Genomic DNA, 72,089 nt, shown 5'->3' with positions numbered 1-72,089 from the left:
AACTCATGACCCAGAGATCAAGACCTGAGCAAAAATCAGGGGTCAAATAACTCATCAATTGAGCCACCCAGATACCACTTTAATCACTTATTTTTAAGTCAGATCATTATAATTTCAATATATTGTGCAAATCTGAATCTAGTAGTATAGTTTTTCATACCTTGGTCTTCTCTATGGCATGCCTAGGAAATCTTGAAATTCTTGAACAAATTTTGTGAATTTCATATTGTGTATGAACAAGCATGTATATATAAAGCTTTGCTTGAAGTATTCTCCCAATCTTGTCTTCTGCCAAACAGCAGAGGAGTGGGTCACCTCATTCCTAAGACTTCTTTCTGAATTGTAGAAACTTTATTATAAAGTTTTGCCTATCTCTGGTTCATTTGTACTTCTTAAAGATTGCCATATAGGGTCCCAACTGAGTTGTTTTTTGTGCTTTATTTTCCTACATATTTATTTACTTGTTTGTTTATATTTAGGACCACCCTCCTTTCAGAGTTTTGAACTCCAATTTTTGTTTCCTTAGCAGCCTATGACTGCTGAAAATTCTTCTTTATCTTTTTTCTTTTGCTTTGTATTTGGCTTTCTACTTCATATCCTTCAAAGCTTAGGAGTCAGCAGATGTCTACATGGGAAATCCAAGTACCTGGCTTACTTCTCTGCTTCTTCCTTCTATCCAAGATATTGAGTCTTTATGTCATAGCACCCTAGAAAGCATGGAGTGTCATGTTTAATTTCCGTGTGACTGTGGTTACTCATGTATTCTATTCTGCTATTAGCAGCTGTCTCTTCATGGCTCATAAGACAGGCTTGACAATTTATCCAAGAGAAAAAGTAGAATGTGGAATACTGAGCTCAGTTCAATGACTTATTCTATTCTGTTGGATCTTGTTTTAAAATACGTGTTAACACATTTTTGGAATCCACTAAAAGTTTTCCTGAAAGGTTCCACTAAAGGAAAGAGTCATGAAAGTTAAAACTTATTGACTTAAGAATAATCTTAACTGTAATTAAAATAAAGATTTAAATAGATATCCCAATGTTCCCTAAGTATTAATAGGTTCCATAGATGGTATGGGAAAAAGGGTGGTGATCCAAATTCAGGCTTTGCTAGAAGAGGTCAATGGTTTTCTATTAGAAGTCATATTTAATCTGGATAATAAAGTTCATTAACATAGAGCTAAATAAGTTTGAAAAGTCTAAAGGACAGTAGCAGCCTGTTTTAGCCTGAAGAGCTATAAAGCAGTATGCTCAGTTGCTCAATACAGCTGGAGAAGAGAATATGACTAGGAAATGGGTGGGAATGATAAACAATAAAGATGGGCTGTCAGTCAGGAGAGAGATCATAAAGAGTTTGTATATGATAAAGATACAGCCTGTTCAATGTTGTTCTTAATATAATAGTAATAACAACAATGGTATTATTAGTCTAAAGGTAATTACAAATTTTAAGCACAAGTAAAACTAGTGAATTCATTTTTTAAGGTGAGATTTAATGCAAGAGGACATAGATATCACTGTTGATTCTTCTCTTTTTAGCCATTTCAAATAAATCAAGCTGTTTAATATCTTTGAGATTTTTGTTCCTAATATATGATAGTATCATTCTTCCTTTCCTCTATTCTCACTAATATATTCAATAATGATTTATTATGGAATAAAATAAAGTAAAATATTTCTAAGTAACTACATGAACTCAAAGCATTAGAGAGATATGTTAGACTGACAGCATGCTATTTGATTCCTTTTTTATTAGGGGCTAGACTGACTAAAAGTGAGTTTATGGTCAGTGTTACTGCATTAGATTAATTGCAGAGGAACTCAATTCAAAATCACATATACTTGAGAATAATGTGAGTACAGCAGTCAGAAATCATAGGATATTTACATATTTAGCAAAGACAAAGTCTAGATTCATTTAAAATGTCCTGTCAGTGCTCAGATGCAATAATCCCTCACGCACTTTGTAGGGAAGGTCACTGAAAAGAGTAGCTCCAATTGCCTTATTAAAATGGCAATGAAACCAGTCAGTATTGCCAGACAAATGAGCATTTGAAGAAGTGTTTAAACTTTCACTGGAGCATGTCCAGATGTTATGTGACTACATCAAATAACTTGTGTTCTGATTTCATTTCATTGACCCTTGGGAATATTTTCACTTTACCACAGCTCTTACATTTCAAATGGCACAATGTTAATTTGTACTTGACTCCAGTTAGTCTTGTGTTCTCTCTCTCTCTCTTATCTATTATCTCCAATTCCTGCTTATGTCATTATCATTTTGTCCTTAATTTTTTCATTAAGTTCATTATTTTTCTCATATATGTATATATATGCATATATATGGAAGAGACTTTTTTCTGTGTTACTTGCTTTCTGAAAATTAAGTTCTTGTGGATTTTTTTTCTCTAATGAAACTTACTTGTTAATTTCTATATTTAAAACAAGTAAGATCATTAAGGCCTGTGGAGGTCCCAATCTATCCCTGGTTTGGGTTTTCTGTCTGCTTCATAAAGCAGAACGTTTGTTTACTGCAAAGACAAAGTAGTCGTCTCCTGTGAAAAGTCCCCTAAAGGCAGTTGACTTTGGCATTTTTAGGAGAGTGGGAATTAAGTCCTCATGACCTGGGGGTTTTCTATAGGGACAGAGAAGACTGATTGTAACCAGAAAATTGAGAGTGGGGTGCATTTACCTCAAGAACTCATCACTGTTAAGCAAATCTGGGCTTCTGGACAGCCATAAACATGGATTCCAGAACAACAAAATAATAGTAATACAGTAAAAAAAAAAAAAAAAAAAAAAAAGATGATCTAGGCAAAGTGATTTGCTATGAAATCTCAATGAGCTAAGAATGGATAGATTAATCAAACATATACCTGATTTCAGAACATTAAAGGTTAGACTAAACATTAAATAAATTGAAAAACATGATAATCATATAATATAAATGTTTTAAGAAACTATGTATTTGTGAAACTGTAAAATATAAACATTTATAAAATTAATCATTTTCACATTGTATCTTATTATAAAAATTATAAAAACAAGTAAGTATCAGTAAGTATTGGGTCTATATAATAAACAAGGAGAGGCAATAAATTGTTAAGAAAATGGTAAAAAGTTATTCCAAAACCAGTGTGTCAATAAATGAAAAAAAAATGGCTAATGATCTTTTGAGAAAATTTTTAACCTAAAGAGTAATTTTAAAAATCAAATTATAACAATGTGATACTATTTTTTATTCCCAGTCTTCCAAATTTAGAGCCCTTGAAAATGGTAACTCTCCCCTTGTTTTGTTTGCAGTAAAAATATTCATTTTTATGAAGCTAGTGGAATTTTGATTTGTGTAATGTACCTGGAATGATATTTGGCAAAGTCTATCTTTCACCTCAAAGGCATGAAATAATTTATGGTACATCTGTTGGCTGCAATATAATTTAATCATAAATATTACTCTCTGATAAATACTTGATGGACATGGGAAATTATCACCATATAAGGTTTATTTAAAAAGTCGATAAAGCATATTAACAATAACATGATCATAAATATGTAAGAAGCCTGTGTTTGTGTCTATTCAACCATCCACCCATTCATCTATTTATCCTCCATCTGACTCTCACGGAGATAAATTAACACCAGGCACTCTTTTCAAATGGTTGTGTTGCATTTGTTTTGCTGCATTAATTTTTTTCTAGAGGGACAGTGCATTTATATAACTATTTTTAAGATTTAATTGTATTATGGTAAGAACTATTAATATGAAATCTACTCTCTTAAAATGTTTGGTGTACTATACAGTATCATTAATTGTAGGTAACAGTGTTTTACAGCAGATCTCTAGAACTTATTTATCTTGCATGTTTGAAACGTTATGTCTGTTTATTAACAATTTCCCATTTCCTTATCTCTCCAAGCCCCAAGCTACAATTCTCTCTCTGATTCTCTGAGTTTGGCTATTTTAGGCAATGCATATAAGTGGGATCATGCAGTATTTGCCTTTTTTGACAGACTAATTTGCTTAGAATAATATTTCAGGTTTTATCCATGCTGTCACGTATTGCAGGGTTTTCTTCCTGTATAAGGCTGAATAATATTCGTGTGTGTGTGTGTGTGTGTGTGTGTGTGTGTGTATCATATTATTTTTATCTATTCACCCTTGATGGACATTTAGATTTTTTTGTGCACACCTAGGCTATTGGGATAATGCTTCAACGATGTTGGAGTGCTGATCTTTTCAAGGTCCTGATTTCATTTTTTCATACCCAGAAGTTGTATTGATGGATCATGTGATGGCTCTATCTTTAATATTTTCAGATATTTTTTAATTCAAAAAGTGACAACTACACCCTAATATTTTAAAAGGTTAAGCAGTAAAAATAATGTAATAATCTCCCTCCAAAGCTAAAATTTCTAAAAGTGAAATTTCTGTAAAAGAGGTATTGCAGTTTTAATTTAGAAAGATATTGATGATTTGCTCTCCCTTGAAGCGTCACTAATTTAAGCTTGCACAGTGTGTATACTTCCTCTCACCCATGTTAACATTATTATCAAACTTTTGAACTTTCATACTTAGGTAAAGTATTTTAAATTAAATTTACATGATTTTAATTATGCATAAGGTTAAGCACTTCATGTTGTAAGTAAGCCTTGTGAACATATCTTCCTATATAATGCTTATCCCTGTCTACTACCACTGACTGCTATTCTTTTAAAAATTGATTTTTAAGAATTGGTTACTCAAGGAATTCTTTCCAGCATATATCTATCTCTTCTTAATCATTAATTTCCCCCCTACTGAATTTATATCCCTCTGGGAATTTATCTCATCCAACATACTTTGGTATTTTTCTTAAAAAAAAAAATATTTTTCTCAGCTTCGCATTGCTCCAAATGCCCTTTTGCCATCAAGGTTATGGTGACATTTATCATAATAGGCATTTATAATTTGTGTCTTTGCCTTCCCACTACCCATTATGTCCATATGCTCTTCTACATTATCTTTCACCTTCTCCAGTACACTGAAATGTTTGTCAGTCAAACCAAACCTTATCATGGCTTCTTGGTGTATCTTATTCCAGTTTTAGACAGGCTTCCTCTTAGAGGACCACTCCTTCTTCCTAAATAGCATCTTCCTTTGTGTTTAATAATACCATATTCTTTTGGTTGGCTTCCTACCCCTAAACCTCTCTGTCAACTTTATTGGGTCTTCTCTTTCTGACTAATGTCTATTTCTGGATTGACACTCAATCCTTGGCTATTCTTTTTCTAGGTGATCCCTTCTAATGCCATGAATTTTGTATGCTCAATCAGCATGCTGATAATATCAGGTCCCTATGCCCATTGTTGACTTGACATCTCCAGTAAGATATCTTACATGCACCTGAGATTTAGTATGTCTGCTAATAAAATCAAACCTGCATCCACACACATTCCAGCCTTCCCCTACTGGGTTAAATTCAATCATTTGCTTCTTAATCCCCAAAGACAAGAGATTTCCTTGAATGCTCTCTTCATGTTATAAACCAAATTATTACAACAGTCTAGCAGTCCTAGCAGTATTCTTTTTTCCCAAAATACAAGTATGACCTCAAGACAAGTAACTCTCATCTCAGACTAATATCATCCCTGTGTCTTAGTCTGCTCTGGCTGCTATAACACAATACCATCAACTGGGTCACTTAAACAACACATTTTTATTTCTCACACTTCTGCAGATTGGGAAGTCCTAGATTAATGTGCCAGCAGATTAGATATTGGGGGTGGGGGGAGCTTCCTTGCTTGTAGATAGCCATCTTCTCCCTATAGCCACATGTGACTGAGAAAAAGAGAGATCATCTCTATCATGTAATTTTTTTTAAAAAGGGCACCAATCTAATTTATAAGGGCTCCATAGTCTTGATTTAATTACCTCTCACAAGTCCCACTTCCAAATGCCAATCTTGAGGATTAGGGCTTCACATATGAATTTGGGGAGGACATAAACATTCAACATACAGCACCCTATTTATACTTTATATCCTTATAATAAACTCTTCTTCATATAGCCTTTAGGCAACCTTTGTAAAACTTAAAAGAAGGCAGCATAGCGGAGTGAGGTTTATACATGCAGAATTTGGATTCAGACTGTGAAGTTCATACTCTAGATCTTTACAAGAGGTGCAGTTTTGGGGAGATTTCTTAATCTTTTGAAACTTCCATATTTTTCACCCAGAAATAATACTAGTTCCTCTCAAGAGAGATTTTTGAGAAATGCCTTAATATGGGTCAAGCCCATGGAATAGTGTTTGGCAAATGATAAAGGCTTAAAGTTAAAGTTGGGGTATTTTCTGAGAACTTCTACTCTCCAGCTAAAATCTCTCTAAATTGCTTACCAATATTTGCTACACTAACCACATACTATATAATCTCAGTCATATGTATTTTCTTTGTGTTCCTAGATACCCCAGGAGTCTTCCCACTAAGTTCTCTGTACTTGCAATCCCTTCTGCCTGGGATATTCTTCCATCTGGTCTTTGCATGGTTCTCTTCTTTCATTCAGGCCCCAGTTCAAGTGCCGTTTCCTAAAGTTGTTAAGTCTTAACCTTCTTGTCTCATAGTCATCCCCTGCAAGACAATATTACTTTACTCAGTTTCATTTTCACAATACATCACATTAATGCTTATAACCTTGGTGATTGTTTTCTCTCTGCATTCTTCTAAGAGTCTAAACTCCAAAGAGAGTAAGACCTTGTCTATATTCTCAGTCTATTCCCTGGATTATACCAGTGCATGTCATATCATAAAGTCACCATGGATATTTGTTGAAAGAATAGATATATGAATGACTAGCTCAGTGAACACAAGGATGAATAAAGTATACCCACTGAGACCTTGAAATGAGCTAATGTTGTCTTTGTGATCACCTTGGCCAGATCTGTGAGATCATGTTCCCCTGTTCAGGGATTCTTAACACTCCCACAAGCCCCCTTTTTCAATTCTTTAGAACCATGGCCACTTCTAAAGATGATTTATGGGGTATATGAGAGATTTTATTGCACTTTTAGGAAATTCTGTATTAGCAATGTATCTACAAAATTATAATATATGAACTTTGGATAAGTAGTATTGATAAAAATAATTGTTTTTCCACTCCTATTTTCTTGCTTAGGAATGTTTCAAATACTGAGAATAATTTTTAGATTATTCTTCAATTACTAATCACTAATTTTCCTCTTCAATTATTAATCTATTGTTTATAGAAAAGAAAGCCATCTATTTACTAAGAGAAGAAAATTAAATTAAAATTTCAAGACAAGTACATTATGCTGTTGTAAATTAATTTGTTCTGATTTATTGGTATGAAATGTCACATTTTGTGTTGAGATAATATACTTTTGTACAAAAACATCTAAATCTTCTAATTTTTGAAATGTATAAATATCAACTTTTTTCTACAGGAATTAGAGGCCAAATATTTCTTCTAGTTATCATATTTATTCAGCTGATATGTTGTTAAAATATCCGTGTTATGTGTATATATAATTGTGCAATAATTTTCTGTACATTTTAGCCTTTCTTTATAGTTTTTTTTTTTTTTTTTGGTGGTGGGGGGGGGGTCTTCTGTTCCTTACAGAGAATATTTCAGCATGTCTAGGAGTTTCAAAGAGTGTAAATAAGATAGAGAAAATGTGTTTTCTCTAAGAAAGTTCAAATTCCCATAATGAAGTAGCTTTAGAGAAGGGCATGAGATTTTTTTCCTTACTACAAGATTGCTTTGTTAGGATTCCAAAGGACATGTATCACTTTGCATAATAACAAGATACGGAAGCACCAGGGAGAGGTAACACCTTAGCAAACTTCCATGTTTACCTTTCTATAATGATACTCTATTTCTAACAGCAACCAATTCTGGGCCCCTGTCAGACATTTAAGTTTTTGGTAAAAATATTCCTCCACAACTGTGTCTTTTTCTGTTGTACTTTCTTTTTTTTTTAAATTTTTATTTATTTATGATAGTCACAGAGAGAGAGAGAGAGAGAGGCAGAGACACAGGCAGAGGGAGAAGCAGGCTCCATGCACCGGGAGCCCAACGTGGGATTCGATCCCGGGTCTCCAGGATCGCGCCCTGGGCCAAAGGCAGGCGCCAAACCGCTGCGCCTCCCAGGAATCCCTCTGTTGTACTTTCTGTAGCATAATTTATTTGCTTTACTAGGAAAAACAGAAATTTAATTATTGAAAAAATAACATTCCTTAGAATTTGAATGTGTAAGTTAAAATATGATCAGATAATCTGGCAATATTCTTTGAAATAAATGTATGTAATAAGGTCCTAGTATAAAAAAAACATAAAAGAATTGTTAACTTCCAAGAACAATATATTAAAGACATTTTTTAGAAATTTGAATTACTGGAATAATAGGATGAATTTAAAATGACATACTATACTCTTCTGTTCAGTAACCGTAGATATCCCATTACATCTGTGAGTGTGTTTTAGGAATGTAAAAGTGGATTTAAAAAAGTGTATTGAGATGCATTGTTAGGGATAACATTTTAAGATCATATATTGCTATGTAATCAAGTCAGACTTACAACAAAGAACTTATTTTGGTAAGTCTATGATTTTTTAATGTTTCACTCTAACTCAAACTTTAAAAAATGATGAATATTTTTAAATAAGTATGATTGTCCAAAATGTCCATATTACTATAGTATGACTATTTTTAAAATAACAAGCCCATTAGATCCAACTGTTTTTCTGAAGTCCTTAGTTGGAAAGGATTTCTCATCTTTTGATTTACAAATTTCAAAATTAGTGTGGATGATCATAGTAACCATTCTAATTTTTATGTAAAATTAAGTAGCATTTTCTACTAGAAAAACACATAATAGGGTTACTATTTTTGTTCTTTGCCTATTACAAATCATGACTATTTTATAAGTTGATAGTTTATATTACTTTAAGATCAGAATGAAGAATATATTTTGTAAGTCTTATATTGTAAGAAAATTCATAAACAATGCATTTATTTAGATTAAACTTAGTACTCCTAAAAATAATTATTGTATATTAATGGATTTAACTACTTATTGCATCAAATATAATAGGGTATATTTATTGGGACTTAAAATCAAATTAGTGGCAAAAAACACTTGTTTATACAAAATTATTCATATTAAGCATTGGAATTTCACAGCAACCTTGTGAGTTAGATACCATTATTATAGCCATGTATAGATGAAGAAACTGAGGTACAGTATGATGACCTAATTTGTCCAAGATGACTTGGATTTTAATGGGATTGGGATCTGAGTAGAGTCCTCAATATATCTGATAAAAGCATAAGATATATACTATACATTTCAATCTATTATCTGTCTGATCTATTTATTACTTATTTTTTAAAAATTTATAAACACACATATATGTTTTCTGGGAGATACAGATATACATACATAGATAATTTGGAAATCATGTATATGTATTTTAAAATAATAGCAAAAGTAATTGTCATATTTTACAAAGATTAGTTATTACCATACAAAGAAGATAGTCATAAACTTCAGATTTAATTTTTAGATAAATGACTATTTATTCATTTTTTTTAAAAGATTTTATTTATCTATTCATGAGAGACACAGAGAGAGAGAAAGAGGCAGAGACATAGGCAGAGGGAGAAGCAGCCTCCATGCAGGGAGCCCGACTTAGAACTTGATCCTGGGTCTCCAAGATCAGGTCCTCGGCAGAAGGCGGCGCTAAACCACTGACCACCCGGGCTGCCCGATAAATGCAATTTAAATCAGTTATTCAACAGTCTAATGATTAGTTTACCAAATACTTTAAAACTTTACCTGGCCATGATAATGCTGTCTATTGTAGACTAATGGCTTCTCAATCCTATTACTGTTAGGAGCTAAGCGGCATAAATCATTTGGTATAGCATTCCAAATGCTGGAGTTTTTCTTATTCCTTTATTTTAACTAAAAAGATTGTACAGCAAGCCTATCTATACTAGATGTTCTGGATGTGAAAAAAGATTTCTTCTTCAAATACGTATTATTATTACATTCAGTGATAATCATTAGTAATGGCAAGTGGGATATAACAGATATTTCTTATTTTACATTCTTCACAGCCACGTACGTTCCTATTTATTTTTTCCATGTTTAGTTTTGTTAATTGTTCTTTTTCAATATCTTCCTTCTTTCCTTTGTCTTTTCTTTTCTTTAACCTTTCCTTTCCTCTCCTTGCCTCTTCTTTTTTCTTTTCTTTTTTTCTTTCTTTCTTTCTTTCTTTCTTTCTTTCTTTCTTTCTTTCTATTGTTTCTATATACCTTGAATTTTTGGTAATAGCTGTCCATGTTACAATTTTTTAAATTAAAAAAGTAGTAAATATTCTCTGAATAATATTTTAGATTTTGAAAACACTGAAGCTAGGAGGTTACTTTTACAAGAGAAGATACTTGGAAACTATTTACCACATAGAGAATTTTTTTTTAACTGTGGAATCATAGATATCATTTTAAAGATATAACACCTGTATACTAACTGAAAGTATGCACAGGGAGTTTTTGCAGTAAAGAGCAGCATGCAGATGAGTAAACTGAATCAGTGATATGTAAGACTAGCCATATAAGGGAAAAATATCTCAAAATGCAGGACAAAGTTTAAAGACTTAAAAATAGAGTATGCATATAATAACATGAATTATACATGACTCAACCCATGGATTATAAATTATATGAGAAATGTGATTAGATAAACATGTTAAAGGCAATCTTCAAGTAATCTCTTAAAGATTATTTCTCAGCTGAAAAAATATGTAGCTACAAATGTTAACTGTTTTTTTTTTTCACTTTGTAAGAAAAGACAATTTGAAAATTTTATCTAGAAAATCTGTGGTAAGCATTTTAAATGACTAGAATAAACAGAACAAGAAACAATGTGTAACAGAAGCAGGTTTTTAAAAAGGAATAAGGAATTGACACAGGCCTTGAGATTTCTGTTGAGATCTCTTAAAAGGTCAATTAAATAGACCATTTCCTGGGGCATATTTATGCTACCAAAGTTGACTCGATATCTGAATAACTAGTAACTGTGAATAAAACTGAAAGAATATCAAAGAATTCATGTGAAGATGCAAGACATATATCTTCATGTTTCACTCTAACTTGGAAGCTATGGCTACCTCTTACATAAATTGATACAGAGCACAGGAAAATAATGAAATGTCCCATGTTGTTTTGTGAAAAGGCAAAATTATCACTTCAAAGGTTATCAAATTATAACAGTTTGTCATAAAATAAATACAGACCTTTTCATTAAATATTAGAATACAAAAAAAATTAAATACCACACACAAGTAGAGTTCATGCAAGGAGTATAAATAAGATATGCTATTAAGGGACACCTGGGTGCTCAGCAGTTTGGTGCCTTCCTTTAGCCTAGGGTGTGATCCTGGAATCCTGGGATCGAGTCCCACGTCAGGCTCCCTGCATGGAGCCTCCTTCTCCCTCTGCCTGTGTCTCTGCCTCTCTTTCTCTCTCTGGGTCTCTCATGAATAAATAAATAAAATCTTAAAAAAATATGGCTATTAATATTTCATGTATTAACATGTTAGAATATTGTTAGAATATTCATAAATTCATTAATGTATTTTTTTTAAATGAAAACCTGTGCTTAGAAAATAGGACTAGCATATATTCTTCACATGTAAAACATAAGTATATTAAAGCAAACAGCTTACATCACAATGACAAAATAGCTCCTCCCAATGTGTTTCTTTGGAATGCTACTTATGCAAAAAATTAATGAATTACCACAAATAAAGTAGCATCTACATACTGATTTTAGAGTATGCAATTCTAAATGAGTAAAATGAGAGTGGCACTTGGATGGATCTCTAAAACAATAAATATTCCTGACTTCCCCTCCAAAAGTAAAATTGCTCTATGTATCAGGACTGTAAACAAATTTATGTCTTTTAACCTAGAGTTCTCACAAATAGAAATTAATCATTGGAAATGTTTCATCAGCTCATCTTTGAGTTCAAAAAATAATAACCTGGTAACAAAACCCAATATTAAAAAATATATCACTGTAAAATGTTAATTTGAAGATTAACAATTTAAGAAATCCTTAAAGATATTGTTAAATAAACATGTGTATACAAAATGCAGATTTTCAGTCCTATAAAATTCTTTTTCTTCTTTCATTCCTGTTCCCAAATCTGCCCCTAACCCACTCTCCCAGTACCAAGTATGACCCATTCATTCTTCTAATCCATAAGGAAAAAATCCTAAAATAAACTGAACCCAAAATACTAACAAAAAGTGAATTGGAACAGAGATAAGGTTAATTTACATTCTTTTTATTTGCAGTATGTAATCACTGTTGGCTATTACAATCTAAAAAAAATATAATAAATATCAAACATCTTTTAAGATGGAATATGGTTGGGCTTTGATTTTCAAAATGTGTTTTTATTCTAACCATGTATTTAATGCTTCTCTCTTTTTAAAGATAGTTTGTATGATTTAATCATAATCAACCCTGATACATTGTTACTTAGTGTCACAGCTAGGAACTCAGTTATAAACAATAGATCACTATATATGTATATGTTGCATAGATGTCAAACAAGATACAAATGAAATAAAAATAATTGCTATCATTCTAAGGGTTTGAATTTGGGGATACAGATTAAAAATCATGGGTATATGAGAGTATATTTGGAAAAATATGTTATGCATATTCTTAAATATATTTGTTTACAAAAATATTTGTTTTTCAAATCTGAGCTTGGAATTGTAAAGGCTACCATTATAAGTCAGATATCATCCCTAAATTCAAGGAAATTATGTTCTAGTAAGAAAGCACACAATATGGGTACCTGGGAGGCTCAGTAGGTTAAACATCTGCCTACAGCTCAGGTCATTTTCTCAGGGTCTTGGGATTGAGTCCTGCATCAGGCTCCCTGCTCAGGTGAGGAGTTTACTTCTTCTATCCAACCCTCCCCGCCCCTGCTTATGCTCTGTCTCAAATAAATAAATAATATATTTTAAAAAATAATTAATAAATATAATGGAAGTGATTATTTAAAAGAAAAAAAAAACACAATTCTGTTTCCAGGATTGTTTTATTATTTATTTATTTATTTGTTTATTTATTTTCATATTTTTCATGAGAAACACACACAGAGAGAGAGAGAGAGAGAGAGAGAGAGAGGCAGAGACACAGGCAGAGGGAGAAGCAGGCTTCATGCCAGGAGCCCGACGAGGGACTCGATCCAGGGTCTCCAGGATCACACCCTGGGCTGCAGATGGCACTAAACAGTTGCGCCACGGGGGCTACCCTCCAGGATTGTTTTAAATCAGAATTTTGGGAGTACCTGGGTGACTCAGTTGGTTAAGAGTGTGCCTTCAGCTCAGGTCATGATCCCTGGGATTCTGAGATCTAACCCTGTATCAGGCTCCATGCTCAGTGGGGAGCCTGCTTCTCCCCTTCCCCATGTTGTTCCCCCTGCTTGTGTTCTCTCACACTCTCTGTCAAATAAATAAATAAATAAAATCTTTTTAAAAAATCAGAATTGTGAAGGGCATTGGTTACAATGAATGCTTATGTTCATTAAGATTTGCACTAGTATTTGTTTTAATTATACCTGAAATTTCCTGTCATATTCTGCGAAAGCTCAGAGGAGAAAATTAGCAGTTCTTCCTGTGGAACAGAAATATGCTCAGAATTATTGTAGTTTCCTAAATAATTATTAGAGAAAATCCTAAAAAATATTTGGAGAGAATGGTAAATACCTACCCAGTAGTACTCTGTCAGTATTACTAATTAATATACTGGAAGTTTCATTGTTCTTATAAAAATTATCCCTTATTAAAAATTAGAAAATTTGGATACAGAATTTGTTACATCATTATTCCTTTATCAAAAGAGCATCATTCTTTCTCATCAAAAATCTTTAATTTATTTTCTCATTTTGGATATTGTGCTATATTCTATAAAGTTTTGTAGGTTTAATACTATTTAGATATAGTATATACATTTATTTGAATGCAGTATGTATTATTTAAATCTTATAAGAAATCTTAATTTAAAAATTATTCATAGATCACAGAGACTAAAGACCTTAATATTCTTTTAAGGCTTACTTATATTTAGTTGCTGATTCACCATTATACTGTTTTTAGAAACAAATAACTTTTAGAATTTTACATTATAGATTTTCCCTTGAAAATCATTTGCTAATTATCAAACGTCAATTTATTGCAAAGAAGATGCATGCAAGTTAGCATTCCCTGATTGATGAGACATAGGAATGATCTTAAATGTGCTGAAGGTAGTGATATAATTTCCAGACTTCTATAAGATAAGCAGTTGTGTTTTCGAAAACGAGTAATTTATCTCTCCACTTAAGTGATTGAGAAAGGGATTGCTAGAATTAATCTAGTATGTTGGCTTTTGTAACATCTCTAAGTGCTGGAATAGTTTCACCACTATGTCACCTTTTCTTCCTGGAAAGGAAAATCATTATATTTTAAAGCTCAGGTGACTGTCAGACTATGAAAAGGGTTACTTGACTTGGAAAGTAAGGGCTTAATCAAGAGGTCAACTCTGTTCTTGAGCAAGGAAACCAAATTCAATATTAGGCAGCAGGCAGCAGTGAAACAAAATTTACTTTTATGTAATTTTACAAATGTACTATTCAGACAAAAATAAAATTAGCTTGCCAGGCTTGCATTCTACCTCATGGAGGCATATCCTATGCCACTCGCTGGGTCTGACTTTGGGCTGACAACTGCTCTCTTGACCCTTTTGTACAGTTCATCTTCCATCAAGAATCCTTTGCACCACCCCCTCGGCCCCTACTGCGTTCCCTTCACTACCACCCACTCTGCAGAAGTGCTTGTGTGTGATGCGCCAGCCTGTTATCTAAGCAGGCAGGAAGCCCTAGTTTTCTTGGCAGGAGGTACTTGAGTGAGGAGGTGTGTGTGTCCTTTTCTTTGATAGTTAGCTGTTGTTCAACCAAGATTTTTGGTGGGTGTGTTTTTCATTTCAAACTAAAATCATCCTTCTACAAGTATATCCAATTTCCTTTGATATTAAAAAGTGTGAGAGAAAAAAAATGGATCAAAGTGAAATAGTAAACAGAATCAAGAATGGAAAATGGGAAATTAATCATGAAGTATTTGTCATCTTTTAATTCCTTGGTTATGCTGCTAACTGGGCCTTTATGGTTCCTGCAGTCACAGAGATTGCACATGTCTTTGATATTATGCTGTATAAATACCACTAGGTAATCAGCATATGATCTTGAAACACTATTGCTCTTAGATTATACATTGCTAGCACTTTGACACAAGAGGTACTTGATATTTCAGTCAATGATCGCTTCACTGAGCACTATTCTTTTCACCCTCTCATCATGTTGTAAACTGTTTTCCAGCTCAGGCAGGCAATAATTGATCTCAGTAACGTGGCTATGTATTTAACCACTGAGCAGCAACCAGATGTGAGGATATATTTCCAGTAAAACACTTGAATGGTGCCTATGGAGAAGTGAGGCTAATGTAGTTCCACCCTTGATGTAACAAGTGCTCTTTGGTGAGCTGCACTCTTTTAATGAGATTATTTGTAAGCATAATGGGGAGTATGGAAATGTGCCAATTGAAGAGTCAATGGGCGAGGAATAACAGTGATAATGAGTGACAGGGTGAGAGAAACAGGTAGACCAAGGAAATCAGGCACATTGAGAACTCTAAAATCAAGTGAGTGAATTATAGCTGTAAGAGGATGTCTAATGGTAATTTTTGATGTGTTTTATACTCAAGAGTGTGAAAGTCACTTTATGCATTCTATTTTTGATAATTAAGAGTAATTTATAGGTTTGCCACCTTTCCTTTTTCAAGTGGCAAGCCTCCAGATCCTTTATGTACCATCATGCTGTAGAGTGAAGTGGCAAGCGAACAAGCTCTCAATAAGCATGCTAAAACTCCCAAGTTATCACCGTCAAATAAATGTTTTCTGAAATGACTCTGTTCTATTTTTTTCTTAATTAACATAATTCTTTTTAGCAGAGATGCTGAAGTTTACATCTGACTATAGTTTTTGTTTCTATTTTCTTAGTGAAAATATAAGGCAGAATGTAAGAGAACCAGAGAACAGATATCTGAAATAATGATTTTACAGTATCCATATTTATCTATCTTCTGAATATTTATGCATATAAATTATTGAGAAATATTTATTGAATCATCTGCTCAGCACTTTTATCTCTTCCAGAGATAAGTCTCTTTTTCTTTAATTGTTGTTTGTCAAATTATGATCTCCTTCCCTTTCTACAAGTCCATATTATGGTATGTTTTAAACTGTTGCTAATTAGTATAGTTTTAAATTTTGGATGGTAGATGGAGGAGGAGATTATATTAACAACAAAGAGTAGGAATAAAACCTGTTGGCTTATGTCTTTGTCAAGAAAAAATGGAGAGGTACCTGGGTGGCTCAGCTTGGTTAAGTGCCTGCCTTCGGCTCAGGCCCTTATCCTGGGGTCTGGATTGAGCCCCACATCGCATCAAGCTTCCTGTGCAGAGTCTGCTTCTCCCTCTGCCCCCTGTTCATTCTCTCTCTCTCTCTCTCTCTCTCTCTCTCTCTCTTTCTCTCAAATAAATAAAATTTTTAAAAAAGAAAAAACGGAAAACATGTCTAGGATAGAGAAGCAATGCCAATAGGATGGAAAATTTTGTTGGTTTTGTCTGCTTTTAAACTTCTCAGAATATTTGGTTATATAGAGTCAGATGTTAAAGTTAATATCCTGCTTCTGATACTACATTAGAACTCTAGATGAATGGCTTAATCTTTCTGACCTTAGTTTCCTCTTTTTTTTTTTTAATGAATATTGTACTTATTTCATAGATTTGTGGCTCAAACCTAAAATGAAATACTCTCTTCTTTGACTTGTATCCCAAGTATCTTTCCATATACTTACTGCTGCCTCTGTCTGACCCATCATACAATGACCTTATAGGAAATTCCCCACAACAATTATTTGACAAATGCCATTATTGTTACTTACGTTCTGTGCTTTCATTGAGTTTGAGACTTTGTTTATAACAACACATTGCCATCGACACGTAAAACAGTGCATTATGAAACATAAACACACACATACACACGCTTTTCTACATGTCTTTATCAAGTAAAATGTGTTTCACTTAAGGAAAGAAAGAATTCCCTAAGATCTTATTAAAGGCATAAGACTGTGAAGATAAAAATGGGGTAATATAGAGTCTGTGGAGTGAATCTTACTGTAGACTTCCCAAGAATAATCTTTAAGTTAGGTGAGTCCCCATATGTAAATGACTCCTGTGTTTTGCTTCCTAGGGCAGTGTGCTTTTGGTGTTGCTGTTATTTAATCAAGTATAAAAGCAAAATTCCTCAATTGTAGTTACAGTTTTCATGGGAAAGCCAATTACAGAAAGTAAGGCTAGTTTCTTATGTTAGTAGTTCCACATTGGAACTACAGACATCTAGAGAAATGCATTGATATTTAGGGAGTTTTCAGAAATATGTCCCTTTAAAATATCCCTATACTCATGTTTGAAATGCCTTTTTCAAATTAGTTCCTTTTGAATAATTCCATTAAATGTATGCTGTATGCTATAGTTTCATTATAAATCTTAATATTAATCTGTGCATATATAACTTAAATAAAGTTAGTTTGTCCTATTTGCCACTAAATTGTAATCAAAGTTGAACTTTCTTTCCCTCATCTTTGTTTTTCAATATGCAACCCTCTAAAAGAATATATGCCACCTATATGCATTAATTTTTTTGGAAATAAACTCAACCCATCAGTGTTTTAGCACAGCAATTTAAGAAGATTTTTTTAACTAATAAAATTGGGCAGACCGCATGACCTCCTTATGCATAAAATATTTCCCATATTTTAAAGGTTAATTTGACATTAATTTGCCACAAATTCAGTTTTAAAACCTAAAAAATAATTTATAAATAAAAATATGAACTTTTACCTTTTGAAATAATAGAAAATACTCTTAAGAATGGAATGCAACAGTAGTATCATTTTTTTTCTATCCACATAATATTTAATCTTGAAAAGTACTTGAATCTGCACATAATAGCTTTAATTGAAAGGGATAAAGCATATTATTAAATCTGGCAGACTAATTTATCATATGCATTTATAACAAGTACTTCAGATCATTCCATTCTTTCACCTGTCCATAATCAACATATTCCGTAAATTCATTAAGTTTTCTTCCATAATATTTTTCTGAACAGGCACTGTGAGCTTAAATTTCAAAGAAACAAAAGAATGTATTGTCATGAAAGGAAGAGGGAGTGCCTGCTTTAGCAACACTTGCCCTAAAATTGAACAATATAGGGAAGATTAGCATAGCCTTTGCACGAGGATATCACAAAATTCATGAAGCATTCCATATTTTTTTTAAAAAAGAGGAGGTTTATTTGAACTATATCAGCTAAATTAAAAAAACACTTTTGATCAAACAACATCTCAACTTTGGTAAATTTATGATTCTAGCTTAAATATACATAAAAATATGAGGTCGTAATACTGAAAATGCTTTTTATTTTTTTAAAGATTTTTTAAAAAATTTATTCATTCATAAGATAGACAGAGAGAGAGGGAGAGGCAGAGACACAGGCAGAGGGAGAAGCAGAAGGAGAAGCAGGCTCCATGCCAGGGGCCCAACGGGACTCGATCTCAGGACTCCAGGATTGCGTCCTGGGCCAAAGGCAGGCGCTAAACCGCTGAGCCACCCAGGGATCCCCCTGAAAATGCTTTTTAATGGAAAAAATACTCTTTAAAGCTTTCTAAATGACATTAGAATCCTTAGATACTTTCTAAGAAATAAGAAGGCCAAAGCACCAGTGTCTTTTCTTCCATTGGCATACTGACTCAAATTGCTATAAACTTTCCTATTTAAGTGAATCATTTTACAAAATTCCATATAAAGTCCATTATCTGAATTGTGCAAGAAAAAACAATTATTGAGGAGCAAGAATTGGCACATTTTCAGTGACTGGATATGATAATAAACGAGACCATCAGACTCATTTGTCATGATATGTCATCATCCACCTTCACATTCCTATTTATTCCCCTTACCATTGCTTCTTGGTAAATGTAGGAGGACAGTCCCTACATATGGAAAATTCTGATGTAGGTGGGCAGTGGCTGCTTTATAATTGCTCAGAATCATTTCATCAAGTTAAAATGATAGAAGCATTATTTTTAAGTATAGTTAAAATGTAATATCTAAAATGCTTCTGTTTTTGTTCTTTTCATTCACTTTTTCTGATTAATTTATTCAGAAATGTTATTTTTCCAAGCACTCTGATAGATGCTTGGCAGATAATCAGGAAAATGAAGCAAAATACCCATTTATATGGAACATCTGGTCACCCACTATCCCCAAGTATGTTCACTCTATCATGTTATAAGTAGGAAAATCAGTAAAGTATCTTTTCCTGACATACTACTACTACTAATAATAACAATACAATTTTTACAAGAATAAAATTATTTATGTAAATGAAACATCTAAATTCCTTTCTTGGCACATGTTAAGGGTTAAAAACAAGTGTTTTATGTCAGTATAATTAACTATTCATCCAAGATTTGTTGATGAAGATAGTACAATAGTTTAAAATTTTATTTTAATAAACTTAATTTATTTCTGCTTTCAATTATCACGAAACAAAGTTGTTTACTGAATCTAATCTAATATTCACAATTCACATTATTCTTATGGTGGGGATTGTTTTTTAAAATACTCTTTTCAACACAGAGAAAAGAACTAGAAGTTTCAGTTCCTCACAGAGTGCATTAGATAATAAAATTTTCTTCCCAAAATCCTTAATTTTAAGGCATTTATCCTTTGAACCTGAACCAAAATTCAGGGCAAGCTGTGCCAAATGTTTACTTTCTTAAACAACTTGCTAAATATTTTTTCAGTTGGTGTTTTCAAGCTATTCAAAACTGAACAAATATGTCATGAATATTATTAGAAAGAAACACACTTCAACCATCACAGCAAAATCTTCACACATGCACGTCCACACACACAGATTTGAAACATGGATATTCTTCTGTGACTGAATAAATTTTTAGAAGGCAGTATTAACACTAAGACATAATAAAACCTGTTCCTCATTCCTCATACAGTATGCATCTAAAAAATTGACATGGAAAACAGTATTTAGCCAAGTTATTCTATCAACAGCCTTAGTCTGCCTAGATAATTCAGGCTCTAAAGACCTCTCTTCAATAACAGATGGCCAGTGATAGTCTGAGCAAAACAGTTAAATTCCCCAAGCAGTGCTCTTGGCTTAGCCGGTGTATAAACTGTCTTAGTTTCTTTGGAACAAAAATTTACTCAATGCAATTTTACAAGTTTATAGATAAAGTGGATTTCCCAAGACTACCACGTATTTTTGTGATTGGATCCAGAGCAAGAAATCAGATATAGCTATAGGGATGTTGCATATAGGGTTCTAGTTCTCTGTACTTCAATTATCACCCAGAAGTTTTCTGACTTTACTTATTTGGTGAATAATTATTTTAAAAACTGGTCAAATTTTGCAACTTTGTGGGAAATTATTTCCAGATTTCTGCATGAAAGAAAGAGTATTATTGGAATCAGTTTTATAAAGTTGTGATTTTCCTCTAAGCAATATTATTTAAAAAGGAGCTTTAATTCAGGGCACCTGGGTGGTTCAGTCAGCTAAGTGTTCAACTCTTGGTTTTGGTTCAGTGAGCCAAGAATAAAAGTACAAGCCAAAGTAGATAAGGAAGATTACCTGGGTCATATAGAAAGGCCAAGAATTAAGATATGGGGTATTTAAGAGCTAAGAACAACGATTGGAATGTTCAGAAATCATCTTCTCTCTTTAAATATGACATGTAATTTAGACATAATTCATGACAAATTTTAGCATCGCCTTTAATGTTGGAAATAATTCATTTTTTTCTGTTAAATAACTGTTGTTTGAAAATTTAAATTATGAGTACTACAAAGTATGATAATATAACTCATTCCATTCTATGCAACCATTTCAGATTGTCAGATGGAAAAGGTTAAGAAAGTTGATTTGTGAAATGAAATACCTGGGAGAATGCACAGATGTATATATGCAAATGAGTTTTAGTCTTGTGTGATATATTTAGTAAAACAAGTTATCAATATTTTACTTAGTTTGCATTCTAATTAAATACTATAAACAAAAATATAGTTTTCTACCCGAATTCTACTTAAATTTTTAAGAATTTGACAATTTAATTTTTTTTTATGTTGGAAAAGGAATTAAGGCAACTTTCCAGAGAAATATTTCTTCTTTAATTCCTCTGAGTTGGATGTGTATAAGAGCCCTGAATGACTGACTGTATTAGATTCACATAAGGCATCTCAAGGTCTCATTTATAGAGATCTCTCTGCCCAAGCAGTCTGCTATTCTTCCCTAGGCAGTTAAACAGTTCATCAAACTTACATGGATCAAGGAGCTAAAAAGGCTTTTTGCTCACAACAGATTTCAGTTCTCTTATTTTCTGTGTATACTCTATCTCAGAAGGCCAAAGAATACAGTCCGTGGAAAGCATGTAAAGATTTCTGATGATCTCACTAGACAACCTATAGTGCCAGAATTTTTCCTCAGTGCTATTTCAATCTGATTTTATTTCTTGGGGATGCAAATACCTTCTGTTTGAATCAGTACTTTAACAATAAGCAACTGCTATGGTTCTAAACTTAGCTCTGACTCAAGAAAATAAATGAAACATCAGGCTCCCTGCATGGACCCTGCTTCTCCCTCTGCCTGTGTCTCTGCCTTTCTCTCTCTCTCTCTCTGAGTCTCTCATGAATAAATAAATAAAAACTTAAAGAAAAAAGAAAAGAAAAAATGAGGATTACTTAAAGACTTGAAAGTAATAATACCTAGATATTAAACAAAAATAATTAATAATAAATAACATATGTATAAACACAAATGCATGCATATGTACATATATTCAGAAAAACAAGGCAAAATATCATTTATATGGAACACATGGTTGCCTAGTATGCACATATATACTCTTATTATGTTAGAAGTAGGGAAATCAGTAAAATAGCTATTTTTCTTGAATCCTTATCATAACAATAATATGATTTGAATATATGTATATGAATATACACCCATATTCTATATCAAGATTTTAGATTATGGAGAAAAAAAGCCCACTTTTGCTTACACTACTAATGCTATAGTTTTATATTTATATTGAAAAAGATATTTGTACTTGGCAACATGATCTATGCAATAATATGAACTTTCTAGTAATCTTGGTAATATTATCACATTGAATGTGATATATTTCAGGTGGCTTGTGATCAACTCCTAGATCAGATATTTTCTCTAAAGGAGTAGACAAATTACATGCTATTTTTGAGTATCAGGTTTAGTTCTCATTATCAGGCAAAGCATAAAGACAAAAAGTGATATGGAATAAAAGAGTAGAGACCAAGACTAATGGCAGAAATTGAATGAGTAAAGAGGAAATAATGCCTATGTTTATACCTGATGATGTCTGAAAATAGTTGTGGACAAGACAAGGTAAATTGATGGTAGTAGAGGTCATTCAATTCAGTTTTTTTAACTTAATTAACCAATTATTATGATTAATCCTATGTGACTGAGTCAAAGGATGTCTGGATAGATGGTTAAACATTATTTCTGGAAGTGTTTGTGATGGTGTTTCTGGAAGAGATTAGCATTTGAATCAGTAGACTGAGTAATGAAAATCAGTAAAGGGAGGGCAAATTTTCTCTCTACTTGAGCTAGGGCATCCATTTTCTCCTATCCTTGGACATTGGAGTTTCTGGTTCTTGTACCTTCAAACTTGCATTGAAATATGCCAAAGGTTTTTCTGCTTCTCCAGCTTATAACCAACATGTTGTAGCATATCCTGGCCTCCATAATTTCATGAGAAAATTCCTGTAGTATATTTCCTCTTGTATCTCTTTATATATCCTAATGATTCTCTTTCTCTGGAAAACACTAAAAAATAAACATATTAGTCCTGAGAGGCAGAGTGTTGCTGTAACATATACCTAAAAATGTGAAAGTGGTTTTAGAACTGGGTAAAAGATACAGGCTAGAAGAGTTTGGAGGTACATGCTAGAGAAAGCAAAGATTGCTACGAATGAATTATATATATATTATATATATAATTATAATAAATATATATATAATAACAATAAAAGCAATTTTTATGAGAACACAGAAGGAGAAGAGGAGAAGCATAGAGAAAAAAATCTTGGAGTTTATCTAAGTGGTTGTGAACAAGATGTTGGTAGACATATGGATGGTAAGGCCATTTTGATGAGGTTACAGACAGAAATGAGGAACATGTTCTTGGAAATTAGGGAAAAGGTGATTCTTTGTTATGAAATGGCAAAAAGTTTGGCTGAATTGAGTCTTGTAGAAGATAGAACTTGAGAGTGATGAAATTGGATGTTAGGCTAAAGCAATATTTAAGCAAAGTGTTGAAGTAGCAGCTGGTTTCTCTTGAATGCTTACAGTGAAATATGACAAGAAAAATGCATTTAGGATGGAATAGTTTATAACAAAGAAGCAGAACTTAAAAATTTAGGAAATTCTTATCCTATCCTATTGAAAGGAAACAAACAAACAAAAAAAAAACTTGTTTGGGAGAGAACATGAAGGATGTGGCCAAATTTGATAAGGCTATGAATTGGCCATCTCAACAGAAGCCAGGAGATACTCGAGACAGTGATGATATGAATGAGGTATAGGTTGAAACTAAGGTGTTCGAATTTGTGGTGTTTGTAGTCTTAAGACTACATGGGACAATGACAATTAGGTCACTCAAAAGCTAACTCCTCTAATACCTGAGCATCAAGTGATATCTCATGGCACACTGTGAGTAACTTCCACAAAATTCTTCAGAAGAGAATAAGGGAAGGTAAAATGGTTTTGATACTTATAAGCTACCACAAGTTTATCTTTCAGAAAAGCCTAGATAACACTCTTCTCAGTAAAACAAAAGGAATGAATTGAGAAGGGGGTGCTGTGGTCCTTGCAAGAACTATTGTTAGCTAGGGAACACCAAGTGGCTGTATTACTGGAATTGTCCATTTTGTGGTATGTTTTATCGTATCATTTTTACATAATGTCAGGCAAAATAGGAAAGAACTACTGTGAAATTGGAACATCACAGAACTTTGTCCCAAGCAGATCAAATGCATATTTAAATTATATAAACAGGTAATTCTGATGCCTATGTCACCTATCTCTAGATACAAATGACTTTCCTTTAACTCATACTCACTTAATTGTTACTTTCTATGGATGAGAAGTATCCAGAAGAATGAGTATACATGATCCCTAGAACGGATTTAAAAGGTTTGATTGACTATCTGGATTTGGAAAAGGGGGAAAAAAAAGGTGAAAATTCAGAGTTCTGGGGAAGAGACAAGAAATATGAATAGACCCATGAAAGTGCACAAAAGCATGTGGATCTTTATTTTTCATGTAATACATACAAAAATGACTAAAGCTGTGACTTTCAGTAAGCCTTTCTTCTTATCCCACCCAAGTTTGGGCAGTGGTCCACAAACATCACAGTTATGTGAATACTGGAACCAGTGCATGGGTGCCATAATAAATGTACTAGCATTTATAGGCTGAATTCACTAACTGCTACAGCTACTGTCATTCAACTAACCTGCCAGTGGCAGACACTAATGACAGATCTCAGGATAATATCATTCTTCAAAAAGACTAGTTATATACTTAGTGTCAAGTCACCTGTTTCAGATACCTACCCCCGCCCCCGCCCTCGAATAGGGCAGCAGTACATATACTGGAATCTATACTTAATCTGCATATGAATTTATCTTCCCTTCACATAGTCTTTCTGTCAGCACCATCACACAACCTGACTTTTACTCTCTTATTGGCTCTTCTTTCCTCCTACCTTGCTGTCTTTTACTCTCAACCCAGCCCCCCATGATTGTACTACCTGATGAAGTAGTAGCACATAGTTTTTACCCCAGCCTCCGTATTCTGGGGAACCTAGAACAAAGCAGTGAGTACAATTTTAATCATTCTTTATCTACCATCCATTTCAAATCATTTATTTCAAGCCACCATTTTTCTCTTTCAAGTTATCTTGGCAACCCTTCTTTGTAGTATTTATTTGCCATTCAAATATATCTTCCCTTAACTCAAATGCCATAGTTATCCTACCTATTCAGAATCTTAAAATCATTATATGGCTGTTCATTTTTGCTAGTAAAATTCAAAGTTCACAGCAGGGCATGTCTGTCCTTCAGAATAAACTCAAGTTAACCTTAACAGACTCTTTTTTCGTCATCGGTGACTCTGAGCCTTACAATTTTTTTTTTTTAAGATTTTATTTATTCACTCATGAGAGAGAGAGAGAGAGAGAGAGGCAGAGACACAGGCAGAGGGAGAAGCAGGCTCCACGCAGGGAGCCCAACATGGGACTCGACCCCGGGTCTCCAGGATCAGGCCCTGGGCTGAAGGTGGTGCCAAACTGCTGAGCCACCAGGGCTGCCCTGAGCCTTACAGTTTTAAACTTTGTCAGCACTTCTACTTCCTTTGTCTAAGAAAAGACCATCATACTTAAAATTTCTGGTTACCTACTCTGCGATCTTCACAACTTTTGATCTAAGAAAACAAAAATGAAGTTCTAGGAAGCCCAAGTAACAGAATATGGCATAGATGAAGAGATTATAATTGAGGGAAAATACAAAAGATTTAGAAGTATAATAGTGTCTCACAGATATTTTAAAAAAAGCCTAAAATTGGAAGTACTTAAAATCTATTAAGGCTGATACCAGGGGATAAGAACTAATTATCTGTATAGGCCCCAGAGTATTTAGCTCTGAACGAATACAAAAAATACTTTTTGAATGTAAAGGTGTTAGTCAAATCAGTTTGTCAGTTTACAAAGTAAAATTCGATAACATTATGTACACTGTGTATTGGTTTCTGCAAACATTATATTTGTAATATTTTATTTATAAGAGAGGGAGAGACAAAGAGATGGTGGGATTTTTTGCAAAGGGGAAGTTATCTTAGAGCAGCTTATGTTGCCTCTCTTGATGACTATCCCTGAAAGACCAAATAATCTCTCCATTTGCTCTCATGATTTGTTATGGCAAGAAGCCTGAGACGCTTCTTTTTCTGATTTATCTTCTGAAGCAGTCTAACAAAGTCCCGCAGATTATGTGTCCCAACCACTGATGACTCTAAGAAAAAAAGGAACTTGACAATGCACATTACTAGAAATGTTGCTGCCTTTAAAATAAACCAAAATAGCCTCTCCACATACCAGGTTGTTCTGGGTTACCACCATAACTTAAAGAGAAACTTTCACAATATCTGGAGCCCTTGGCATCTTGCAAATGAAGGAGGAGGATGTTCTCAAATTCCTTGAAGCAGGAACCCACCTAGGTGGCATCAACCTTGAATTCCAAATGGAACAGTACATCTACAAAAGGAAAAGTGATGGCAACTATATATCCTCGGCAAAGAAGGAGGTGCATGGAGCTCATGTCATTGTTGCCATTGAAAACCCAGCCAATGTCAGATTCCTAACATCCAGGAATACTGGCTAGGGAGCTGTGCTGAAGTTTGCTCCTGCTGCTGGAGCCACTTCTATTACTGGCCACTTCACCCCCTGTAACTTGCATCAGCCAGATCCAGACAGCCTTTTGGGAGCTCAGACTTCTGGTGGCTACCGATGCCAGGACCGACCACCGGCCTCTCCCAGAGGTGTCTTATGTGAACCTGCCTACCACTGCTCAGTGTAACACAGACTCTCCTCTGCATGTGTGAACACTGCCATCCTGTGTGAGCAATAGGGGAGCTCACTCAGTAGATCTGATGTGGTGGATGCTTGCCAGGGACGTTCTGCACACTCAAGGCCCCATTTCCCATGAATACTCATGGGAGTCGTGCCCGACCTCTAATTCTACAGAGATCCTGAAGAGATTGAAAAGGAATAGTAGGCTTCTGCTGCAAGGGCTATGACTGAGGAGGAATTTCAGGTGGATCAACTGCTCCAGCACCTGAGTTCACTGCTACTCAACCAGAAGTCACAGACTGGTCAGAAGGTGAGTAGGTGTCCTCTGTGCCCATTCCACAGGTCCCTACTGAAGACTGGGGCCCTCGGCCTGCCACTGAGGACTGGTGCACAGCTCCCACTGCTCAGGCCACTGAATGGGTAGGAAGAACCACGGAGTGTTCTTAAGCTACTCTTCTACGAAGGCAAACAACATGGAAATAAAGTTGGTGGAAAATAAAGTTTCTAATAAAATAAAATAAATAAAACCAAACAGAAAACAAAACAATCATCTGTGTGGTAATCCGGTTTCTTCACTCAGGATATAAAATAACATTAATAGTAGTCATAGCAGCAGTCTCAGTGCAGAATGAACAAGAGTTGCAATATTCCTTGTAAGAATGTAATAGTAGCCGTAAATGATTTGTAAGTGAAAGAAATTGTAGGTCTCCTACAAAATAGGAGATAATGATTCTTTCTGACCTACAGCAGTCACCCATTCAGTGAATGAGTGGGAAGAAAGGAATGATTATTTCTACTGGAGACATTTATTACAGAAGTTAATTGTCACAATTATTTTACACAATACATTAATAAAGAAGTCCAAGAATAAAAAATCTCACAAATTGTTAAGTCAGATCTGTGAGAATCTTTCATCTGCATAGAATGAAGAGTTAGTACTGCAGTTAAAAAAGAAAAGAAAAAAAAAACTTTTATCAGGTTATAAAATGGAGAATTTGGCTTTCTTCGTTTTATTCTGAACAGTCTACACCACATTAGATATTTCAGTTTCTGTCACTAGTTACCCATGTTTCTGATTGCCCAGACTTTCTATATATCTGTCAATCTAAAAGTTAGCAAGATTACAAATAGAATTAACCTAGCAGATGTGTTCAGTAGCTTCTTCCATATGATATTCAAATTAAATCATAAACTGAAGAAACAGCACACTGAGATTTTCATTTTAATTCAAAGATTAAATGAATTTTGCTAATTTCTCTTTATGCATAATCCTTTTACACACTATCATATTATATTGGAGGAGTATTTACTTATTTGTTGCTGCTTATATATACTATTTCAAGAGCTTTTTCCACAGGCCCCTAGTCCAACACAGTGATTGGGACATTATAGACATAAAATAATTTTTCTATAAATGACCAAATTCTTGCAGTTCCCGATACTATATACTTAGCACTATAGTACAGGATGGCTTACTACACTCAGTGAGCATATCCCAAATCCCTCTGCTCACTTCTACTCAGAGACCAGATCTTATTTACTGGAAGTTCTATTTTTTTCTCAGTTCAGTGTAGTATTTCTACATAATCACTTTCAGCTCTTTCAAGATTCTTTTTAATCCTATTCATGTTGTTTTAAAGAAGCAAAATTCTTAATTTCTCTACTCTTCAACCATAAGATTTTCCTTTAAATGTCTCTATCACTTCTGATATTCAGGCTATGAGTGAGACTGTCTACATAGTGGCTGCACATGGTGTAACAAACATCTAAGCTGCTTGAGATTTTGAATGAGTGAGGAGAACTTGAGTGGTCTGATGCCAGTCCACTGACTCTTAATATCTTGAGCAGAGGAAGGAGGTAAAGAGGTAAAGGGGTCAAATTGCAATTCTCAGATTCTCTCAGGGGCAAAACTATAGATCCCATTCTCCCACTCTGGAAATTGTCAAAAAGATATCTAGAAGTATTTCTGGAGAGAGGAAGACAAATTGTCTCCTAATCTCAAGCCCCAGAGAAGGCAAGTTCTATTTGCAGTTCTTCTAGGTACTTATGAAAGTAAGTTTTGAGTTACCCCACTATGTTCACATGAAGTATGATTATGCGTGAATCTTACATTAAGCCGTTCACAAGATCGGCTTAATATATGGCTAACGACTGAAAACTCTTAAATAGCTCTCATGGTCTTTCAGGTCTTCCATCAGGAAGCATTTAAAAATGAGATAAAGTTTATTTGCAATTTTAGTTAACCATACATGGGGCTTCTTTGGGAGACCTGTTGAGGATACGGGGGCTAATTATTAGCACCTGAAAAAATGGTGGTAGGTGGGTAGGGGCATTAGGATTAAGACCAAGACTACCATAATAGGCTTAGGTTTTATTTTTTTTAATATTTTATTTATTTATTTATTCATGAGAGACACAGGCAGAGGGAGAAGCAGGCTCTATGCAGGGAGCCAGATGTGGGACTCGATCCTGGGTCTCCAGGATCATGCCCTGGGCCGAAGGTGGTTCTAAACTGCTGAGCCACCCAGGGATCCCCTAGGCTTAGGTTTTAAATGGTTTTTAATGCTCTCACTCTGTATTAATACTTCTTGTCTCAATAAACCCATAGTAGTTATAAAACTCATAAAAATATTTTATCATTTTCTGAAAACCATAAATGAACTTTTTTATTTTATTTTTCAGTAAGGTATATACCCGACCTGGGGCCTGAACTCACGACCCTAAAACCAGAGTTGTCTGCCCTACCAACTGAGCTAGCCGGCTGCCCCTAAATGAACTTTTCAAACTAATGTTCATATTCCTTCTTTTGTGAAGAGTTTATTAGACAGCTGTTGCATAATTTGGCCAGCTTAGCATTTGAACAGGTTTCTCATCTTCATTTTCACTGTAAAGTTAGTATGGTGAAGGAATCTACTGATATGATATCTATTTGGGAGAAGGATGAGGATGCACTCATCTCTCAACTAAGACTCAAATTTCAAGTTTCTTCAAAGATAGTTTTTAAATAGCACTTCAAAGAGATGATATAGCAAACATTGCTGTAATATGTTATGGTTGACTAAAAATTTGAATTTGAAATGGAAATCAAGTTCATTCATGAAATCCTCTGAAACTAATAATATATCATTTTAACGGCAAAGTGTCTAGACACCTAATGTCAGCCCAGATGATGATAATTTTAGTGTTTTATATCAGTCATATTCATCAATATAATTATACTTTTCTGGCCATAATTGAGTAAGTTAAACAAGAAATCTGATGACTTAAAAAGAAATATTGGAAAGCATCTCAGGTAAAAAGACCAGTTTGCAACTTTTTTAAAAAAAGATTTATTTATTTATTCATAGACACACACACACAGAGAGAGAGAGAGAGAGAGAGAGAGAGAGGTAGAGACACAGGCAGAGGGAGAAGCAGGCTCCACGCAGGAGCCCGATGTAGGACTCGATCCCCAGTCTCCAGGACCACGCCCTGGACCGAAGGCAACGCTAAACTGCTAAGCCACCCAAGTTGCCCTGCAACTTTTTATTTAAGGAAATATTTTAAAAATCTGGAATAATGCATAAAACTTTTCACGTTTTTAACACTCATTGATTTACCTAATACAGCTTTAACAAGTTTTAATTCAGCGGCTGTACTTTCCTCATATTTTATTTCTTAATAAATAAAAGTGACACAACTGAAATTTGCCATTGTATTCCTTGCTAATTCCACTTCCTTCCCCTTTTCCTTGAAATAGCCAGTATCTTGATGTTGGTATTTATATTTCCAGACCATTTATTTGTAATGTCATCATGTAGGTATGCACATCAGTCAGAAAAAATAGAATCAGGTGATATGCAAATGGGTTTAATGTAGAAAACGGGGCAGCAAGGTGGGAAGAGCTGTAGCTAGAGAATGGGTGAAAACATCATTCTCTATACATCCCTCTCAATTTTGCTGTTAGCCTAAACCTGCTTTAAAAAAGTGGTCTTAAAAAAAAAAATCAAAGTTAAACTGAAGCACTGGGATAAGCATAGTAATGGAGAGTCACCAGTCATGGGAAAGATGTAGAAGAAGGACAGCCAGAGATGCTTTCTGATCCTGTAGTAGCCACCAGAAACTGACGTTTTGGCAGTCTAAAACTGTTGGTTGCCAGTTCATTTCAGGCTTCTGAATCTGTGAGTGCTTCTCATTAGTGCAATTGAACTTGACACATTAAGGGGAAGGTTATTCTGGGAAATAACCAGAATATTAATATTAATATTAATAACCAGTTCCCAGGGATCAGCCGAGTGATGATGGTGTCAAGTCACCAGCAGGAAGCACAGCACAAAGTGCACCCACAAAGTGAACGCAGCATGGTTGGTTTGAAATTTTACATGACTGATCTTATAACGTTCTTATCTTACTTTAAATATTTTCTGTAGAGGCTTCAAGAGTCATCTGTGTGCATTTTAACATTTGCCTAGAGTGATTTTGTTTCATTCCTTTTAATTATTTTGCTTTTATTACTTTTCTTTTCCATTGCCTAGGGACTATATTATACTTTTGAATAAAATATCACAGTTGCCATTATTTTTTTGTACATCCTTACAAAGGAAATGCTCCTAACATTTTCCCCACTATGATTTTTTTGTATGATTTATTACATATTCATTGTAAACAATTTTAAATCTAATTAAAGGTACCTAAAATTATTTTACTATAGATTAAAATAATATCAAATTCATTTTGCATCTATGATCATAATTATTTTCTCCTGTAATTATGCAGTGAATTATGTTAATACCTGTTCTGATGATGAAATTTCATCACTTTTGGGGAATATCCTAATGATAAAGAGATAGAAGGTACATGCACACATGTTGAATTTATGTAATACACACATAAATAATTTAAGCATCTGGATTTAGTTAGGGGATACTAGGATATTTTATCTAAGATATTTGCATTTAAATTTTAATAAAAATAGATTTGAATTATGTTTTCTGAGTCCTTATGTGTTGTTGAAGTGAATGCTATGGTTCATTACCCTCCCCCATTTGATAAGAAAGACTTATATACTTCTTGAAGAGTTGCTAAAACTCAGTGATTAAATTATCTTGGGGTAGTACCTTTATTGTGTCTTTACTGTGGAAAAATTATGATTTTGTGTTTCATTCCTTAATTTTTTCAGCCATTTTTAAGAGAGTCATTTTGGTACTTAGTACTTTCCACAAGATTAAAAATGTATTTTTTAGAATATCGGGACGGTTAATATATTACTTTAATCTCTATCTCATTTACAGTTAGTCTCCCTTTTTTGTCATATCATTGTGTGTATTTTCTTTTTTAAAAAACATTTTATTTATTTGTTCATAGAGACACAGGCAGAGGGAGAAGCAGGCTCCATGCAGGGAGCCTGATATGGGACTCTATCCCAGGTCTCTGGGATCACACCCTGGGCTGGAGGCAGTGCTAAACCCGCTGAGCCACCAGGGCTGCCCACATTGTGTGTATTTTCAATTTTATGCTGAACATTCTTAGTTGAAGTTTTCTCTTGTTATTAGTTTTTTTTTTTTTCAAAAAAACTGCTTAAAACTTTTTATTCATTGTTGCTATTATTTATTTCTCTTTTTGTTGTTGTTGTTCCATTCATGCTATATTCTTTGGTTTCCCCACTTTTCTAATCTTTTCTAACTAGATTGTCTTTTTTGAAAATATCTGACTCCAACTTATATATTAAAGTCATAGGTTTCATCCAAATGCATTATCCAAGTGCATTAACTGTGTTGCTAGGGAATGTAGTATTTTATCTGCTGTTCAGTTTTGAATATTTTATAATATGCAATGTGATTATCACTTTGACCATGTATTAGTTAGAACCATATTTTCTAATTATTGAAAAAATACAGATTCTTTAAAACCTTTTTGTATTCCTTGCTATTATTTTGATATGCTTAGAGAAGTATGATCATAGATTATTATTTTGTATACTTCTTTTGTATTTTACAATTCTATTTCTTTAGTATAGTTAGTGATCAGATTTTTATTTTTTATTCTTTTAATTTTTTATTTAAATTCAATTAGTGATTGGGTTTTTAAAATAATATTTCTCCTGGAGGAGGTGTGTTTATATAAGACTACTAAATTAAGCTTATATTATGTTGTATAAATCATCTCTTTCCTCTCTGTCCTTTCTCCCTCACTCTCCTCCTCTCTCCTTTCTGTTTCTCTCTCTTTCCTACTCTCCCTTTCTCTCTCTTTCTTTTTCTTGTCATTTTCTGCTTAATGTGTCAGTGTGGAGACTAAGTGAAATGTATAAACATTCATGGTATACCATTGTTGTGATTTTTTTTAACTTTTATGCTTAAGTAATGACTATTTTGGTCTCATAAAACATTTTATCATATAATCCATTGTGTCTGATATTAATATTTTGATACCATCTTTTTGTAAGTTTGGATTTTGGTTAGTATTTGTTAGTATTTGAAGTTAGTATTTTGAGTAAGTTGGAATTCCCATGAACCAAGAAGAGAAAGATTGTCCAAAAGCAAATTTTAGGAGAAGATACTTTGGATATACCAGATATTAGATATCGTTTGGAAACTGAAATTAAATATTGACTAGGAACCTGCCTTCACAAGCCTGTAGTTTAGGGGTGATGTCTGTTCTAGAGACACAAAGTTTAGAATTAATAGTATAATGATAATATTTAAAATTATATCCAAAGACTAATATTACGGGGATAAAATAGGCACATAAAAAGAGATAGAAAGGATAATTCATTAAAAATAAGAACAGCAAGAGTGTGTTTCCCACAAGCCTAATAAAGAAAGGATTTCAAAGATAAGCAGTGTCAAAAATTACTGTTAAGTCAAGTAATATGAATATTAAGAATTGACCATATAAACATTGTGGAGGATACAGTTAATCTTGAGTAGAATAATTTCCCTCGGGTGTATGTGGGATGGGAAGGAAGAAGTCTCATCAAAATGAGTTTAATAGAAAATAATAGAAGAGAAATTCAGATCAACAATTATTCCAGGACTTTAATTTCATAAAGAAGTTTATAAATGGAAGATTAAATGGTAGAGAGAAGAGAGATAAGTAGATTTTATTAAAGACTGTGAGTTCCAGAGATCCCATTGGATCAAAATTTTTAAGGTATTGATCCAGCCCAGAGGAAAAACAAAATTATATGGGAATATAAAGATCATAGCTTGCTAGGTGACTACACTTCCACTGTAACTAAAAGAAACCAGAATAGAGAGAACACTGTGGATAATCTTGATGGTCCTAGGCAAGTAGTGATAAGAAGAGGCTCAGAATTAGGGATGGATTTCTCAGAAGCAGGTTGAGTACCAGGACCTTCTTCATTCCTATAGTTGTAGAGTGGAGGAGAGAGTTTGCTCTGAGTTTGTCACTGAATGTGACATCTCCTGATTTCTACATATATAAGTGAAGAAGTTGGAGGAGGGTCACCTCTCTCAAGCTCCTGATATACTCTCCACTGAGCCCTGCTGAATGTAATCTGAAATCTGGAAGTGAGTAATGGGCACAACTCATGTGATGGAAGCATGGAGGGGAAAAATTTGCTCAGTTTTTGCTTTTGTTCTTGATTTTCCAAAATTTCTTTAAAGCAATAATACAATATTGGAATCCAGAACCTGTTTGGGGATTTCAGAAATACAGTAGCAAGCTGTTGATACTCTTGTCCTGTAAGATAGTAGTGTATTCACTGGTCAATGCCTGCTAGGCTTGAATCCAGTTCCGTCATTTCCTAACCAGGTACTTTTGTACAAGTTACTTAAACAAGCTCCTGCTTATCCACACAAGGAGGATGTTAATAGTGCCAACTTATGACATTACAATACTGAATAAATTATTTAATGCATATAAAATGTTTAGAACACTACACTGCCTAACATATATTAAATGCTTAATAACCATTATCTATCAGATTAATCTTTATGCTAGGTCTCACCTGGCTTCAGCCTCTGGACAACTCATAATAATGATATGGGCTGCAGATCCAAGCTGCCCTTGCCTTGTAGCTGCCTCTTTAAAATAGAGAAAAGTGTTCCTTTTAAAAGAGAAGCTTTAAAACACAGAAAAGAAAAATTTTCTTCTAAGTTCCAATCTATCTCTAGTTTTACACTCCTCTATTACAATTGAAACTAATTCTGGTCTAGAAAATCATTCTTCCCTCCATTTTAAATTGCAGACAATAGAGACAAAGGACTTCCTACCAACTCCAACTACATCTAATTAGGACAGCTTAAGTCTGATATGATAACATTTTTATATAATGTTATTGAAACTGAAAGCAAAAAGCATTATACCCCCAAATTCTTTTTTCTAACAAATACTTTAATATTCCAGATATTATTATGTTCATTCATTCCCTATACCTCTCTAGAGGGTTATCACACCACTACCGCCAAATGGCTTGCCTATGCTTTCAGGGAATAATTATACTTCTTTGTCCCATTGATGATGTCTCAGTCTTGTAACTTGTGCTAGCCCATGAGATCTGAGCCATTAAACTCTATGCCATATATGCATTTTATGTTAGGTGTCACATAACAGCATTATATATATCACTGGAATTGGTTCAACTCACCTTCTTTACCCCTTGCCCTTTGCCACAAAAAAAGGGCATGTTCCTCATGAGCACTACTCCCTTAGCTTGAGTTTTGGAAGATAGACAATCTGAGACAGCTAAACTGAGCCAATCCTTGTCTTTGATCATCAGTCTGTAATGTGAGCAAGAAATAAGCGTTATTCTAAGCCTCTTAAATTTGCAGTTGTTTGCTATGCAGCACAGGTGAATGATACATGATAGAACTTCAAAAGTGCAAGTCAGAGCAACTAAATATGTTTCACTTATATATAATTGGGCCAAAATATAGGGGTCCTTACTTTTAATCACCCTGCTATTTCTCAGTTTATTCTGAATTGTAAGTACGTTTATTTTCATGTTGTTCCTTAGTATTGAATTATTTTAGATGCAAGTGACACAAAATCTAAGTCAAAAGTGCTTTGAAAAAATGTGAGTGGAATTTATTGGTATACAGAACTCTGAATCCATGAGCTTCTAACAGATTAAATCTGAGATTCAAATAATTTCCCCAGGACAGATTCTTCTCCATTTCTACTCTGCTTGGTTTCATTGTCAATGAATGTCAATCCATGTGGTATCTACTCCTCTTGGTTTACAATCTCAGAGGTACAATTATAATTGTACAAATAAAATTACAATGTTCAAATTACAATTTGTACAATTACAGAGTCAATCTTTGAGTGCTTCGAGCATGCCAGGCACTCTTGTAAAGAATTTACATAAATTAACTCATTTCATTTTCACAGTTTTTCCATGAAGTAGAAACTAACATTATCTTTATTTTATAGGTAAAGAAATAGAAGCACAGGAAATCACAATTCCTCCTAATAACCAATTTAATAAAGATACAATAGAAAAAATATATATACTTGAAAAAGTATTTGAGCAGAAGTCTAAACCTCACTTTCAGTAGTTCAAGTCATGTCATAATCTTTTTATTAACTTAATTTCTTTGTTCAATAAACTCCAGTGCTCTCAATGTCCACAGCTGAGGTGCATGTTCTCTGTTTTGTTGGGTGGAGTTTTTTCACCTGAAAAATATACACAGGAAATGAAGAGGAGACTGTTCCTCAGAGAAAAACAAGAGAATTGTTACTAGATAAAATGCTGATGTATGCAGTGGCAAGAAGTTTTAAGCATCTGATATTATATGCTATTTGTATGCTAACAATTTGCCAAAGAATCATGGATACCTAGAAAACACATGAGATTTTTGGTTCAGCAACATAGGACTTTGTTAGGACATAAATGCAGCCTGGGCTTTGAATTCTCAGCACTCCATTTTTCTGGAGGAGGTGAAGGCATAGCAGTCCACATGCATGATGAGAATTTAGGCTTACAAGGCATTGGACAGTTTGCTGGCTCATTAAAGCCACAAAGTTAGTCATTCTATACCCTTCAACTTACCAGTAAATTGAAACAAAAGAATATACACTAAATAAATTGGTAGTTTAAGTTCACATTGGTAATTGATTAGGTGAGTATCTGAAAGGGTATTATTATTAATATAATCATCATCATCATATTTGTGTGAGATTTTGTAAATATAAATTTTACAAAATCATATAGGAAGTTTAGTGTCTGATTTTAGTTATAATTAAAATAATTGTTATGTGTAGTTAAATATGCAAAGAAGTTATTTTATAAAACTAAGACACAAGATATTATCATTACTAATTCTTAAAATCAAACCTAGAAAAATTTTAAAAAGGCTGTTGCACTTATTGACACTTAAGTTTCTTAATTTAAATTATTTTCCAAAGTAGAAGAAAATGAACATTCTTTTATTGTGCTTTTTTGTTTTTAATGATTTTTATTTATTTATTCATGAGAGACACAGAGAGAGAGGTAGAGACATAGGCAGAGGGAGAGGGGGAAGCAGGCTCCCTGCAGAGAGCCTGATAAGTGACTTGATCTCAGGACCCCTGGATCATGACCTGAGCCAAGAGCAGTGTTTAACCACTGAGCCACTCTGGTGTTCCTCTTTTTTTGTGCTTTCATTCCATATATCTTATTCACCATTATTTTTCTCCTGAATCTAGGACACTTTTTAATACTGTAGTGCCTCTTGCAAAGATGCTGTTCCTGATTATTTATAAACTTGCAAATTGCTTTATCAGTAGATTGGGCTATCAAAATGGCACAATTTATATAGTTTAAATAAATGACACAAATAACATATTAGGATTCAAGTTCACTTAGGGGAAGCATAAGAATTAGTTTATATAATAGGAAAGTTCTTAGTCCAAAGACCTAGAGAATAGAAAGCATGTTATTTGTCTTTAAAAAATATGAGTCAATATTTCATTTCTTTGCAGTATTGAAACCTTAATTTGCCTAATATCACTGTTTCCATCTTCCTTAGGGCTCTTTTTAGGACCAACATAGCCTTGGTCTCCATCATATTGTTCTTTTAATCTGATATCTTTTCACTTGTCCCTCTACTTTAGAGGATGTGGGGATCATTGTGATCACCCAGGTCAGGATGGTGTTCAAGAAACTACCATTTATCCTCAAAGCCATGTGTCTGCCTACATGTCCTATCTGTCTGCCCTTGCCAATCCACTACTTCTCTGAATCATCGCTTCTCCCCAAGAGTGTGGAGGGGCTAGAGAAAGGAAGGAGTGCACCCAGGGAGTCTTGCTCTTATTCAACATTGACCTTTCCATCTTTTGTAAAAGTTTTTTGTTCTTGTTTTTCTGAAAGAATCTAGGCCTCTGAAGAGTAGAATCTGGCCTACACCTGGTTTCCACCCATCCCCACCCCCACCCCTGCTTCTATTTTCTGCTGTCACATCATTTCTCTGAAATCACAGAATAGCCTAATGAAAATCAGAAAAAAAACCCTAAATCCTGGAGAAAGGTAATTATTAATATTTCAAAATACATTTTTCTGCTACACTCACTTGTTACATTCTAAAATAAAAACAATAGATTAAGGAACAAACAAAACCATGCTCAGATAGCCTGCCTTAGAAAAATATTGATATTCTATTTTAGAGCACAAAATATCTAGGGAAAAAAAAAAACCTCAATTCACTGAGTACATCTCCTTGTGTAATGATATTGAATATGATATAGGAAATAAACTGCTTGAAATCACTACAAATTATTCCCTTAGAAGATTAGATGGGATAAATATCAGATAACCAAAAGTTTTCTGTAAATTCTATATATGTACCAACATGAGGAGGTTTCCCAATATATCAAAGGAAAACAACACAAATTGAAGGAAAAGTTTAAAAACAATATAAATTGATCTCATTTTTTATGTTAGCAAAGTGAGGATTTTTATTGTATCCTTGTGAATTTTATTTTTAAAGGAAAAAAGCACTAACAATGTAAGTTTTAAAACCTTATTTTAAAACCTACTAATGAGATTAAAAGAGTGAACACATCAAATCTAGTATAAATATCAGTCCTGATCAATAACTTTGGGATTATTAGGCATTGTTAAATAATTTACTTGTAAACATTTAATTAAATATAAGAGATCTTAGTACCTATAAAACTCCTTGCTAGACACATAGTCACTTTAACAGATAGAGGAAATAGTAGTGGTAACATCAGTGTTTGCAAGTCTATTGTTTTAGGTACCTCCTGTGTCTTTCATTTTTCCATAGCCCTTTGCAATGACACTATGAATGAAGTCACTTTGGAATCTTAAAGATCTGCTAATGGTTGCCACCCACTGGGAACTCCGAAAATAGCTTTCTTGGAACCTTTAGGGATCCCAAAACCTTTCTGGGAACTGCCTGAATTATATATTATATAAATATTTTTAAGTAAAGTTTGTTTGGATTGGAGAGTTACAGCCAAGGGAGTAGAGTTCAAATCCAACAGTGCTTTACCCATGACCCTCAGTGATGACCTGAGGAACAGCCAACTGAAAGGGTTCAGCAAGACTTTGCATGTGTCTCGTCCTTCAGGCTGTTAGCAGTTAGCTTAGGATCCCATCCTCATCACCAGAAACTGTTAAAAAAAATGATTTCAGAAGACAATTTAAGTGGTACAAACACTTTGGGAGAGTCCTTTGGGAGAATCGAAAAATGGGGCATGATCAGGACCCTTTTTTACAATAGAGAATTATGTATGAGGAAGAGAAAAAGAGAAAAAAAAAATCTGATTGTCTGGAGCCACATAATCAACCTTGTTTGGGATGAGAAAGCCCAGAGCTATCTTGGTGTTTGGGGATTGTCTAACTAGTTACACTGTATATCTGCTCAAACAGAGCATTTACAGGGACACAAAAGTTATTAAAGTTTCAGATTCCTGACAAGTCCTTTTGGGCAAGAGGGGCTTGAAAGTTATTTCAACATGTATTATATAAGATTGTTTTAATTATACAGGCACACTTTTTAAACTTTTGTATGTGACTTTGTGTTAGGAGGATGATGGAAGCATATATTTTACTTTAAATTTGACAGATAGTTTAAGTAAATTAATTGCTGATTAATATATTTAATATTGAAATAATGATATTATAATAAGTATACAAAAATCTCAAAATAACTCACTTATTTTGTGAATGTTTAAGATAACTAGCTAAAATTATTAAATGATACATGCACACAGATACACATACTTTTTAAAAACATTTTATTTATTTATTCATGAGAGACACAAAGGGAGAGGCAGAGACATAGGCAGAGGGAGAAGCAGGCTCCCTGAGGAAAGCCCGATGCAGATCCCAGGACCTTGGGATTGTGACCTGAGCCAAAGGCAAACACTCAACCACTGAACTACCCAGATGCCCCCATACATTTTTTCATTTACATTTTACAACAGTTCTATCATTTTTATAACATTATTGTTTTCGTTTTTTCCCACTGGCACCGGGAAGGTTTTAAAATGCCCAAGACACAAGAGCACAGGTTTGAACTTTGGAGATAAAATCATTCTACTTTTAGCAACTCTATCACTTGGCTTTAAATAAGATAATATAGTTCAAGTAGTGTTTTCTTTATTGAAAAGTCACTTTAGAATATATCCTCAAGTTCCCCAAGTACTTCTCTTCTTAATACCGCTATAATGTGGATTCAATTTCCATTTTGATGTAGATTTTTTTTTTATTTTCCCAGTTAAGAAAGCAACAGCAGCAATACACTGAGATTATGAGAAAAGTAAAGTTATTGGAAATGGTTGATTAGTTTATTCTAGTGGGTAAAAACTTATTTAAGTGAAATTAAAAGCAAACTAAGCAGTGAAATGGAGTACTTATATTTCAAAAGTGTATATTGTTCTATTAAATTGTATTGAATCAAGCAAGATACTGTAAGCTTTGCGGATTGTTTGTTTGTCTGTTTCCGGAGTATAATTTAATTACTATAACACAGAATCATAGTGGACTCTAGAGAAGTAAAACTCTAATTAGTTATATAAAAGGTTAGAATGATACTTTCTGAAGTTCTTTGAACGTTTTATGATCATTAGCGTTTTCAGACTACTCCTATGAGTATAGCACATGATTAACAGGACCTCATTTCAAAGTAACCAATTTAAAAGAATTAGAAAAAAAAGACTAACCCTGATTTCCATCTTAATAATGGAGCCTAGAATAAATATGAGGCTATGTATCCACTATAACTTTGTAGGAAGGCTGTTACTATTGGTAGGTGGGCTTCAGAGGAATCTTGAAATTGGAACTTCAAAACAAATTATCTATAAATATAGAAAAGCACATTTTTAAATGGGAAGTCTGCAGTTTCATCAGATTCTCATATTGAAATATATGCCACAAAAAGCATTAAGAATCATCACTTCATGAATTAAAATGTGGTGTATTTCCCATTATTCAAATGGTAGTCTATATTACAAAATATTAGCAATTTAGTTGTTTGGACTATTGCATGTATAGCAAGGCACTTTCATGGTCTGGTGAATTTTAACTACAGATGGCAGTGAATCAACATCTTTCTCAGACTAATGGTAAGGCTTCCAGATTCAGAAAATCATTCCAAGAGGGACTTGCAAAGTCCATTCAGGCATAAAGAAATCCAACAGCTATATGTTTACAGTTTTTTTCTATGACAAACACATCTATTTTCACATTTGTATCTAACATTCCTCTGAAGTAAATTATCTATATTGTGCTTATGAGAATTTGAATCTCACAGAAGTAAAGCAATTTTCTGAAGTCTGATCGCTTAGTGACATCAGAGTTGGTGTAATTTATTCTATACTCCACTGACAGACTAAGGATTAAATATCGTAGCTGGAACGCATATTTGATAAGTTAAGGGAATATTACTTTTATTTCTCTTTGTGGTGACATTTGTTACTATAAAAAAATAAGTTTGAAACTGAATGTGAGTTTTCCTTCTTTTTCCAGTACTATTCTCTTCCATTTGTTTCTTCCTAGAATAATTGATAGTCTCTGGAGAACAATCCAGTTATCCAGGTCATGTTCTCTTAAAAATGTTCTAGGAAGAAAAGAATAGATATCGGAGATAGGAAACATAGTCCCTTCTCTTGTTAGATGAGGAATAGTTCCTTGTCATTTTAAGAAAATGCTTAGTATGGTCCCAAGACCTGTATTTTTGCAGGATTTGGGTTACAGACAGCTTTCTTTAGCCTCTCATGCCCTTACGTCTGGCTGGCACTGTATACCTCTGCCAAAACAACTATTCTCAAGATTCCTGATTGGCCCCAATCAGCATTCTGAGCAACATCTAGTGACCATAGAGAAAAATTAGAAAAGAGACAGCCTTTAGTTATGAAGCATGCAAATATTTTAAATGGCTATGTAAACCAATACTGGCTTCTTCGAATTCATTAACATTCCAGCTGAAAAGTAAAGGAAATAAAGAAATACACAGAATTTTCACAATTTAAGACAAAGCCATATGTTGGTTTTATGCTACAGATAGAGTTGTGATTTGCCTTAAATGATTAAGCATTTCTATATGTCTTCACAATATCTGTGGTGCAAACTTGTTCCTGTTCCTGTGAAGATATATTTGATCGTATCTTCTAAAACAAAACATGACTTTGAAATGTGTAAGCTCTAAAAAATCAAACAGGAGTTAGTTTTGTAGATAACAGAAGGTTTGTTTGTTTTATGTGTTACTGTTCATATTATACTATTAGTCGATTCTGTTCTCTTAAGCAAACTTTATAAATTCTGTGAGTTTTATCTGAAGGAAAATAATTTATTATACTCTGTCAATGTTTAAAAAGTTATTATTAGAGTTACTCTTTTCTCTTCATTTCCTTGCCTAAACAGATGAGAGATGTACTACAAAACTATTATATAATAAAACAGTCATCCATATTATCCAATCTTATTAAATGCAGAAACCTCTCGAGGATTTTCACTGGCATATGTTTAAGTGCTTAATATTATCCATTCCAATTGTTGCTAGTCTATTTTGGGATGTCTAGAAAAATAATTAGTCCAAATATCAGGTGTTAATTGTTTTTTGTTTTTTTTTTTGTGTGTGTGAACCTAAGGGAAACTTTATTTACTCTTCTTAAAGTAGTCTAGTTTAAAAACCAGAGGTTAAGTGAGAGGAAAGAACACAAAACCTTCCCCAGACAGACAGACAGATATACAGAAAGGGGGGGGAGGGGCTTCAGGTCAGATCTTCTCCATCTTGGAAATGAGGTCATCACAGATTCGGGTTAATTCTTCATTTTCCTTAGTCTTCTGCTCTACTGTCTTCTCCAGTGACTGGATGCGCATCTGCTCCTTCCTCAGGCTGGCCTGGAAGGCCAGGGCCTCCGCCTGGGCCTTGCCGTGCACCTGGGCGATCTCCTCACTGGCCAGCTTGAGCTTCTCTTCTGCGTGGGCCTTCAGGGCCTGGTACCGCTGGCCCTCCTTCTCAATCCTCACTATGTAATCCTCGACACACTTCTTTAGAGATTCTTCATTCGTGTGATACCCCTCGATCACTTCCTTCTGTTTCTCAAACCGCTTGAAGAGGTCAGAGAAAGACTTTTTTTTTTTTTTTTTTTTTATTGATTATAAAAGCTTTTTGTAAAACAGCACACAAATTTCCAGAATAAATGCATTCCATAGATACAAACCTGGCAAAGAGAAACAAAAATCATTGAGATTGGGGTTACACTTTTAAAAGGCCACTGGACATGAGCCCTGCAGTGTCTGTTGTGACGCGCTGGGGGGAAAGTGGCCTCGAGGAAACTAGCACCTGAGGTTTCCGCTGGGCGTGGGGGAGGGCCTTGGCGCAAACACCATACCCATGAAATAAAACAGCAAGTGAACATGCTCACAGCCCAGGAAGGGTGGTAAGGAGCTCTGGCAAATAGCTCCTGCTGGTTCAGGTGAAAGAAAACCCGAGAGAGAGATTCCTCAAAAGGAGAGCTGGGAGGGAACTGGAAGAAAAAGTCCAAATCATTTTCTCAGGAAAGGAAGGAGCAAAGTCACGGTGAATTGAAATCTGGTACCCTAAGATTAGTAGATTTAAGGCATGTCAAGGTAATCAAAAATTTTCCATTAGGTGACTGTCAGAGAGGAGAAAACTACATCATTCTGGTTTCGTTCCTCGCACTCCCCCTCCCCCCACTGTTTTAGGGACTTTGCTGGAGCCAGTAGCTCAGACAAGATCCTGCACACACTTCATCAGTGGAACAGAGGGAAACAACAGGCTTTCCAGCTGTGGCTCAGCCCCTCGGTTCCCATGGCATCAGTCCAGGCTCTTGGCCCAAGATCGGCTGCCTTAGGCAGGAGGAGACCGGGAGCGGATGGGAGAGCTGGTCAGGTAGGTAGAATCCACTCTTCCATCAAAACTCGAGCACAGTGAGCAGAGCCGCGGTCCGGACGGCAGCGCGTGCCCCGAGCTCTCCGCCGCCCCCCGCCCCCCAGCCCGAGGCCCCGAGCCCAGTCCGTGGCCCCCGCAGCAGCCCCGCAGCAGCCCCGCAGCAGCCCCGCAGCAGCCATGGCCCGCTGGATCGCCTACATCGACAACCTCATGGCGGACGGGACCTGTCAGGACGCGGCCATCGTGGGCTATAAGGACTCGCCCTCCGTGTGGGCCGCCGTCCCCGGGAAGACCTTCGTCGACATCACGCCAGCTGAGGTCGGTGTCCTGGTTGGCAAAGACCGGTCGAGTTTTTTCGTGAACGGGCTGACACTGGGAGGCCAGAAGTGTTCTGTGATCCGGGACTCGCCGCTGCAGGATGGGGAGTTTACTATGGACCTTCGGACCAAGAGCAGGTGGAGCGCCCACTTTCAACATCACTGTCACCATGACTGCCAAGACGCTAGTCCTGCTGATGGGCAAAGAAGGTGTCCACGGTGGTATGATCAACAAGAAATGTTATGAAATGGCTTCCCACCTGCGGCGTTCCCAGTACTGACCTCGTCTGTCCCCACCCCCTACCACTCCCCACTGCTTTTGCACCCCTCTCCTCCCCATACACACACGTACACCATTTTTATTTTTTGGGCCATTACCCCACACCCCTTATTGCTGCCAAAACCACATGGGCTGGGGGCTGGGGCTGGATGGACAGACACCTCCCCCTACCCAAACCCCTCCTGTGTGTGGGTGGAAAACTTTTTTGTTTTTTGGTTTTTTTTTTTTTTTTCTGAATAAAAAAGATTCTACTAAAAAAAAAAAAAAAAAAAAAAAAAAAGTCTTTCTCTGACCTCTTCTTAGAACTGTGAGGATCTCAGTATCTTCTCATTGATGTGCAAATATATCTCTCTTTTATCTTCAGCCTTCTGTGGGTTATTAGCAGTATAGTTAGTATTATTATTAAGTATGATTGTTAGATGTATTAGTGGCAACTGTTCATGTTTATAAACCTATATTCTTAAATTGTAATGCTGTCAATATCAGCTCACAGAGGCAAAAGGGGCATCCCAATCTTAGATTGTGGTGTCTGAATATGGAAAGTGAAGTCTGGCATAATGTAAATAGGTTACAATTCTGCAATATATTTAAAACATTAGTTAATAAACACAAAACTTTAAATGCAATTCGGGTCCCTTCCATGAGGAGTTTCCTGAAGTAAACAGTAATAAAAAGCTACATTGATGGCAAAATGAAAATAGTTAATTATAATAATATTACTAATATTTAACACATTACATTTGAAAACTCCTACCACATTCATGATTTCATTAGTATATTTTGGATAAAAGTATAGTTGATTAAGAATTGTATTATGAACGTAAACAGTGCTAGTTTTCTCCATAACTGGAATTAATGTTGTTTTGATATCTCCTTGAAAATACTAGACCAGAAATTAAAATCATTGTACACAAGAAAGAACAGAATAAAAATTAGGAGACCAATTGCCTCTACCTCTACCACGTTGTTAAGAAAAAAAAAAAGCCATATTATGTTTGTCCTTCATTATAATTGCTCTGCTTGTTCTGGGGTAATTGATTTTCTCTTTATTGGTGGGTGTCTATGGTAACTTAGACTTTGTTTACCCCGCAAAGAAAACACTGGGAACGTTTTTAGTGGTAATACTTGACATTGTTGATAGTGGAGTGTCCTTCAAAATGTGTCCCAAGTGACTTTGTAGGGATTTCTGAGCCATACATCACGCTTTCTGAATAACTATTGCTGGTTATGTATCTTTAACAAGAAAGTTATTAAGAGCATATATGTGTAATACTGAACTGCCTGGGACTAACTCTGCCATACAGAGAACTGCGAACAAGCTGCAGACTGATCAAGATGATAATTAGATATGAATAAACTAACAAGGGATGTATGAATATAAGTTGATTTTCATGCAGGACAAGAGAAGACCTGTTACTTGTGTTCTCAGAGTTGGGAGCATAACTCTAAATAGCAAATTTGGTATCATTCAAGAAGGGCATTGAGATCTCAAAAAAACCAACATTAGCCCCTCTTAGTTTAGGGAGTTAGAACAAGATCCTAAAAGGGTAAATAAATCCTTCATCTAATTACCATTTGAAAATTGCTAGAGGTTTTTTTTTTTTTTTTAAGAAACATTTAATAGTAATATACAGAAAACTGCACAGTAATCATCTATTACAACTACTCGAGGAGAAAGCAAATCATAAAGTAGGTATATGGCTAGAGAATATGTTAAGTGTTTTTAAAAAATGAGTGGACGAAATAGCTACAGAAGTTAAGAGAACTTTCTTTTGGATGCAATAATTGGGCCTGATTAAAAAGATGAAAACATAGAGAAGTGATGGGGGCATTTAATATTTTCTGTAATTTATTTTTAAGAAACATTATAAGTGGTATCATTTTCCTTATGATCATAATGCAGTAGTACCATAATGCTATTAGGGAAAACAGATGGAAGTATTATAAAATGATTCATTTTTATAGCTCTTTGGAAAAAAAAAATGTGTAAAAGGAGAACTCGTTGAGAGGAACTGCTTGATAAGAGTTGGAATTTGGGAGGGGACATTGTTCTATGGTATATAAGGAGGGAATGACACAAAAAGTTAATACATTCAAAGGAAGGTGGGTAGGACACCTTGATTTAGATGAGAGAAAATTAAATTTTAAAGTGATAAAGAGAAATAGTTTTGGACTGCTTTTCATGTTTTTAAATATCCCAAGACTCAAGTCATTATCATAGGATGAACCAGAGCAAGTGGAGTTAAATTCTGTAAGAAAACTAAACCCTGGGGACACCTGGGTGGCTCAGCAGTTGAGAGTCTGCTTTTGGCTCAGAGCATGATCCTGGGATCTGGAATTGAGTCCTGCATTGGGCTCCCTGCGAAGAGCCTGCTTCTCCCTCTGCCTGTGTTTCTCTCTGTCTGTCTCTCATGAATAAATAAGTAAATCTTAAAAAAAAAAAAAAAAAAGAAAGAAAATTAACCGTGATCATTGCACCCTGTGATGATGGCATTTTTTAAAAGATTTTTCATTATTTTATTTATTAAAAAGAGAGAGAGAGAGAGTAGGCACGAGCAGGGGGTGGGGCAGACAGAGGGACAGAGAGAAAGAGAATCTCAAGCCACATCTGCACTGAGCACAGAGCCTGACTTGGGGCTCAATGATCTCATGATACTGAGATCATGACCTAAGCCGAAATCAAGAGTCTGACACTTAATGGACTGAGCTACCCAGATGCCCAAATATACAGTATTTCTTATGATCCTTTGCATATTGAACTTTCTGGATTCAGAGAACACTTAGCGTTTCAGTAATTTTTTCACAGTTCTGCTTGGCAAAAAGAAATTCATAACTGAAATACATTAGGCCCGAACAATTTAGTAATAGTTATATGCATAGTTTCTGACAAATGTCACCGTAATTCTCTCAAAAATTTTAAATATCCTGTGATTCTTCTGTAATGCCCAGCACACAGTTTTAAAAGAGTGTGTGTGGTTACCTGTTAACTTGCCTATTTTATTCATTGGTATTGCTGTCACAAACAAACCATTAATTGTAACCCTCCATAATTTTCCCAGGGTTTGAAGCAATTCATTAGCTTGCCTTTTTTGAATTCATGCTATTCTAGCTCTCTAGAGTTTCAACCTTACACAGGATTGGGTCCACAACCTTGGCCAAGTCAACCAGGACATCTAGAGTTGATGACGTGAAGTAACTTAACAGGGAAATAAAATGTTGCAGAAAATACTCATTACACTCATGCAATTGTTTTTGTAACAAGTACATGTTTGGGTTTATGGCATAACATGGAAATAGCACCATGAACCTCTATGATGATTTACTTTGTGTACATTTCCTTATTTAATTCTTTAATTATACAAAGTAGGTGATATCATTATTTTTTGTTTTTCAGATAAAGAAACTATGAGTCAGAGAAGCTATGCAAACTTTTCAGTGTAAGATAGATAATATAGGATTCACACCAAAGTTTTCTGCTTCCAAATTGCATAAGTTTTCTTTCCAAAGTTATATATATGTGTGTTATGTTTATTAGTGTTATAAACAATAAGGTTTAAAATTTAATAATTTAAATAATGATTTATTTTTACAGAAATTTGAGAAATTACATCTACATTTATAAATTAAAGGAAAAGAATTATATAATTATATATGTATATTGGATAGGTATAGATAGAGGTAGATAGATGATGATAGGTAGGTAGGTAGGTAGATGAATACATAGATGAGGAGGAAGAGATATTTCTGCTCCTGAAAAATGTCTTCTCTCCTATCATTATATAATTAATAATTTTGGACTGCATTTTCACATAGCCCAACAATGAAATTCTGAAATTTATTATAGAAAGAGCAATTAGATGATTTCTTATAACTTTTCATTAGTCCTGACTAGAGAGGTAGACAAAAATAAAAAGGACAAAAAAAAACTCTGAAAGTGTTTAAGTCTTTAATCACTTAGTGTGATAGTATAAGCAAGAGTGTAAACCTGAGAAAGCAGAGAAGGCAACCCCTGTTCCAGTTTCCTCCAAGGAACAGTGCTCCAGTGGAGAGGACAGTAAAGCAGCACACACATGATCACCTTACTATAGACGGAGCCCCAAACCAAAGGCTCTGGCTGCTTTATGGACTCAGGCAGGCAAAGGTAGAGGAGGGAGGAATAGGAGTAGAAAAGTAGTGAGTATGAAGGAAAGTAAGACTTCAGGGGTTTTTCCTCATTCTGTCCCACGCCCCACTCTTGGAGGCTGTGGCAGAAGGACCTAAAGAAGACTCATACCCAAGGCCTCAGACAAAGAGAGCCAGGGATGAAAGTGATGAGACTAATAAGTGAAGAGCATGACCACGATTGGCCTGGGGAGTCTGCCTCCTGGACTGTGACTTCCTTCAAAGATAGCAAGGCATTGGCTGTCTCCAAGACACTTTGGGGAGGACACCTTTCCCCCACTGAAGCCCAGCATGGAAAGACTTTTGATAATTGCCTATGACCAAGCCTGAGAAATTACATACTGTTTTTTAACGAGGACTCCAGATTCAAGAACGGACAGAAGCCTAATGGAGCAGCAAATATGTATTGATAGTTCAGAAACTTCCAGTGATAGAAGTTATAACTCTTAACAATACTTTGCACCCATCTGGATGAGAGAGAGCTAAGATATATCAAGCACCATGCACCATGCTCTCTCACTTCATTCTCATAAGAATTGGTGAGATTGATGTTATTAGACTAACTTTGTTAATGAGGAAGCTAGAATTAAGAGGTTAATTCACTGGTTCCATAGTTCTTTCTACTGCATAATGAAAAAAGAGAGCCTAATTCAATATAAAGATATTATTAAATATTTAAAGATACACCATTACATAGCTTTCTTCCTATAATTTCTTTTTAATATATGTGAATGTTTTATATAAAGCTAATGTTGAAAACTGTATTGTTTTAAATTTTCATGCAACCATATCTACCAATATTTGTTAGTTTTGCTTTCCATTAATTATCTAAGAAATTCTTTTTAACTACAAATGCAGAAATAAGTTATTTTTAATTTCTATATTTTTAAAAATTTTTAATAGTTTTATAGTTCTGTTTTTCAAATACATGATTATAATGCACTTTGAATTAATGGCTATCAGACAGTGATTATCCCAACACTAGGATTATTGATACAATGTGATTTATTGCAGCGTCCATTTTTCTCCCTGTAATTTGTGAAACCTACTCTATCATGTACCAAATTTCCATTTCCATTTATATATATTTGTAGTTAAATATAAAAAAAATGAAGACTGAGGAGCACGTGGGTGGTTCAGTGGTTGAGTCCCAAACCCAGTAGGAAGCCTTTTTCTCCCTCTGCCTATGTCTCCGCCTCTTTCTGTGTGTGTCTCTCATGAATAAGTAATTAAAATATTAAAAAAAAAAGACTGAATTGCTATACACAACATTACTGAAAGGAATTGTCTCTGGTTAAAAAAGGGATGCAATAGGGAGATTCAAGTAAAACGAGCATATATTTTATCTGTAAAAATTGTTCTGTTACTATCTGAAGGGAAATAATGGAAATATTATGTGTTAATACTAATGATTGTTTCACAGTTGTTTGAAACATTATTCTCTAGGCATTTCTGTTTTGTTTTTTTTTTCAACTCAAAGACTGATAAAAACTTAGTGCTAAAAAAAAAAAAAAACTTAGTGTTCATTCTCCTTAGTGTCATAACAAGAACATTTTTGGTTATTTCCTAATAAGGAGGTTTTTGACAATAATAATTGCATTACTGGATTCAACTGAAGAGTGATTTGTGTTAAATATATCTCTGAAAATAACTTCTAACTGCCAGCAACTGCTTTGGTTTAACTTATGATCCATGCTTCATCTTATTATTATGAATGACCTTAATAAGTAGTCAGGACACAGAAACCATCTATATGGTGCTATTTTATGGGCACCAGGAAGGCCAACTGCCCAAAATTTATACCCTGCAAACTGTTATGGTTTCTGAACTCAATTATTAGAGATTTACTCTTTTGTTTCTAAATCCCTTTTAGTCTCTTCTGAAACACTATCTGAATGTAAATAGCCCTTAAATTGTGAACTGTGAGACCATAGCTTTATTAAAAACAAAACCAAAAACGATTTGATCTAGACTTCTTACTTTTTTTCATTATGAGAACTGAATGTAAGCAATATAACTAATTAGGAATTGAGTCTGGATTCAAACCCAGGACTCCTGACTCTCAGTCTGGAGATCTTGTTTTACAATTAATCCATTTCTACCAGATAGTTAAAGGTTTTATACATTTTTTTTTCCTACAAGGATATCTCTTTTCCATGATTCTCTAAAATCCACAAATGCATCCTCCTTAAGTAGAAATAAAATAGTAGAAATAAAAAACAAGTTTTAAATGTATTTTACATTCTTCCACATATCCTTATAATATTAAGGAAAAGCCTCACACAAACATCATTTTGACTTCTTTGCAATCTTCCGTTTACTTCCAAAAACTAGTGACAACAGATAAGAAAAAACCTTTATGTATTAAAAAAATTTTAAAATAACAAAAAAATAATGAAGAAATTATTCACTATTTGCTATTCATTTGCTAAGGAATAGCAAATACGTTTATTTTTTAAATTTCATACATATTTCAGTTTCCCTTCATTTCAGTCCTAATTTTCCATTTATTTATTAATCTTATACAATCAAAATATAGATTATATAACAGAAATTTTTACATGTGTTTAGTATCCTCAAATGACTTCGGAGTAAATTTTTTTTTTTTTTTTTAAGTTTGAAGAGGCTGTTTTTCCTTTCCTGCATCCTTCTGATCTTAAGATTCATTCAGCCCCTGAGTATGGTTTTCTACCATGTTTCCTGGTAACACACCTCATCCCACTGCCACATTCAAAGGAGTTGTCCCAAGTCTTATTGCCTACAAGACATTAACACCGATATTTATTCTCTTTTATCTTAATTTCCCAATAATAATATATTTTACAGTCTGATTTCCAAGTACTTTTCACAAGTCTCCCCCATCTCTGACTGAAGTGTCTTGTGTAATGGAGGATAGAGTCAGCCTTAATCTGTATGAGTTCTTTCAATCCAAATTTCTCATTGCTTCACACTCTACAGGCGACAATGAGGAAGTATTTTGCATATCAGGGTGTGTTGGGACCTGGTCTGAGACTGCACATCTGAGGCAGTACAGTGGATCCTGGAGAGAGGAGGGTTGATACAAAGATTGTGTCATTACTATCTCTGATGGTATCTTGCTTCACACCTATCCTTGTATTCTTTTACAGACAAACTGAAGTCTCTCCTCCACTTTGTGTTTTTTTCTGATTCAAAAAGTATGATATTGCATCATAATTTATGGTTTATATATCTATTCTATTAAACAGTTATCCTATTAAGTAAAGAGTTTTATTCATTTGTATGTATATTTTCTATGCCCTGGAAGATGTTTAGCGTAAAGCATAGGCCCAATAAATACGTTGAATGAAAGAATGAAAAAAATATGGAATATATTATGTTTTTTGTTGTGCAGTGAGAAATCATCAATTTAAATGATACAGCTTAAATGAAACACATCTAAGAATTAGCAAATGTAAAAAAAAAAGAATTAGCAAATGTTAGGATGCTCAGTTTCAGAATGTCTCGAGAATTCAGTATATGTGGAAATTGTGTAATTATCAATAAAATTTGAGTCAAACAAAAACTAAAATTTTGTATATGTGCATATATATATTTTTAAGGTAGAAATGTTCAAGTGATGCTTTTTTTGTGCTAAGAATTTCTAGCAATAAAAATGGATGGCTGAATAAATATATGAACTTTTGAGATTATATATATCTGGTATAGAAAGGAAAATAAGCTCCAGCGATTACCCTAGTTTGCAATTTTTAGTGAATTTTTCATGCTAACTGATCTTTACAATGTAATCAGATATGTTGTATTATTAATGATCCTAGAAACTAACATTTTGGCTTTAAAAAGTTAACAGTGTGGAGAGAGTATTACCAATTATAGACATAATATGTAGTGAGAATCTGTTTACTGACAGTCAGCTTTTTGCATTAAAATCAGGAATATGTATTATACAATATAAGTGAACCCAAAATGCATTAATTAGTATTTCTTTTTGAGAACATTATACATTTAAATATTAAATACTCTTGATTTTTGTCCATATGCTATTGCTTTATTTTTTCCTCACTCAGCTTTCTAGTTAGATGGTTGTTAATATTTTGATAAGAAAGAGGGAACTGGATCCCTGGGTGGCGCAGCGGTTCGGCGCCTGCCTTTGGCCCAGGGCGCGATCCTGGAGACCCGGGATCGAATCCCACGTCCGGCTCCCGGTGCATGGAGCCTGCTTCTCCCTCCGCCTGTGTCTCTGCCTCTCTCTCTCTCTCTGTGACTATCATAAATAAATAAAAAATTAAAAAAAAAAATTTAAAAAAAAAAAAAAAAAAAAAAAGAAAGAGGGAACTGAGTATAATATTTCTTAAAGTAAATATGATTTTACTTCTGCTCCAATAAGAATGCTCAGAGTTGAATAGGCATATCTAAATCCTTTAGAGGAACTCATTCAATGTGAAATTGAATAGATGTTCTGATAACCAACAAAACATATCTTCTCAGAAACTAACTTCAGTATATCCAAACTTGAACCTTTCCTCTAAATCTTCATCCCTGTCAATGGCAACAGCATTTATCTGATACCATATAGACACTGTTCTAGGAAAACTTTTTTATTTCTTCTTTTCTTATTCTTTATATTCCTACATGTCTGAGCTTCAGTTTCCTTATATGAAGAAATAAGATATAAAAAATAAGATTATAATAAGATGGAAATAAAGTGCTATATAAAACCAACTAACCTCCCTGGAATATAGTAGATATTGATAAATGTTAGTCCTCAGTATGAAAATTTCTTGCACCAGCACCAAGTCTGCCTGAACCTTCATATTCAACTCATGTTCATTTGCAAAGACCCAGCTTTGGCCAGATTATTTTAATTTCCCATGTAATAGTTACTATATATTGTTTATAAAACTCTTGGATCTGTCATTCATTTTCATTGTACACCATCCTTACAAATCAGTATGTTCTCATATAATTTATATCAAAAATTCTAAAAGATATAAGTCAGAAATCTAACAGAAAAATCTACATTTATAATTGTGATATTAAAACTTGGCATTAATTCACTCCAGCATACCTCATCTTTATTCACAAAATTATTTCTGCTTGATTTTAACTGGAGTTTACTGAAAAACGACTCTGAGATTGTTAAAGCCTGACATAATTTACAATAGAGGTAGGAATGGAAATATTAGAGCTACCCTAGAAAGCAATTCACCAATGCTTAATAAAATTGAAAATTTGAATACATACGTTTCTTCGAAACCACTCCTAGGAATACATTCAGTGGAAATTTTGGCTACCCTATATAGTGAGATGTGTATTCTATTCATTGGAGAATGGATACATTCATACAATTACAGCTAGGAATAAATATCACTGTGTAATGACTATGATGCAGCATTGTATTGAGAAGTGTTTGGGGGTTGCAATGAACAGACTCTTCTCCTCACAAAATCTATAATCTATAAGTTGAAACCCTAAATCTAATGGGATGGCATTTGAAGATGAGAACTTCAGGAAGTAATTATAGATTATGAGGTGGAGCACTCCAAAATGGGATCGGAAACCTTACAAGAAGAGGCTGGAGAACTAGCTACCTCTTTCCAGTAGGCAAGCATAAGTGGTCGGCTGATGGAAGCCCAGAAAAGGGCTCTCATCAGAACCTGACCATGCCGGTATCCTAATTTCAGACTTCTAGCTTCCTGTGTTGTGAAAATATTTTTTATAAGCCATCGGTCTATGATTATTTTGTTTTAGCAGCCTGAACTAAGAGATAGGTATAAATAAACATAATGTAGAGTCATGACTTTAGGATTATTGGAATACACAAGTAGAATTTCCACAACGGACTAGAATGGATTAAGAAGTAGCAGAAGTTGTATGATCTTGGTGGCAGTGTTGAGGTTAAAGAGTCCATTACAGTTTCAGAGTAAATTTCTTGGGCACTAGGGCAAGCATCAGGCATGCAGATATAACAAGAGTGGTCAGGCACCTTGTGTCAAATGACAAAGTAAGATAATTTCCAATTTTTAGACATCCAAGGATATTTTTCTCTAACCCTACAAACTGCCATTGCAATAATGCTACTTCTTCCATGCCTACTGTGTATCATAATAGTATCATGGAAAATACATGTTGATGGGTAGTGATATATCATGTAGTTTTATCATAAAATGAATAATAATATAATACACTATATAATAATGTGATACAAAAACAATGACCAGGGATTCTTGGGTGGCTCAGCTATTGAGTGTCTGCCTTCAGCACAGGGTGTGATCCCACTCCAGGGATGGAGTACTGCATCGGTCTCCCTGCAGGGAGCCTGCTTCTCCCTCTGTCTGTGTTTCTACCTCTCTCTGTGTCTCATGAATAAATAAATGAAAAATCTTTTTTTTTTAAAAAGCAATGACCAAATGATATCACAAATTGTGAACGTTTATTGAGTTATTGTGGAATGAATATTTTTGTGTCTCTCCAAAATTTGTATGCTGAATCATAGTGATCAGTGTGGTGATGTAAGGAGGTGGGGCCTTTGGATATGGTTGGTTCATGAATGGGATCAGTGCCCTTATCTCAAAGAGACCTTGCGTCTTCCACTGCATGGTTTTACAGTGAAAGGATAGAAGTCTGGGAATAGCCTCCACCCGATACCAAATCTGCCCTCACATTGATCTTGGACTCCCCAACCTCCAAAACTGTGAGAAATAGATTTCTGTTGTTTTTAAGTTACCCAGTTTATGGTATCTTTTTTAAGTATCCTGAACAGACCAGGACAAGGGTTTACTATGTGTCAGACATTTATTGGAATCAATGCTTTCAATCCTCAAAACAACCATAGAAGAAAGATATTGTGAAAATTACTATTATGGATAACATAATGGAGGATTAGAAAAGTTGGATAATTTTTCCAAGATCATACAACTAATTGGTGGTGTAATTGTAATCTGTTTGCTTTGAGACTTAAGATTTTAAATGAAATTAAAGTTTTTATATAATTCTCTCATAAGCTATATATATTTATATACACATATCGGTTATGTATTTATGTATGTCTTATATATATTTTGTATAAACGTGTGTGTTCTATGTTGCAAAATTCAAAATAATAATAATAATAATGACACTAGGTAGAGTTTCATTAACAGGGAAGTGGTAGAGATCAAGGGACAGCCAATTAGAGTGGATAGTGGTGGAGATTCTCAAAAGAGTATCCCATCAAACTGTCTAGAGAAAAATTGGGTGCCAGTATCCTCCTTGTTTCTAACTTTCTTCTTTGCATTAGATGTTTCCATAAGTGAATGAATTGTATTTTAATTTTACAGATGGATATTTAAAACAAGAAAACAAGATAATAGGAGTGTTTGATGTAGCTCTTGAGTCTAAGATATCTGATTTACTATATCATACATAATTGAACTTTAAAAATGTTTAAAGTTTGTGAAGTTGGCAATTTAGTTGGTTTTGTTGCTGCTTACCTGCTAAATTAAATATGAATGAATTGTCTGTTCTACCTAAAATATGTCTTATGTGTTTAGGTCTATATACCCTGTAGTTTCAAATAGATCAAAGCCTGCCTATATATTGTCCTCAGCTGGTTCAGATTTACCTAAAAAGTCTCCCCGGGTCCTCATCCCTATGTTTGTCAATATTTTCTTTGCTTTTGTTCTTGTTTGTTTACTTGTTATTCTAAGCATATGAACGTAGCAATATAAGCTGTTTGCCTGTGTTTGTTGGTCCCATTAAACTGCCTTTTAAGGGCAAGGAGCAAATAAAAACTCTAAATCTCAAACCACTTATTGCAGTGTCAGGCACCTGGGAATGAACAATAAATATGAGTGGTTGACAAATAGTGGAGCACTGAGAGGCATAAATAAAGACAGGGTGGAAATCTAGTACCACACAACTCTTAAGCAACTTGTCTTGCCCTGATAAACCTTTAGAGTTAAGGTCAAAATATCACCAAGTTTTGTGTTAATTAGCTCTATACACTCTCCCTTTTACAGTCCTGGGAGCATAATGCTTAGTATCGATTTTACTCTGATGATTGCTTAACAAGCACAGTTATGCCTAAGTGACTGATGAGACAAGTGACCTGCCAAAGGGGCAATGGGAGAAAGAAATGTATCTACTGTAAAGGTAAAACAATTAGAATGAAATATACCGACCAAGCTTTGCCAGTGTTGACTTGCTGAGTCAAACTTTAAGTATGTCTTTTCTTAATAGGAGGAAGAAAATGAATTGCCTAAGGATATTCACATATCTTTGCAGAGTATCTATTTGATTTCTGAATTTAGTTCCAAAATAATTATGCTGATTATTCTTGTGTAGTGAGATCGAGGTTATGTAATTTAGGCAACATGGTCATCACTGTACCTTACCATCATTCTACCGTACTGAAAAAATGTAAGATTAAGAAAAAGTAGTCTCTGCATTAGACATCAGAACTGTTAATGCTTTTCCCCCAAAGTGATACTCGAGCCTTTAAATCATTTTTTAAGTCTTATTATTTTGTTAATAAATATGACACAGCAGTGTCATTCACTCTGATGGTGTAGTAAAAGTGTTGGAGTTTCCAGTTCTTATATGGAATAATCTTCACTTATCTAAAGATTTGCTTATCAACCTGTCCTTCCCTACATCTCATTATAAATTGGAAACGCATGTGAAAAGTTACTAAAGTGCCATATTTTTTTTGCCTGGGATTTGTAAACCACTTTAATTTGTTCATGTACCATCATTAAACACTCTTTTCTGTATGAGCTCATGCTAAGTAGGCAATAAATTAAAAGCTCAAATTCTGCCTAATTTAGTGATTAAATAAATTAAATGGAGAGAAAAATATGACTAAAGTAAAGCCTGCTCTGAGACACAGGGTAACTGCAAGAATTAGCTCAAAATGGATGTTTTATATTAGCAGTAGTGACCACATTTTCTGAATTCTCTTTTGAAACTTATTCAAAATTCAAGTTGATATTATTCATTATTTCAGCTACTATGCCTCTAGACATTTATTAATTTTAACCTGCAGCTGTTTAACTTATGACCTACAACTACTAAAATGACTTCCAGGATAGTTTAATATTTATGTTGCAAAGGGCATAGCTCAGGTTCAAATAAGTATAGGGTTGGAATTTTTCATGCATTTCCACTATTTGGTGTTATCAAAACTAATTGGGTTCAACAAAAGGACCTAGGTGATAGAGAAAAGCTAAAGCCAGTAGGTACCAATGTTTGCTAAATGTAGCTTTCATTACTTGTAAAAAATTCTGTGGTGTGTCCTGCCAGAAAACAAAATGTGAAGGTCAGGTATTATAGTTTTTTTTTTTTTTTAAATAATGGCAATAATTGGGCATCCATGCTAGGGACAGGGAATGGGCAATTGGAAATTTGGCATTTGACAAATACGTAATTTTAATTATTGTGCACCCAGCAGTAGGCAGGAAGAAGAAGAGAGAATCATGATCAGAAGAAACAAGTCAAATAAAGTACATGTGGGAGAAATGAAAATCTAAATGCTACCACTTTGAATTCATGAATGCTGGGCTTTCCTTTATAGAGGGAGTACTACTATGTGTTCTTTTTGTCAAGGGTGGAATCATGTTAAAAGAAGGGAAACTGTTGAGAATCTGTCATACTGATTAACTCTTGCTTTCCCAATTAGCTAACTCACCTTCATTTTTTTCCCTCTTTGTTTGAGAGTGCTCAGGGGTCATTTTCATTTGCAGAATAAGAAATTATAAACATTAGCAAAAATCAGTGAGATACTGATTTGTGTCAGGCAATCCAATATTCCTTAAATACATTCCAACCAAGAGGGCAATGGGCAGATGCAACAGCGAGCAGAAGAAGTCAAGAATGTTCACTCTCCTCATCTCTTTTTACTGACAGCAAACTGATTTCCTTTTTTTTTTTTATTTTTCAAGAAACCAACTATAAATATTAGTAAAAACTGTCAGAAAATACAAAATTTTCACTTTTTTCTAATGAAAATAATGACACATTTTGGTTTTATCTCATCATTTGTATAAGAGCACTGGTCCTGGGATCCCTGGGTGGTGCAGCGGTTTAGCGCCTGCCTTTGGCCCAGGGCACGATCCTGGAGATCCGGGATCGAATCCCACGTCGGGCTGCTGGTGCATGGAGCCCGCTTCTCCCTCTGCCTGTGTCTCTGCCTCTCTCTCTCTCTCTCTCTCTCTCTCTCTCTCTCTTTCTGTGACTATCATAAATAAATAAAAATTGAAAAAAAAAATTAAAAAAAAAGAGCATTGGTCCTAACCATAATTTCACATGATAGTAGTAAGCTGTGCAACAGTGGACAGCAAAGGAGTGAAGCCACTATTCCTTTAATGGAAATGCTGGTAGCCCATTTTTTCTATTCAGTAGCCACTAAAATGGCGGAAAGCAAACATAAAAGTGTGTCTTGCGTAAGAATGTCATCTATTATGTGTGTTAAAATAATTTAAGAGCATTTACATAAGAAAAGCATACATAGCACCAACCTGTAGGCACACACATGTGCACACACACCACAATTCTATACAGATTTATGAAAATTGTGTAACAAAGTATTTTAGGTAAGGTGAATTTTTACTTTGTATTTTGCCTTATAAAACTAACTGCATTTCCAGTTGCTCACCAATTCCCCACTTCTCAGGGGTTTGAATCAGGACACTTAGGCATAGTTGGGATTTGTGAGAAAAAATATAAATGTATATATTTCACGAATGTAAAAACATTCAAACAAACCTTATAGCATAACACATATGGTGAACTGAAGCGGCTGGTGGATGTTCGAGTTGTGTGCATTTTTCTTTTCCTACAGTTTGGTTCAGCCGGGTGCAGTTTTCTGTGTTCAGCCAGTATTTCTCACAAATTATAGCATACATAAGCAAACACAGAATTCCCATTACATTTAGAGTTTTTACTAATATATCAATCATGTGGGAACAAATTTGTGGTTTCAAAAAAGCATTTTTGTAGAACTCACTAAATTGGTATATCTTGATTCCTTCTGTAAGGCCTCAAGGCTGTGCAGTTCTAAAACAACTCTCAAGATAGTACAATTCTTACTTGCCTGTTGAAATCTGGTACTCATAACTCTTTTATGAGAGATAGAAACTAATGGTAATGGAGACAGAATGAGAGACAGTCGAGGAATAATTACTACAACATTCTATTGTTTGTTCATGGAACATCTATGCATGCAATTGTAAATCTTCCCTCCCTCTTGAATACAATTTACAACGTTAAATTATTATAATAACAGGTATGGGCATTTGTCACTTGGCAGTGTGTCATTATTTAGAATTCAGGGAACACACACACAGTGAAGAAGTCAGCATCCTTCCTAAAAGTGATCTCCATAAGTTTCTCTGGGTTGTCCAAAAAAAAATATCCTTGGACTACATAGCCATAGATGATGAATCCCCATTTTCAAGTTAGTTCAAGCAAAGTGCATGGAAAGGTTTAGGGTGTTGACTCAAATGTGGTTGCATCACTTCAAGCCTGTGTGAGGCTAGAAAACTGACAAGTTTTTTTTTAAAAATGAGGAAAGAAAAGTGGGTAAAGAAGAGAATCGTAAAAGAAGAATGATAAATTATTATAAATCAGATATCTCAAAAGTAGTCTAGGGACTTATGAGGTTTTCCAAGTTCAAAATTATTTGCATAATGATTCTAAGACATTATTTTCTGTCATTCTCCTAAGAGAAAAATATAGGGTTTTCTAGAGTCTCTATATGACTTGTGACATTCCAAAAGAAAATAATCATAATAAAGTAGAATAGATTTAATAATCCAGTAGTTTTCCATTAAGCCTGACAATGTGAAATGTAAAATGATGCCACTCTTGTCATTAATATTTGTATGGGAAGTACAGTAATTTTCATATATACGTTATTTATATTAACATATAATGGTTGTATTACTACTGTTTGTTAAACTAATATATTAATATTTTATAAAATCAGCTTAATTTTAATATGATAAATATTGACAAGTAAATTCCATATTAAAAGTTTTTTAGGTCTTCACTAATTTTTAATAATTTAAAATTGCCATGACCAGGGCAGCCCTGGTGGCTTAGTGGCTTAATACAGCTATTGGCCCAGGGTATGATCCTGGAGATCCAGGATCGAGTCCCACATTGGGCTCCCTGCATGGAGCCTGCTTCTCCCTCTGCCTGTGTCTCTGCCTCTATCTCTGTATCTCTCATGAATAAATAAATAAAATCTTTAAAAAAAATTGTCATGACCAAAAAGTTTGAGAAACAATGCTATTAATTAACTTAAAAACTCTATTGTAGAAATATATTTTTGTAAGTTAAGCCCCAACATAGGCTTGAACTCACCATCCCAAAATCAAGACCTGAGCCTTGAGATCAAGAGTCTGTTGCTTAACTGAGTGAGCTACCCAGGTGCCCCTGAAATTAAACTTTTGAAGATGATTTGATTAATGCCTATATCATCAGTGTATAAACTCACAAAATGACCTGTTTAGTAATAATTTGGGTTTATATTTTCTGATTTTTTATTTTAAAATTTTCCTGTACATTTCAAATCACACTAAAAATAAATGATAAAATCAGGGAGAAATAGTTATCTGTTGCTGTGGTTGAATGTGCTGAGTCAAATTGCTCAGTCTATAAACAATCTTAACTTTGTTAAATCAGGAAATGCAGTTAGTTTAAAGATTTTGTTTGTTTGCTTATTTATTTATTTATTTATTATTTATTGTACATATGTGCAAGAAGATGGAGAGGTGCACAGGGTAGGGACAGGGAGAGAGACTCTCTAGCAAATTCTTGCTGAGCATGGAGTACCATGCAGGGCTGAGATCATGATATGAGCTGAAACCAAGAACTGGTCGCTTAACCAACTGAGCTACTCAGACACTGCCCTAGAAATGCTGTTATTTTAGACGAAACCTCCATGAAAGCATAGTATTTAATTAAAGTAATAATAATAATAGGGAGGCATCAAATTCTAAAAAAATAAAAAGTGTTTATTACAGAGGCACTAGTTGTTTGACAAGGAAGGCCTAACCGCTTGCATTCTTGCGTTGATGTTTACTGGGCATCCTTAACTTGATATAGACAAAATAAAGCTCTTTGCTTTTCCACAAACCTATATACTCCTCAGTTACAATAATCTAAATGTTACTACCGTAAACTGAGTAGCTCAGGGGAATAAAAATAAGATGGCAAACTAGCTTTAACGTATGCACTCGAGTCTGCCACCTTTTTTATCTTCCAATGTTATATGATCCCAAATAAATAAATAAATAAATAAATAAATGATGATATTAATTACTAATCCATTGCCACTAGGTAAATTCTATAAAAGCAGTAACAAATGTTTTAAAAGTGGTGTTGTTTCTAGTGTCTTTATTCTGAATCATTTTTCATTTATATAGATAACATAATTGATTGATTCTGTTACTTGGTTTGTTTGCTTTGTTATGGATATGCTTGCTTGTTTGATTGAGGCATTCATGGAAGCAATATTGACTGAGTTATTTAACTCCTGTCAACATTGTTCATTTGATGAATATATGAACTGGGGTGAAAATTATTATTTAAAAAAATTCTCTATCATTTTAAAGCCTTCTGAACTTAACCTAAATCAGAGATGTTTTACTGCATTGATCCTATCAATTTTAGAGTTTTATCAATTGTACTTAATTTGGTCCATTGAATTTGCCATCCAAAAATTTTGGTTTAGTTAACTTTATTTCTTCCAAGATTGTGTTTGGAATATTTATCTCCAATGTATTATTAAATTATCCTGTTTTTACTTCTATGATATGCTACCTTCCTCCACATGTTCAAAATTGGGCTGGTTAGTCTACATCAGTGTTTCTAACTGGAAACTGTTTAACTTTTGTTTTATGGTAGATAAGCACTATTTGTTTCACTGACCTTCTCTACTCTAAAAGTTCTGGGTTATCCTATGAGGTCATAAAATAAAATGAAGAAAATTACGAACTAAAGACCTTATTCAGTTTGTTCTAATATTGAATGTAATTTTGGAGAAACATGAAGCTAGCATTGTGCTCTAAAGATAATCTGCCTATGAAGGTTATTTATTTTCCTTCTTTCTATAAGTGATTTTCCTTCTTTCTATAGGTGAACAATAATATTTCATTAGAATTAAGTTATTAATATGTATTCCTTTTTAAAAATAGAATTGAATGTTCCCTATCAATCTTTAGGTCTTTCTTTCAGGAAAATTTTCTTTTATTATTTCTTTCAATATAAATTTTCTTATATTTGTAATTATGTCTTTTTCAGGGACACGACTCTTCTTCTTTTTCATTTCTTTTTCTTTTACCTACTTTCAAATCAGCTTTTATTTACATGCTTGTATCTTTTTATTTATACAGTTTTTTTGTAGCTTAATTTTTAATTTTTGTTGCTTTTATTAAATTTTGATTTATATAATGACATTGTTGCTTTATATATTATCTTTATTTCCTTGTGTAGTTCCATCACTTATTCTGTACCATCTATAATAATTTTATGGAATCTTCTTTATGTTGACCACATAAATTTATTTGAGAACATATACAAAATAGGAATGATAACTAAAAATTATTGAACACATTCAGACTTTCTTCAAACCTAAATTAAATCATTTCACAATTTTTGCGGTATTTCTGATCCATAAATATTACAAAAAATATCTGGAATTTAATAAGAAATGCTGTGATGAACTAGCTAATCTATTATATAAGTTACTTATTTAATATATAACACTCTGAATATCGATTTTAGACATATAGATGAGGAAACTGGAATTATATAGGTGAAAGAATTATATAGGTAAAAAATAATAAAAATTACAGCAAAGACATAGAAAATGAGATATAAGATGCCAAAGAATATGCTAACTAATCTTAGGTGGGATAGAATGTAACTCTCTCTCAAAGCCTGTCCAGAAGGTGGTGTAATCATGTACTAAAAGGAAGTTATTTCAGTTGTATAGGTCTATAAGATACTTACCTCTGCTTAGAAAAATCAATCTCACATTCAAAAAAATGTTGAAGAATAATAAAAATATTTCCATTATATTAAAAGTACTAAGGACCTAGGTATATATCTACGATTCCCATGTGTCTCTCTGCCAGGAGCTCATCCTGAAAAACCATTCTAGAGCTCAATGCCATCTCAGAAGAAAATACATTTCTGAATAATGGCAACCCTTGAGAATCAAGAGAGAAGCTGATAATGTATATTTTGTATATTTTATATGTATAAAAACTGAAAAGTTAATCAAGGAGTTTGTAGTGACATAAGCAGTTTTAGTATTAATGAGATTTAGTCTCATAAATGAGGCAATTTTTTTCAATGATGCAAAGTGATTCTGAATTATTCAGAGAATGAATGCAAGATTTTAAACCTGCCTTTAGTTTATTTTATTACCACCAGAAAAGAGGACTTTCATAGCTTTGCTTCCTGTTATTTATGCAACCTAGCTCTGTTACATGTGCTATTTAAAATTCTGTATCTTTGATACAATATGATACCTTCTTATCCTTCCTATCCAAACCCTATCAGGTTTGTATATATTATTATGGTTTGATTTACAGCAAGAGTGTTATTTTCTTTACTTAATTACTTTACATTCAATTCAAAGTTTTTAGTTTGTTCTAGTTAAAATTATACTGTGTTTAGTGCTGCTAAGGCCAATGAATTCATTGATCTTTCAACAGGTCCTGTATAATTGGTAACAAAAGACAGAAAAGGCTAATTTAGCAACAAAAAAGTATTGAAGTAAAAGCATGGAAGTGTTGAATTTATAAATTGGGCAGAATCACTTCTCACTGTTCTTTGAAGTGCCCCAAATTGAACAGACATGGATTTAAATTATGGCCTTTGTTATTATTGGGCCATTCAAAGTATTGGGGAATTACAGGGAGGCAGTTAAGCAGAGAGTGAAAGAGGATGAGCTTTGAAAACAGGTGGAACCAGGTATGGACATTGCAGTTCATATGTAGGAATACCTTCGATAAGCAACTTGACTTTTATAATTTTCTATGTATTTTATTTAACCTCTAAAGCAAAGGCAAAGTATTATATATATTTCAAAGTTTTTTTGAGTGTGAAAATCGTGCTTATCTATTGTAAAACAATTAAACAAATGCAAAGTATTTAGGCTGCTACATAGTGTTCAGTATGTATTAGTTTTTATTTTATTATTTACATTCTTTTATATTATTTGCATGTTAATTTCACATGATTGGGTCATATTGGTAAACTTTGAAAAGAAAACATTAAAGCTTTCCTTTTACTTTCAGTCAAGGGCAAGCTCTGTGAAACAATAGAGAACAGGTATTGTATCATTTTTAAAGAGTAGGTCCTTGAATTTTTAATTCTACTGTTTTGGAATATGCCTTCATTATTAGTGCATCATTCAGTTCTTTGTTACTATACTGCATTATACACCTTTCTTTGCAAATTGCCTCTACATTTACATATTTAATGTAGAGATCTATCTTGCATCTTCATTACTTAAAAAAAAATCACCTAGCTTTCTAGAGCATTTAACTTGGAATTTAAATCCTTTAAAATAAAACTTATTATATTCCTAACTTGGCTCCAATCTAGTTTTCCTAGGGTTCTAATACCATACCAATCTAATAGCATTCCTCTCTGTACCTTTCATAACATACCATATACTTGTTTTTCTCTCCACATATGAACAGTTGAATTCCACTGGAATGATTTGGGACTATTTCATTGTTATGATATAAAAAATTTTCCATAAGAATAAATATTAAGAATAAATATTTCTGTTTATTTAGAAACAATGTCATGTATCATATTTTGTAAGCTGTAGAAATATCAAGTATCACAAAAGGTATTTTTAACAGTTTACTTTATAGATACTATTCTCTAAAATTATAATGAAAATCAATATATTTAGTCATTAGATAATTCTTATTGCAATTCAGGATCCTTTTACATTCATAATTTAAGGCAGAATTGTAACTAAAATGGATTTATTTAATCTATAAAAAGTTCTTTAAAAATCTTATTTTAACCTAAATAATAGTGAAGAATTTTGTTCTCCAATATTGAGTGAATTTTATCATATTTATTATTTAAGGTATTTAGTTGGTTAATTTTGTTAACCAAAGAAAGAAATTCATGGAGTCCTCTAATTTATAATAGGAATCTGAACATGATATCTACATAGCAACCTCTTGCTACAAAATCTCTTATAAATCATTGAAATTAGTAAATATCTGGAGACTATTTACTTTCTGGAATTTCTGGGAATTTTTGATACATGTAATAAAATTATATTTATTCATGTAAAGATCTACAATTAAGACAAAATTATGAAAACAGATATCCAATTTTCAGTTAATTTAAAAAACAAATATGAACAGTGAAACAAAACTTGCTTGGAGAAAAAGAAGGAAATTAATTAGCAGAATTTAAATGAAACTCTCTGCTACTCTGTAGAGAAGGGCTGAAGATGGCAATGGGATAGAGAACAAGTGATGGCAGCAAATATCCATTAGGTGCTTGTCCTAGGGACCTGCACACACAGATAGCTTTCATACTATGAGAGTACATTGCAGAGCCAGCAGCATGCTCCTATAATAGACTATGTGATGAAAATAATGAGAGTACCACACATGGGGCTCCCAGGGGTGACGACAATGGAAATAGAGAGAGATCTATAGAGATCTATTCTTAAATAACTCTATCACACTATGTCTAGAAAATAAACCTGTGAATGCATAAGTGAGATATGCCTTATAAGTACATAAATATCGATTAGGCACCTATATATATATATCCTACTAAATATCCACATCAAATAATTTTAACTTAAATATATTTCCTTTAATAATAACTGTACACATAGTTCATCTCAGTTAAATATCTCTAACTCATCTTGTATCAAAGATACTAAAAATTCTAATATTTTTCATTGTTCTATAAGCTGACAATCCATATATACATGCATACATATAAGTATATATGTAACTATGTATCTAATAATATCACTTTTTTCTTCTTCCAAAATCAAAATATAAAGATGTGCTTGTTCTGTAAAAGTAAATACGTGTAAGTGAATTATATTGTAAAAATCAGTGAAAAAGATCTAAGACTAAACTTTATGTATAATCTATTTTATAGAAGTTATTTCTTCCAGAAGCAAAACATCTTTATCACAGAAAATCTCAGTCAAGTGTTGTATAAGCACAACTAGAGTACATTATGAATAAATAAAGCAGCACTATCTATAAGCAAGACTTTTATTCTCTACGGAGGAAATTCCTTAATCTTAAAACCTCATCGATTGCTATCCTTTTTTTAAAAAAAAGTGTTAGAAATAAAAGATGGCATAACAATATAACAACAATTTATCAATGTATTTTCCCTTAAATGATATTTTCACAGTTCAATATATGCTGAAAATAGTTCAACAAAGCAATTGACAGGGTAAGGAAAGAGTGCCTTCTCTATAACGTTACATCAAAGGTAGAAGAAAGAGTGGTTTAGTTTAAAAAATCTTTTATGGTAGGAACCAACACAACCATCCTTCTATTATTAGGTGTTGAATTGATGACAATTTTCAAGTGTCAGTAAACAGGGACACAAAGTCATCTATAGCCTTCTCAGGTGTTTACAGATACTATAGAGTCTCTAGAGATTCTGTAACTGCGCTTAAGGCTATACTTCTTCCATTATGATTTTTCCTTTTTTACTATGTTTGGGCTTTGACTGAGTTTTCATCAAAGGTCAAAGTATAAGTTTATTGCCTGAAGGCTTGCTTTTTTTTGAGTCCAAAGAAAGTGTCAACTAAAATAAAAGATCTTCCACTAACATATCCCCTTCTATCCTCAAGTTCACCAACACCTTTATAATGAAACTAAAGATAAGTAAATTCCCTAGATCGGAAGAGGCAAGAACAGGTCTGAATTAGTGATTTCTGTATTTACAGTGATATAATAATAATAAAATGCTTTTACACATACTACCATGTATACAAACCATAATATGAAGCATCTTATCATCTGTTCCCATAAGAATTTTTGTTACTTTCCTCCTAAATACAGTAAATTTCATTGTACATACTACCTGCCCATTATCCAGGTGGGATCACACTAGGTGATTTCCAAGGCAGAGTTGGTGCAGTTTGATCAAGGTAGCAAGGGTACAATCTTCTCTCTCCAAATTGAGGAAATAATACTAAACTAAGTCCACATGAAACATAGGAGTGAAGTGAGCTATACTTGCAAACAGGCTTGTCAATTTCCATACACACTCTCCTTTTTTTATTATTATTGCAAGAATACTTAAGATGAAATGCACCCTCAACAATGTTTAAGTGTACAGTATTGTATAGCTAACAATAGGTACGATGTTATACAGCAGATCTAGAACTTATTAATCTTGTGCAACTGAAATGTTACAAAACATTAACAACCTTCCCCTTCTCCATCCCTCTAGCCTCTGACATCAGTTCTACTTTCTGATTCTAAGAGTTTGACTCTTATAGATACCTCATATAAGTAGAATCATGCAGTGTTTGTCCTTTTTTAAAAAAGATTTTATTTATTTATTCATGAGAGATAGAGAGATAGGCAGAGACACAGGCATAGGGAGAAGCAGGCTGTTCGCAGGGAGCCTGATGCGGGACTCAATCCCCAGACTGAGGATCACACCTCGAGCCAAAGGAAGACGCTCAACCACTGAGCCACCCAGGCGTCCCTGTCTTTGTCCTTCTGTGACTGACTTATTTTGCTTAGCATAATGTCTTTAAAGTTCATCCATGTTGTTGCATATGATGTGATTTCCTTTTTTAAGACTTTAGAACATTTTATTTGTGTATATACAGCATTCTTTTATTTATTTATACATCAGTGAATATTTAGGTTGTTTCCACATCTTGGCTATTGTGAACATAGGTGCGCAGGTATCTCTTTTAGACTCTGATTTCAGTTCTTTTGTATAAGCACCCATCATTGAGATTGTTGGATCATATGATAGTTCAGTTTTGTGGGGCGGTTTGTTTTTTTGTTTGTTTGTTTGTTTTTAGGACTCTCCATACCATCTTCCATAGCAACTGCAACATTTTATATTCCCACCAACAGTGTACCTCTTCTACTTTTAAACACCCAAAGTCCTAGCAGGTAGATGGTTTATTTTTTCTTGTATATTATTATTCTTCAAAACTTAAATATACTTGGAACAAGGTCCAGTATTGAGGGCCTCATATATGGAGTGGAGAAAGCCCGATGTCAAGACTTTGAAGTATATTCTATCTTTGTTTCAGATGAGACTGCTCATTGATTACTGCGTTTGTAAATGAGAAAATTCAAAGGAGGACTTTGAAACAGCCCAGCCTCAGGAAATGGGACCAGGAACACTTGCTGACTGAATCAGTTGACCCAAGTTCATCAGCTAAGATTCAGGAATTAGTCACTATTTTCATGTAAAATCATTGTGAAAAGTAAATATAAGAAATTAGACAAAAAAAAGAAAAGAAAAAAAGAAATTAGAGAAGCCAACTAGGCAGTTTTCATGGCATCAGTTTGGGTCACATAAAATGCACCTTGACGACCATAGACGTCTTCCAAGGAGATAATGTTTTCCAAAGACTAATGAGCACTAGTGTAGGGGAAAGAAAGAGTAACAAAAACAATAACAACCATAAGCAATCCATATCACACAAATTCCTGGGGATTTAGAGAAAACACAAAATTGAAATGAAAAGACATAAGCCAAAATCTTACTCCTTCTCTTAGCAGCAATGCCATACAAAATGCCACTTTACAACAGTGATAAAGATTACACACTATTATAACTAACAGATTATGGTTTGCTGAGTCATGTTCTAGAGATTAGTAAAGAGTAGTAAAACTGTTAGGATATGAAGTTGAAAATTTATGGTGATAGATTCTCTCTCAAATACTTCAAATACTTTGAACTTGTAAATACCCTACTGCCTTCTCCTCCTTTCCATTTAGATATATGATAAACATATGGACTGCAACATTTTTTAAAATTTACATACAATATTTTTTATATTTATTTTTAATTTTTTATTTAAATTCAACAGTTCAACTTAATTTAAATTCAACTAACATATAGTGCATTATTAGTCTCAGGGAAAGAATTTAGTGATTCATCAGTTGCATCAATGCTCATCACATCAAGTTCTCTCTTTAATGCCCATCACCTGGTCACCCCATCCCCCACCAACCTCCTCTCCAGCAGCCCTCAGTTTGTTTCCTAGAGTTAAGAATCTCTTATGGTTTGCCTCCCTCTCTGTTTTCATCTTATTTCATTTTACCTTACCTCCCCTATGTTCATCTGTTTCATCTCTTAAATTCCACAGGAGTGAAATCATATGGTATTTACCTTTCTAACTGACTTATTTTGCTTAGCATAATACCTTCTAGTTCCTTCCACATCATTGCAAATGTTACCATTTTTGATGGCTGAGTAATTTTCCATTGTGTGTATATATGTGTGTGTATTTCATATATATATTTCATATGTATATATATTTCATACATATGTGTGTGTATTTCATATATACATTTCATATTTATATATAAAATCTTTATTCATTCATCTGTCAATGGACATTTGGGCTCATTCCATATTTTGGCTACTGTGGACATTGCTACTATAAACATTGGGGTTCATGTGTCCCTTCGAATCGCTATGTTGCATCCTTGGATAAATACCTTTTAGTGGAATTGCTGAGTCATAGGGTATTTCTAGTTTTAACTTTTTGAGGAAACTCTGAACTGTTTACCAGAGTGGCTGCACCATTCCCTATCATGAGTGCAAGAAGGTTCCCCTTTCTCCTCATCCTCGCCAATATCTGTTGTTTCCTGAGTTATTAATTTTAGCCATTCTGACTGGTGTGAGGTGGTATTTCATTGTGATTTTGATTGTATTTCCCTGATGCTTACAGATGTTGAGCACTTTTTCACATATATGTTTGCCATTTGTATGCCCTTTTAGGAGAAATGTCTTTTAATGTCTTCTGCTCATTTTTTGACTGGAATTTTTGTTTTGTTTTGTTTTGTTTTGTTTTGAGGGTTGTGTTTGATACATTCTTTATAGTTTTTGGACACTAGCCCTTGATGTGATATGTTATTTGCAAATATCTTCCCCATTCCACAGATTGCCTTCTAATTTTGTTGATTCCTTTTACTGTGCAGAAGCTTTTCATCCTGATAAAATCCAGTGATTCATTTTTGCTTTTGTTTGCTTTGCCTTTAGAGACATGTCTAGCTAGAAGTTGCTATGGTCAAGGTCAAAGAGATTGCTGCCTATGTTCTTCACTAAGATTTTGATGGATTCCTATCTCACATTTAGGTTTTCCATCCATTTTGAGTTTATTTTTGTGTATGGTGTAAGAAAGTGGTCTGGTTTTGTTCTTCTGCATATGACTGTATAGTTTTCCTAACACCATTTGTTGAAGAGACTTTCTTTTCTCCATTGGATATTCTTTCCTGCTTTGTCAAAGATTACTGACCATAGAGTGGAGTATCCATTCTGGGTTCTCTAGTCTGTTCCCTTGATGTATTTGTTTTTATGCCAGTACCATAAATGTCTTGATGATTACTGCTTTGTAATACAATTTGAAGTCTGGAATTGTGATGCCTCCAGCTTTGGTTTTCTTTTTCAACATTCCTTTGACTATTCTGGGTCTTTTATGGTTCTATACAAATTTTAGGATTGTTTGTTCTATCTCTGTGAAAATGCTGATGGTATTTGGTAAGGATTGCATTGAATGTGTAGATTGTTTTGATTAGCATAGACATTTTAACAATATTTGTTCTTCCCATCCATGGGCATGGAATGTTTTTCCATTTCTTTGTGTCTTCCTCAATTTCTTTCATAAGTATTCTCTAGTTTTCAGAGTATAGCTCTTTTATTTCTCAAGTTAGACTTATTCTTAATTACCTTATGGGTTTTGGTGCATTGTAAATGGAACTGATTCCTGATTTCTCTTTGTGTGGCTTCATTGATGGTGTATAGAAATGCAACAGACTTCTTTGCATTGGTTTTATATCCTGCAACTTTGCTGAATTCCTGTAACAGTTTTAGCAATTTTTTTTAATGGAGTCTTTGGGTTTTCTTCAAAGAGTATCATGTTGTCTACAAAGAGTGAACATTTGACTTATTCTTACGATGTGGAT

The 72,089-nt window shown here is 34.0% G+C and overlaps 1 protein-coding gene, 1 non-coding gene and 1 pseudogene across 2 annotated transcripts; all 3 read left to right on the top strand.

The window, feature by feature from the left end:
* The first annotated feature begins 18,351 nt into the window (after positions 1-18,351).
* On the top strand, positions 18,352-18,456 carry LOC112917746 (U6 spliceosomal RNA). The gene has a single exon (XR_003234528.1). It is a non-coding gene; the product is annotated as a U6 spliceosomal RNA (small nuclear RNA).
* A 5,273-nt stretch (positions 18,457-23,729) lies between these two features.
* On the top strand, positions 23,730-27,313 carry LOC112917718 (small ribosomal subunit protein uS2-like; annotated as a pseudogene).
* A 16,898-nt stretch (positions 27,314-44,211) lies between these two features.
* LOC112924789 (profilin-1) lies at positions 44,212-44,892 on the top strand. Its single transcript, XM_026005270.2, is given in 2 exon segments — positions 44,212-44,624; positions 44,626-44,892. Coding segments are annotated over 2 exon segments (420 nt in total). The 5' UTR covers positions 44,212-44,349; the 3' UTR covers positions 44,771-44,892.
* Positions 44,893-72,089: the final 27,197 nt, after the last annotated feature.

The sequence above is a fragment of the Vulpes vulpes genome, chromosome 15 (genome assembly GCF_048418805.1).
Source record: "Vulpes vulpes isolate BD-2025 chromosome 15, VulVul3, whole genome shotgun sequence".
NCBI lineage: Eukaryota > Metazoa > Chordata > Mammalia > Carnivora > Canidae > Vulpes > Vulpes vulpes.
The sequence above is the reverse complement of the archived record's forward strand: the minus strand, read 5'-3'. Positions and strand labels throughout refer to the sequence as shown.